The following is a 70,165-nucleotide window of genomic DNA, read 5'->3' on the forward strand; positions in this document are numbered from 1 at the left end:
CCTCCGTGGACCACGGGGAGGCAATTTCCACCCAATACAGAATGCTTAGGATGGAGAAAGCCCACTTTTCAGTATTGCTTCAGGGACCATATTTTGTGCACAGCTGAATGTAGACAAAATAGAGAAAGAAAAATTGAGTGGATCTCCTGACAGGGGGATTGAATGGAGGAAGTGATTACAGGTGAGGTGCTGCCCCCTGATGTCCACAGACAGTAGTGCAGCCATTTGCTGAGACGCTCTTTTGTGGTATTTCTTCCTGTGTTCCCTACCACCATCTCCTGCAAGTTTGAAAAGCCTGCAACAGGGATTACAGTCTGGCAGCCCACTTTAGCCAGTGGGCAGACAGGCCAACTGTTTAAAAAATAAAGACATTTTGCTTTAAAATCTAGGCCTGACACTTCTTTGGAAAAACTGGAAAATCTGTCAACTTTTGGGCTGCACCCCAGCATGGTAAATGTAGGCTAGAGCTGAGAAGCTGCTGCCCACTTTGGACAAGTGTTATCACATTCTCCACACTCCCCACCTCTCCCTAGTGTCTCACTTCCAGGCAGTATTTCTCATTATCAGCTCTCATATAGCTTCTAGGTTTGCTACCATGGTCTAAGCTCATTCAAGAGTTTACACTTGGCGTTCCAAGGAATGGAGAGAGGATGGTGCCTTTAAAAGCAGGTGGTTACATCACCTTATGACTGGGAGGGGACGGAGGTCTACAAGCTCCATGACAGCCCACTCGGCGGCGGTAAGTGCCCTGCTCAAGGTTATCCAGCCAGTAAGTGGAGGACCCTGCATTTGAACACACACGTCTGTCTGACCCCAGAGCCTCACTGCTTTCCACTCCGTCAGCTGTCCCCCATAATTAGCTGGCAGAGAAGGCCCTCCTCTGGGGAAGGTGTTTACAAGGACATCACTGCTTGTGCCATCCGAAGTGAAATTCGGGGCATTCCAAGATAACAATGTTCATGGCCTTTGTTCAAAAGATAGAAACAAGAAGCCCCAGAAATAACCACCCTCCTGATTGTGTATCTTAAAAACTCCATGGTTTGTCCCGCTTTGGTTATTTCTTGTTCAAGCCAACAAAATTTCTCAGCATCTGTTAAGTGCTGTGCTCCATGCCAAGGGCTGGGAGTTGGGGGAAGTGGAGGCCAGTTAGCACATATAAACAGGGAGCCCAGAGGGCAAGGGCCAGAGCTGTTGGGTCCCTCACCTTGCAGTGTGCCCCCTTCGTGACAGCAACCTCTGGCCTGGGCCTGGACACTTCCCTTTGAGCTCTGGGTCAGTGGCTTCCCTAAACTGGAATCAGATTGAGACCCAGAAAAGGACAATGGGGTCTCTCCCCAGTGGTTGGAGTAACCTAGCTGCTTTGACAGTTTCTTCTGCAGATAACAAAGCAGCGATGACTTGGTGTCTTTTCTGGAAATAATTGCAAGAGCAGATACTTATCAAGTGTTTGTGCCAGATGTCCTCACACAAAACCCTATGAGGAGGTGCTGTCAACACACTTCCCCCGTCTTACAGAAAAGCAAAGGGGAGATGAGCGAGGTCAAGTCACCTGCTGAATGTAACTCAGCAAGTAGCAGAGCTGGGATTTGAACCCAGGACTATGTGGCTCCATCGGTGACACCCACAACCACTGCCCAGTACTGGCTCCCCAGGGCGACTGTACATCACGGAGGAAGGAGGTCAAATCTTGAAGTGTCAGGCCTCCTGCAAATCCCAAACTTGAGGGCAAAAGCGAGGAAGCCTGTTTGTCCCCATTTTGCAGGTGGAGGAACTGAGGCTTGGAGTCACTTGCCCAAGGTCACACAGAGCAGAGGTGACAGAGTCTGAATCTGAGCCCAGGTCTCCCTGACTCCAGAATCTGTACTGCTAACATCTTAATGCTTAGCATTTCTGGGCATGTCCTGAATGTTTAATTTCAATATTTGTGAATTAAGATAAGGTTTTTCAGCTCTCTGCTTCCAGGAAAAAACCGCTGTCTCTCTAGGAAGCAAGAGAAACAGCCAGGCTCTTCTCGAGAGGATGCAAAGTAAAAAGTCAGGAGGAAAAGAGAGAAGGTGAGAGACGGGGGCAGAGGGCAGCCCTGGTAGCACAGAGAGGAGGCTGGGAACGCCAGGCTGTGAAGTCAGACTACAGGCTGGACAGGTGTAAACCATCAGCACCCTCATTTGACACCAAGGGAAACTGAGGCCCAGGGGAGCAGCCCCAGGTGAAGCTGTGGGTTAAATCCACTCCACATGCCTCCACTAATGGAGATCGTTGGAAGACTTGTGTGTCCTCCAAGCAGCACGGAGCCTAAATAATATGTTTGCCGGAGTTGTTTTCTAGGAACTTGGAGTCAGCTGTGTGTAGTTCGAGCTGAGCCGGTTAAGACTGGATGGGACCACCCACCCTTCAACTGGGATGGGTGAGGGCCCCTTTGAACTTGCCGAGGCCTGTAGCTTAGTTACAACTGCATAGAATTATCACAGCTATTTCCGATCACCTTTCCCCACGCTCTCCACACCTGGAGCCGCCCTGCTGCTTTGCTATTCATCCCATAAACACCCTGAGCCCCTTGCTTTGGAGGAGGCAGATTTGAGATTTGTTCTCTCACCTCCTTTCTTGACTGCCTCGCAAGAAATTGTCGAACCCAAGCTTGTGTGCCCAGTGCACGGTGAGGCCAGCCAAGCCAGAACGTCGGAGGCTGGAGCAGAGGAAGGTTTACTGCAGAGCCGAGCAAGGAGGATGGGCGGCTCATGCTGAAAACATCCCAACTCCTGTTGGTTTTCAGGGAAGAGTTTTTAAAGGAAACCTTTGGGGGGAGGCCTGCAGGGTGCACGACTTTCTTCTGATGGGTGCACAGCGAGGTGGTCGAGGGACCCTGTGCTCAGTGTGAAGCCCCATCCTCCGCCGGGGTGGGGGGCTTAGTTCCTGTAGAAGAACTCAGAGGTATGTATCAGGTTGTTATGTGTATCCCTTGAGGAGGAACTAGGACTCTGTTCATCGCACTGTCGTTTCTTGACTGAGCCTCCCTTGTTTCTGCATTCCCTTCTTCCTCTAATTAGGGAACGTCTAGGAGGCTGAAACCTTTTTCCTACACATAAGAAATGAGGGACACGGAAAGGCTTCTGTACCCAGGAGCGCTCTCTCTTTGCTGCACATCTCGGCATCTCAGCGTTTTGGCTTTTGTGTGTCAGGCAAGAACCTGGTTTGGGAGCAGATTTGGGGGACCATCCAGGAGGTAAGTCCAAACACACCTATTACCTGTGACTCGTCAGCCCCTCACTGGTACTGGGAGCCTGTGGACGAGTCCCAGCAGCTCCCAGTCTGATGGTGTCAGGGACCCTCCCCTGGATCTCCCCAGCGAGGTGCCACTGACCTTTGGTGCTTATTTTTGTTTTGCAACGAAGAGATGGTTTGGGGGCTTGGGAGTCTGGAAGACATCTTTGGGGTGATCTCGTTAAAGAAACACACCTGTGCATGGATTGTCTTTGCAGTGATCACCCAGTCATGGGTTGGAGGCCCACCTGGTAGGATTTTGGAGCCGACATAAAAGACTCACAGCTACCAGGTACTCCATACCTGGGTGAAAGGCCTGGGGCTCTGGGTTTTGGTCTTGTTTGTTCTGGCCTGGTCTTATCTATGTCCGTCTGTCTGATTGCCCTGTTAAAGGTGGGCTATTGGGGACTGAGCTTCTTGGTGCCTGTAGCAAGGACCCTTAGAAAGATTTTGTTGCTGTAACCACCTGGAAGCAAAGCCCCTCCAAAATGAGAAATGTTAACTCAAGTCCCCTGTGCAGCCCTCTAGCTGCATTCTCCCAAATTGGGAGACTTTGAGTAACGAACCCATGGAGAAGAAAAAAATGGTTTGTTTTGTTTGTTTAGTAACATTGCACGGCCACAATATCCTTTAGACTCTGGAGCAAAATGGTCTGAAAAAGAATCCTTAAATTACAACTCTACAACTAGATTTAGTTTGTAAATGGGAAGAAGAACGGGATGAGATGCATTATATACGGTCTCTGATGTTGTATCAGGATAAACCTATGCAGAGGAGATACAGGGTTATGGTCCAACAGGAAGGGGAGACGGAGAAAACGAGAAACCTCTTCTGCTTGATTCAAATGCAGGGAGGACCACTTGCTGTGAAGTCAGTCAGACACTGTGACTGCTCCTTCTCTATCCCCAGACGATGGTGTTCCTGCTTTTTCATTGCCAGAGTCTGAGCCACAGCCTCAGGCTCGAGTTCTGCCCCCTGGTCTCCAAGAGTCAACAGATAGGAATGGTCTCCCCCTCCCATACCTGCCAGGGAGCTACCCCAACTCGGGTGGGGCAATATCCCTTAAGCTAAGTCCCCACTGGGGGTGTGAATGCTGAGACTGGGTAGCCTATGAGATGGATATGGGTCCACTATCCCTTTTCAACTTCAGATTTATTTAATTGGGAGAACGATATGCCAGCTTACAGAGACGACCCAAAGAGAATGGAAGATCTTCTTTCACCGATCTTTGCAACCCCCAACCCAACCTGGGCAGATGTTCAAAATTCCCTGTGGTTAGGTCCAGTGGTTAGGGCGCTCCACGCTCCCACTGCAGAGGGCACAGGTTCCATCCCTGGTCGGGGAACTAGGACCCCACGTGCCGCGCAGCATGCCCCGCCCCCCAAGACAAAAGGTTCAGGCAAAGTTTATGAAGTACCCTCCTCACTTCAGAAGGACATAGAATGGTGCTGGATAAAGCCACGGGAGAGGCAGATCAGCTGCACACAGAAATCCCTGGTAACCCAGTACGAGCCACGGCAAGTGTACCAACAGCAGACCCCAGTTGGGAGGTGAATGCTGGGGATGGGCTAGAACTTGAACGTCATGGAGACTGCATTCTTGGAGGGTTGCCGAGCCAAAGAAGCCTCAGTGAAGTACAGGAGGTAAAAATGAAACCGAATGAGGATCTTCCAGAATTTCTAGACTGGATCTTTAAAGCCTACAGGCAATATACAGCTATAGACCCTGAGGCTCCACCGAATTTAAAGATGGCTAATATAACTCTTATTGGTCAGAGCACCCCTGATATACAGAGGAAATGACAAAAGGTGGAAGGGGCTTTAGGGATGCCTATGTCTCATCTTGTTTAAATTGCCTTCAGAATTTTTCACGGCAGGGACCAGGTTCAGCAGAAAAGGGAACGACGGAGAATAAAACTGGCCACTCCACTGGTGACTGCCTTGACACAGGGAAGAGCCGGGCCAAATGGATGACCCCCCACGCGGGACTCAGCAAAAGGTAAGAGGCCCCAAGCTCCCACTTGAATGGTGCATCCGATAGTGGGACCCCACCAGCGTGCATATTGTAAACAGGAGGGACCCTGGAAAAGCGTCCCATCCTCAATAAGACTTAAAGGTAAACAGTTGGTGTGCCAGGTGATCAAGAATGACAGAGGTTGATTGACATATATACACTAATATGTATAAAATGGATAACTAATAAGAACCTGCTGTATAAAAAAATAAAATTCAAAAAAAAAAAAAGAATGACAGAGGTTCTTCTAAATCCCGTCGAGTCCATCAGTATCTCGCATGTGGAGCCCCGGATGACTGTGCCTGTGTGGGGAATCACCCTTTGGATTTTCCGATTGATACGGGGACCACTTACTTTGTCTTAAACACCTGGCCTTCCAAACTTTCTTCTGAGACTGTTAGTGACTGGGGTGTTGGGAGAAACCTTGAAAAAGCCCTTTCTCCAGTCACTAGACTGTCAGATGGGGAAAACCCATCTGAAGCACGGCTTTCTACGCATGCCTGAATGCCCCATTCCCCTTCTGGGACAAGACTCACTAAATACCAGGGTTACCTTTGCATCTGGGCAAATAGACATTAACGTACCCCCTGAGCAGGCTCGCCCACTGCAGACTCTAGTGTTCCAACCCCAAAAGACAGCCTGTGACCATTCCGGAAGAGATACTGCAGAAGGGGAGCCAGGAGGTGAGAGGGGATGGGGGTCCTGGGAAGAGAGTAAAGACTGCTACGCCTAAGACATTCACCCAGTGATCCCTAACCCATACACCCTGCTCACTACTTTGTCTGGAGGCTTTTGTTGGTTTCCCATATTGGAGTCGGAGGATGACTTTTCTTTTTTCTTTTTGCATACCCTTGAGCTCTGACTCCCAAGAGTTGTTTGCTTGCAGATGGGAAGGTCTAGATACAAGAGTTAAAAAACAGTACTCCTGGACACTACTTCCTAGGGGGCGGGGGGATGGTTTAAAAATTCCCCCACGACGTTTGGAGAAATCCTGGCAAAAGATTTGAGGGAGCTTCCGCTAAAGAAGGGATCCCTGCTCCAGTATTGTGGACAATCTTTTGATTACCAGTAAGACAAACACCTAGGAGCAGAATACAGTGTTGACTTTGAACTTCTTGATTGAAAGAGGCTATCATGGGTCCAAAAAAAAATAGGCAGAGTTCTCAGCCCTCTGTTAAATACTTGGGTTCTGAACTCTCACAAGGATAGAGAGACTTGCTCCCCGATAGAATGGAAACTCTAGACCCCCGGGGATTCCTGGGGGTGGCCGGGTTCTGCCCCGTGTGGATCCCCAACTTTGGACTCATAGCAGAACCCCTTTTAGGAAGCTCTTAGGGGAGACGAGGAACCTCTAGACTGGAATCTTGGAAGAATAAACATCTGGAAAACCAGCTCCATCCTCACTGGACTAGACCTTATGAGGAACATGATGGGGAAACAGAAACCATGCTTTTGCTGCAGAAGAAAAACTGCAACCAAGATCATCCAAACCTTGGCTGGTTCCAGACCCCCAACAGTGACTTCTCCAAGGGGGCAAGTGAACCCCTTCGTGGATCTTAAGTTTCTTTTTCAGAAAGAAGCTTCAAGAAAGAAATCAAGGTGAGTGGGATTGCTGCAGTGGTGGCTTTGGTAATTCTCAGAAGGCAATTTAAATAACTTGTTAGATTACCAGAATGATTGTTCTCTTTTGTTATGCCTTCTCTTGGCTTCTAACCTCCCAGGCTTGGAAGGACAATTCAGTGATTACCTACTTTTGCCAGAGTTTGAGAAGTGCTAATCCCTTTAGCTGCTGGACCTGTCATCCAAAACCTTTTTTCTGTATTGGATCATTCTGTATTGGATCCCTTGACTGTGCCTGTCATTAATTTTTTGACTCTCCCTATCTTCACTGTGTCTTCAGATGTAACGTATCAGATTAGGCTAATAGAATTTCCTGTCCCCTGTTTTTTCTTGACTAAGCTGAAATTTGGTCCTCTCCTCATGTCCTTGGATTTTTAAAGACCTGGTGTCTACCCCTGGCAAGGTTCTACTTTGTCAGGATATTGTAGAAACTGTACTTAATTTTCCCAGGCTATGTCCCTTCCATATTTAATATCTAAGAATGTCAGATGTCTGACATTCTGTGTGCCCCCCTCAGGGTACATCTTCGTCTGTGGTTTCAGTTACCAATCTTGGGCCTATAAGTGCCTTGACAGCTGGTGTGTAGGTAGTAATTGTTTATTAAAATCAAAATGTTAACTTGAATCCAGGAATAAGAGAATATTTTCGAGTGAGTACCAAGCAGTTTGATTCCACAAGCTGCACCTCTTATCAGCAGGAAGTAGCCAGAATGGTTTTTGCCTTTATTCCTCAAGATTAAGGAATGATCAAAAATAGGGGGAACTGCAACCGTGAGTTAAATCCATTTCACCTGTTTCCACTAAGGTTTTAAGACTTGCCTGTCCTCCAAGCAGCCCATAGCTAAACAATAAGGTATTTGCCCAAGTTGTTTTCTAGGAACTTGGAGTCAGCTGTGTCTCGTTCAGCTGAGCTGGTTGAGACTGGATAGGACTACCCACCATTCACCTGGGAGTAGGCAGCGGTCCATCCACCATTCACCTGGGCATGGGCGGGGGTCTGTCGGTGACCTTTTGAACGTGCAGAGGCCTGTAGCTTACGCCTGTGCAGGATGATAATTATCACACCTTTTTCCAATCACCTGCCCCCTGCTCCCCATGCCTCCGCCGTGCAGCTTTATTCTTCATCTCATAAATACCCGGAGCCCCTTGCCTTCAAGGAGAGGCAGATCAGAGATTTGTTCTCCTGTCTCCTTGCTTGGCTGTCTTGCGAATCAATCCTCTTCGTTGCAAACCTCAGTTTCTCAGCATTTTGGCTTGCTGTGCATCGGACAAGAGGAGCTTACTTTGGTGTCAGGCCTTCTGCAAATCCCAAACTTGAGGGCAAAAGTGAGGTAGGCTGTTTGCCCCCATTTTACAGGTGGGGAAACTGCGACTCGCTCAAGGGAACACACAGCCAAGGTGACAAAGTCTGAATTTAAGCCCAGGTTTCCCTGACTACAGAATCTGTACTGCTAATATATATATATTTTTAACTCATGTACTGTAGCATTTCTGGGCACGTCCTGGATGTTTAATGTCAATATTTGTGAATTAGGGCTTCCCTGGTGGCGCAGTGGTTGAGAGTCCGCCTGCCGATGCAGGGGACGCGGGTTCGTGCCCCGGTCCGGGAAGATCCCACATGCCGCGGAGCGGCTGGGCCCGTGAGCCATGGCCGCTGAGCCTGCGCGTCCGGAGCCTGTGCTCCACAACGGGAGAGGCCACAACAGTGACAGGACCCCGTACCGCAAAAAAAAAAAAAAAAAAAAAGTGAATTAAAATGGAGCTTTCAGTTCTCTGCTTCAAGGAGAAAACTTCTGTCGACTGAAAAACAAAACATACGACCTGAAAGTTTAATTGTTCTTGTTCAGGGACATTACTGACGACTGCAGAGTCCTCTCAACTCTGAAGAACTGTTCCAAAGAGGTAAGGGAGGAGCCAGGATATGAGTTTTTGCGGGGGGGGGGGGGGGGGGGTTGGGGGTGCTGTTGAACACTCAGAAGATTGCTGCTAATCACAAAAAGCATCTCAAGTGAATGAGTTTAGTGCCTTTCTATAAGAAGATGGAAGAATGTAGGCTCATTGAAATTGTTCCTTTGATATGCATCTTAATTATCTAGGGCCAGTATCCTGTTTCTTTCCATCTTGAGTTCCACCTAGGGCGCACAAATCCTCTGGGCAGCTGCAACGTAGGATGGCTTGAGGGATGGCCATAATCCATTGTCTACCAGAATGGCAGGCAGAGTTCTTTGCTTGCTGAAATGGCAGGCAACATTCTTTGCCCACACCGGGAAGCAAGAGAACCAGCCAGGCTCTTCTCAAGAGGATGTAAATTTAAAAGTCAGGAGGAAAAGAAGGTGAGAGACGGGGGAAGAGGGCAACCCTGGTAGCACAGAGAGGAGGCTGAGAACGCGGGGTGTTAAGTCAGACTAACAGGGTGGACAGCTGTAAACCATCAGCATTCTCACTTTACACCTAAGGAAACTGAGGCCCAGGGGACGGCGAGAGGGGCCCGCGGAAGGAAGAAACTTAAGGGAAAGACAATTGGAACTTCGAGTTTTCAGGCCGTACCCAGAGCGCCCCAAAACCGCATAGGCGGGGGTTTTCCGCACCTGGGGCTCCCGCTTGTCGCTCACGCCCCGCCTCTCCTATTGCTTATTGGTCCTTTCGGGCACGAGACCAATACAGGAGTCAGCCAATGGGAGTGGCCCACGGCGCGTCTTTCCCGGGAAAGCGGAGGCAGAGCGGGAACCCGGAAATGCGAGGCGCAGACAAATTGAGGAAGCCAATACGCTGCGAAGAGGATGGCGGGCCGGCCAATGGAGAGTCGCCGAGGGCGGGGCCACGGGCTGAAGGCAAAGGTCTCCGGAGCCGGCGGCCAGCCGAGACTGCGAGTGCTGAGAAGGCGACGGCAGAGCAGGACCGGGTAGTGGCGCGAGGTGAGGAGGGGGTGAACCGGGAAGGGTGCAGCGGGGCAGCGAGCCCTGGGGGGGGGGGTTCGGAAAGGGGCGGCTTCTCAGAATGACCTTAGTCCAGTGTCCTCGCCTCTTGGAGCCGGTTTCCCCCTTCCTAGCTAGGGAGGGCTGAGAGATTCGTGCCCCCAGAACGCACGTCCTCCTCGGAGAACTCCAGCCCCGCCGAGGAGCCCGCGCCGACCACCTGGACGAAGCAGTGACCCACACCCTCTTCCGTACCTCCCCATTAGAGCTCGTACCACGCCTTTTCAGATGTTCTGTATCAGCCAGCCGGGCTCCCCCAGAAACCTTATCAGTCAGTTCTGGGTTTCGGTCCAGTACCAGGAGCAGATGGGATCGGGTGCTTGGGCCCTGGTTATGATAAAAGAGGTGAAGACCTGGGTACTCTGGACCCAGGTGCACTGGGAATTCGTTCCCGAATGCCGCTGTTTATTCCCTGCAGGCTGTCTGGGAATTGACTTGCTCTCTGTGTATCAGTTTCTCTCGTCTGTAAAGTGGAGCTTAGGGGCAGCTTTCCTCCGTGAGGTGGTGAGGGGTAAGTGAGATAAGGCATTGCTAGCACTCAGCTCAATGCCCAGCACACCGTAGTTGCTTAATAAATGCCTACTGTTAGTATGATGGTGTTTGCAGACCCGATCCCTCCACTCCCACTGCCAGCCCCAAGCACCTGCTCATTGTCACAGAAGGCAAGTGGTCACCCCCTCTGGCCCACAACCTGAGTTCCTCTTGAGATGCTCAGACTGCCCAAACTCTAGGCGGGATGCCTCCTGGACAGGCCAGGAAAAGAAGGCCAGAGCGGGGAACAGAATTGTGGCTAATATCAGGGTGAGGGCAGGAAGAGCTGACTGCCCAGGTGGCAATAAATCAGGCCTTCAAACAGTTGTACTTACCAAAGAATGAGCCTTAGAACTACCTTAGCTGTTCTGGAGATGTGTGTTATGTGTCTAGGGCACCCAGTGTTTCGAGTCAGAGGCCACAGATTTACGCTTAAGTGGGGAGGCTTTTGAGCCATAACCTAAGGCCGTTACTTGCTCACTGGGTGACTCTGGGCAAGGGCCTTCACCTCTCTGAGCCGGTCTCCGCTGGAGAATTGGGCAGCCTCAGTTCCTGTTGAAGACTGCAGGAGGGTACGTGTGAGGTCCTTAGGGTTTAGCACAGGGTCTGGCATGCAGTAGGTGTTTAATAGCAGTTGGGTGGCAGCACTGTTTTTCACAGTCACACCGCCCTGGAGGCGGCACCTAATCCTTGCCTCACCCCCACCCCCTGGTCACAGTGAATTAAGAACCGTGGGGTCTCCAAGCCTCCCCTGAAGCCAGAAATGTGTCATCAAGGTATCGGTTCCCCTGCTTCACCTCTTACAACTCCTGGTTCCTTGCAGATCTGCTCTCTCCCAGGCCACTGTGGACATGTGCAAGGGGCCCACCCCTGGGTCCAGATGACACTCATGTCGATGGCTTCAGTGATGGCGGTGACTGAACCAAAATGGGTCTCAGTCTGGGGCCGCTTCCTGTGGGTGATACTGCTGAGCATGGTGCTGGGCTCCCTGATGGCCCTGCTGCTGCCGCTGGGGGCCATGGAGGAGCAGTGTCTGGCTGTGCTCAAAGGCTTCTACCTGCTCAGGAGCAAGTTGGACAGGGCCCAGCCTGCTGTCACCAAGTGCACCAGCCCATCCACGGAGCTCAGTGTCACCTCCAGGGATGCAGCACCGCTGGTGGTCAAGACCAAGGCCTCTCCAGGTAAGACTGGCCATCTCGCCTCGACGCTCGTTAATCCCATAGGTATTTAGAGGGCCAGCTATGTCGTGTGTGCGGGGTACAGGGTCAGCCCTGAGCTCCTAGCCAGACAGACAAGGTGATAGGTGGCTGAGATACATGTGGTGATACGGAAGCAGAGGGAGCCATAGGAGCACACAGGAAGGCTCCCTGGAGGAGGGGATGCCTGAGGAGAGACCCAAGGGAAAAAGGTTTGAGGGGAGAGTGTTCCAGGCAGAGACCACAAGGTAGGAGAGCCCTGGGCACTTGAGGAACTAAAAGAAGTCTAGGAGGTGTGGCTGGCACTGGGGGTGGGAGGGCCAGCAGAAAAGGGCCAGAGGTACCGCAGGGTCCAGTTGAAAACCAGGGCCTAAAGGGGCAGGGGTGGAGGCAGGGGGAAGAAGGGACCCGCAATCACCAGAACGGCTGCGAGCTGGAGCAGAGGTAGGGGAGGGCCGCCTGACAGGAGCTGCGGCCGTAGGAAAACACAGCCACTCAACGACGGCAGGTCAGAGGAGGGGGCCGAGGAGCCCGGCTGCTGCCCCCACGGTAGAGAATGGCTTTGGGGCTGAGTGGACAGCGACCAGCACAGGGCCCCACTGGGCTGTAGGGAACAGACCTGTCTGCACATACAGATATGGGAAGGGCATGTACAACATGGCTGGATAGAGCCCCCTGAGGCCATGGAGGAGACCAGGAGGAGACCAGCTGTCAGGGGTGACGCCGCCCCTGAACGTCCTCTGCCCCTCCCTGACCCACACCTCTTTGACTCTTTTCTAGCCAGCAAGTTAGAAGCCAAAGCAGCTTTGAACCAAGCCCTGGAAATGAAACGCCAGGGCAAGCGGGAGAAAGCCCACAAGCTCTTCCTGCACGCCCTCAACATGGACCCGGGCTTCGTGGACGCGCTCAATGAGTTCGGCATCTTCTCAGAAGAGGACAGGGACATCATCCAGGCTGACTACCTGTACACCAGAGCACTGACCATCGCGCCCCACCACAAGAAGGCGCTGGTCAACCGCGACCGCACGCTGCCGCTGGTGGAGGAGATTGACCAGCGGTACTTCAGCATCATCGACAGCAAAGTGAAGAAGGTCATGTCCATCCCCAAGGGCAACTCGGCACTGCGCCGGGTCATGGAGGAGACGTACTACCACCACATCTACCACACAGTGGCCATCGAAGGCAACACTCTCACCCTCTCAGAGATCAGGCACATCCTGGAGACCCGCTACGCCGTGCCGGGGAAGAGCCTGGAGGAGCAGAATGAGGTCATCGGCATGCACGCGGCCATGAAGTACGTCAACACGACGCTGCTCTCCCGCATCGGCTCTGTCAGCATCAGCGACGTGCTGGAGATCCACCGGCGGGTGCTGGGGTACGTGGATCCCGTGGAAGCTGGCCGCTTTCGCACGACCCAGGTCCTGGTGGGCCACCACGTCCCGCCCCACCCTCAGGAGGTGGAGAAGCAGATGCAGGAGTTCATACAGTGGCTCAACTCGGAGGACGCCATGAACCTGCACCCGGTGGAGTTTGCGGCCCTGGCCCACTATAAACTCGTCTACATCCACCCCTTCATCGACGGCAACGGCAGGACCTCGCGCCTGCTCATGAACCTCATCCTCATGCAGGCGGGCTACCCGCCCATCACCATACGCAAGGAGCAGAGGTCCGAGTACTACCACGTGCTGGAGGTGGCCAACGAAGGCGACGTGAGGCCGTTCATCCGCTTCATTGCCAAGTGCACGGAGACAACCCTGGACACCCTGCTCTTTGCCACCACAGAGTACCCTGTGGCACTGCCAGAGGCCAGACCCAACCACTCTAGGTTCAAGGAGACGCTGCCTGTGAAGCCCTAACGCTCTAAATCCTCCCTTGGTGGCAAAGGATGTCCCGGGGGGGGAATAAATCCAAGAAACTCAGCGATTCTAGAAACCTAGTCATCTCCCAGAGTAAAAGGAGATGGGTAAGAAACTTAAAATTCTTTATCTCCAAATGCTTCTTTAAAGAAGAAAACTAAGTTATTAAGCCTTGTCCCTAAGATAACTTATAATTGAGCCCAGTTATTTATTTCCCTCAGAGCTGGTTAAACGTGTGCTGTCTGTGCTGGTGGCCCCGATCCTTGGGGTGGCCCCAGCAGGCTTTGGGGGCATCAGTGCTCCTTGTGTGACCAGAATACAGGTTCTGGAGCAGAATCTGCACTGAGGTGGGGGAGCTGTGGGATGAGGTCCGGAGGAGTAACCCCTTGCAGCCCTTTCTGGAACCGGCCGCGAGGGTCTGCGACTACCTGAGAGAAGTCCGCACGGCTGAGGAGAACCCGGTCGCAGTTGTGAGAAGTGACTGAAAGCTTCCTTTCGTACAGGCATTGGCTCCCCTACCAAGAGGTTAGTGTTGTGACTAATCCTTACCGGTAGAGCAAATTTCTGAGATATGAAATGAACGTTTACAGTGTATCTAGTTAGATACCTCGCTTATTTCAAGGAAGGTTCTTTGAGCCATAGCTTGCAAACTCCGGTACCAGAGGCTGTTATTTTGCCACGTCGGCCGTTTCTCTAATTAAGAACAGGGGCGTGGCTATCCTGGGTGCTTTGTATTGATGTTTCTCACATTTGCAGCAATTCAGACCAGATGTTTCTTCTTCTGGGTTTGTCACCTAACAATTAAATCCTGCTGCAAATCTGAAGACAGTCAGTCCCCAACAAGCATCTGTGAGGAGTCAGAGCGCCAGTTCACAGGAGCCGAGAAACACTTTTGACCACAGCCAGGATGCGTCCCTTTAATCCACTCACCTGCCCCACAGCCACTGTCCCCTCGGAAGCAGAGCAGATTGCCTTGGAGTGGCCTTATGTTCCTGGCAACTTGTTAGAAGATAAAATGTTACATGTAACTAAAGCCAAGTTTCCAAGTTGGCTGCTGCTGTTTAGTCTGAATTTCTGAAAGATTAGTAAAGTGAAAAGATGTATGAACTGGCCCCAAGTAATAGTTATTCAAACCTTGATAAAAAGTGTATTTGTATGCTGCCATTAGGTATTTCTTAAACCTTAACTCTTCTAATCGTCTTGCTCTTTATAAGCACACCAAGGAAGCCTGACAGAAGTGCTTGCTTTGTACCAGAGGGAGAAATTTGCACTTTAGCTATGTGAAGGGTATTATTTGAACAAATTACTAATAAAGTATTTTGTTACATAAATGCCTGAGACTTTGCTACCTTATTCAAGAGATGTTCCCACACATACATCTATCCTAAGGGGGAAGGAGGGATTCTTTCAGAACTTTAGCCCTATTCTTTTATATTGTTCTGGGAGAAAAACAGATCCAAGATGGTAATTATTTCAACAAGACACCGAGACAGAACTGGTTGGTTACGTTGACAGGGATGTATCGCTGATCTTGCACTAAGACACGAGTAGCTGAAATGGTTTTTCATGTATCTATTTACCATCAGTTTCCCCCCCCAGGACTACATAAACCCACTCCTATGTTCCTGAAAATCTATTTCTAGAACAGTCAACACCCTGCACCTAAATCGGGTCCTGCTCGAGTCTGAAAGGTCCACCTCTGTAACAAGCCCCTGTGGACATCTGAGAGGGTGAGGTCAGAGGATTGGCAAGAGCGAGAGAACAAAACCGTTTACCACCACATGACCTGGATTGCTAAGGAAAGGTCCATGGCCCCTTGGTCCCCGACTGACCCACATCCTCTCACCCACAGAACGGGCCTCTTGCAGGGAAGTGGATGGCCGGCCAGCCCAGAGAACACAGGTTCTTCTGACTGCTCACAGCCGCTGCTTGAATTCAGAAACACCTAACGTTCTGTGCAGAAGATAAAGATGAGGTACAGAGAACCTATCAATCAACAACATGAAATTGGAGCTTTGCCTGGATGGTTGATAACATTAAGGTATTACTGCTAATGTTTCTAGAAATGATAAAAACCAAGGCCTTTAAGTCCTTAGAGGTACGTGCTACAGTATTATTAGGTGAATATCCCTCCAGAACACGGGATACATGAGGGGCAGGAGGTGGAGATGAAGACGGGCTATGAGCTGAGCAATGCTGAAGCTCGATGACAGGCACACGGGGCTTAGTTTACTACTTATCTGGTTCAATTGTTAAGTTAAAAAATATAGGACAGCCTGAATGATGCATAAAACCTTTAGAAACAGATAAATGAGCTGATTTTCATGACATAGGAAAGAATTCCGATTTTTTTCCCCAGAGTGCCTTTTATAAAGTCAGTTTCCCTACTGAACTGCCAATGTCACTTTCAAAGCAATAAATACTGGATAAAAGATGTGGGTAAAAAAAAAAGCTTGAGAGCTGTTAAGTGCCAAACTGCTGTAAACTGAAGTTTAAAACCGAAGATATCACAGCAGAAATGGTTTAAATCAAAGTGCCAAGCGGATTTGACTTACAAAAGTTCTATTTACACACCCATTAGGTAAACCAAGGTACACTCATTTCAAAATACATATTTGAATGCACATCTGAGTACCTTTCGACAAGAAGTTTTTAAGAGAACTTCAGTTTAATAAACAAAGCTAAATGGGGAGAATTTAAGTTTGCACTTGACAATGCTATTTAAACAAAACCAAAGGGCTGAAACTCAGTATTTAGACAAAGAACACAGTTCACTTAGTCACTAGGCAAAGAAAAACGTCCATAGCAGATGGCGCACAGAATTCCTATACAAATGTCGCAAGTATTTTGCTTTTAGGAAACAAAACAGTGGGTTGACGTGTCATTTACAAATACGTAATATAAAAACGCACAGCCCCCGTGAACAAAAGCCCATCAGATGTTTTTATGTGATGCCCCTTGCCCCCACCCCTTTACTAAAATAGGCCATTCTGGTGAATTACTAACACCTGCCATTTTGTCTTTTAAAAATTAAAAGAGCGATGGGCACCTGTGCTGTGCAGGGTGTAAGAGAAGTGTCTTATAAAAAGGGGACCAGAGGTGGCCAAAAATATTTGGACGGGGGGGGGGGGGGGGTCTCAAAACGGTGTGTTCGCATTTCACTTCTGTTTCTCTCTCTTTAAGACACATCTTAGGAAACTGCACCCTGCGCCCAGCCTGTGGAGTGACCATTTTCATCCTCTCGCCCTCAATATGAGGGAGCACTTAAAGCCTCATTTTTCCTTGGACACCCTTTTCCCGTCCTACCTAAACCAGAGCAAGCGTGTGGTCACAGGCGCTGCACTGGGTCCTGCACAGCCAGGGCACAGCTGGGCACCGGGCGTCTTCCCGGCCAGCATCAAGTAAGGCATTTCCCTTCTCGCACAGTCCCACTCACTTTCTCAGAAGCAACTTGGCAAAGTCGGCATTGGACATCTTGGGTACCTCGGTGGCCGCCGGCGGTGGGGCAGGGCCGTTTTCAGCCTGGGCTGCGGTGGCGCTTGGGCGTTGCAGGGCGCGGGGCAGCAGAGAGAGCTGGGTCCTCCCCTTCCCCCGCCTGGAAGAGCAAACAATGCACGGACCTTCTGAGGCGACAATTGATGAAAATAAGCCAGGATGGTCTTAGATCACCGCAAGGTAAAAGGTGAAAAACAAAAAACAAGAAGGGTAATAAGACAAGCCCTGTTCTCCCTGACTTCGGCTATTAGGTAAAAATCACTTTAACCAACTTTGCCTTTTCCACAATTTTGGCCAGGGCCACGTCTGTGTAATACCGTCACACACAGGGTGGATAAAAACGGCTGTAAACTTGCAGACCTCACCAAATAACCTCGCACCCTGCTGCCTCATCCCTGTCGGGTGAGAGCAGAGCTTCTATCTGGATTACAGGTGGAGATATAGATTAGCACGGCAAGCACATGGCTGTCAGGTATGGAACCTACACATATGGATTCACCTGCCAAAGGGGACTTTAACGTAATCACTGTCTTAATAAATAAATCACCAGTAAACCAGCGAACACGAGAGAGGGTCCCACTTCCCTGGCCCTCAGCGTGGACTTGCTGCCGACACCCTGCCCTGGGAACGAGCGTGAGCGCCCCAGGGACGCCAGGCCCTGACCTCCCGTCTGAACTCACTGTGTTGAGGGGAAACTCGTTCACCGTGGTGCAGGCCAGGACGAAGTCTGACCAACGAGCGCACAACACTTACGCTCCGTAGATCTGCCGCGGCACCACGGCGACCCCCGGGGCTTTCCTTGCCTCTGGCTTCTCCGGAGCCTTCCTCTGAGGCGGGTTGCTGATAGCCACTTTGATGACGTTCTCTTTGATAGTCATGCCATCCATCTTCAGGACAGCCTGAGATGCCTGGGATTCGTTTTCGTACTCCACATAGGCCAGGCCCTGAAAGTTTGCAAAAGCCCGGCCAGGTGAGTGCTGCAGGGCACAACCTCCTCCCTGAGGTCCACCGCCGGTTCAGGGCGGGCCCCCGACCCTTGGGTTCCCTCCCCACCACCGCCATCCTTTGTCTATAGGTCTCACAGCCCTAGTCTCCCTCCCTATTTCTGCAACTGACTAACTTCAGATAACTTTTTAAGTTCAGTGCATCTTGTGCTTGCTCCAGCCAAAAAAAGAGAGAGGGACCAGCATAAATCTAGCAAATGGATGAGGGGTCCTGGACACAGGTGAGCCCCGATGTCCCTGTGCCTGGGGACGCCCTTATTCATAGTCTTCAACTCTCGATTAACCTGGATAAATGGGACGGGGGTTGAGAGGTCAACCAAACTCTTCTTAAACAACTACTCAAAACGTCGTCAAGGATTTCACAAGAGATTGAGGGGACCGGAGAAGGGGAGGACGTGGTAAGGGGGAAGCCAGTGCAGGGCCCGGGGAGATGGCCAGAGGCCTAGTGAAAAGAGGGGTCTGGGCAGGAGGGAGGAGACTGCAAGGGGGGGCACCTCACCCCAAGGCCCCACAGCCTGGGAGCTGCACTGGAGCCCCTGCTAATTCGTGGTAGTTTTTCTTCAAACACCCTATTCTTTTAAGTACAATGAGCCACATTTGGAGTCAGTTCATCTGACTCCAAATGGAAAAAAAGCCTAGCGCACCTATCCTGTTAACTTCTCGTCTGCTTCCTAGTAGACAGATCAGAACCCACTCTAGAACCAAGTAACCTCTGAACAAAGGCTCGCCCAGACTCCGGGAGGCGACTGCCGTCTGCTCAGACGCTGACCTTGGGTTTGCCGGCCCGGTTGGTGACCAGCCGGATGTCCTTCACAGTGCCGTGGGCCTTGCAGATCTCTTCTAGTTCCTCTTTTGTGCAAGAGAATGGCAGGCCCGAGACGAATAGCTTGTGCTTCTCCAGGGCAGTGCTGTACCTGAACACCTACAGGGAGGAGTGGGGAGAGGAAATGATGACCCGAGGCCCAACCCAGCTCCCCACGACACGGGGTCAGGCCTCGTCCACAGGCCTGGCCCAGCCAGAGCCGGCTCCGGGTGCTGGGAACTGTCAACTCGCCCTGGGCGAGTCACTCAACTTCTCGAAGCTTCCACTTCCTCCTCTGTAAAATGGCAAGTGAAGCCACTTTTCCCAGAGCCTGGGTGACGACCCAGTGAGGTAACATACAAAACACCTGGCACAGTCCCGTCACTCCTAACCATCCAGCGGCAAGCGGCCATCACACAGTTCCTAACTGTACCGTCCTCTGTCAAGTAATGCCGGTTCGAAGTGACCCAGCCCCGAGTTGAGACCTCAGTGAACCAGAACAGAACTGACCCGGTTAACGCGGAAGTTTCGTTCTTAACAAATGTTCCACGTGTATTCTAAATATGAGTTGCTGCAGGAAAAGAGCGCTTACCCCGTCCTACCGCAACCCTACGTAAAGGCGTGCTTTATTCCACAAACCTACCTTGAAGTCTGGGTTTTTGCTCTTGTCCACACAGGGGGAGACAAACATTGGCCGCCCCTCAACGGTCTGCCGATCCAGCTCCAGGGCCCGCAGGGCCACCGCCTCCTCTTTAAACTCGACGTAGCAGTAGCCCCGGAAGTCGCCGCGGTTGCTGAAGATGGGGCGGACCTCGACCACATCCCCGCAGGCCTCGAAGAGCGGCCGGAGCGTGGCGGCAGGCTCCCGCAGGCCATAGGGGAGGTTGCTGACGAAGACGGTGACGCCGTCCTTGCTGCTGTCGTGCAGCACCCTGGGCACATCTCTCCTTCGGGCGGCCGCCCGCTGCTCCTTCTGCTCAGAGGGAGGCTCTGCGGCCGCAGGGGCGCTGCTCCCAGAGAGGCCCGGGTCGGCTTCTGGGCCCAGCTCAGCTTCCCCAGCGGGAGGAACGCTGTTCTCCACCCTCCTGCGCTTGGAAGGCTGCTCTACAATAGGTCGGGAGAAAAGCAGTGACTATTAGTTAACTAACCCCTTCCTGTCAGTGCAAGCGGAGCGGCTGGCAGGGAAAGGGCTCTTCCCCCTATACGACCCGCCCCCCACCGCCCTCAGCCAGGTCTCTCTTGCCCCGCCCGACTCATCCCACTCCCTTCCGGGCCCCAGTTACATTCGTGTGAGGGGATGAACTTAGGTGCAAGTGATAACCTAAGTCCTCATCGGCCACGCTTAATCATATGAGAGGTCAGTGGGTCTCCAAGTTGGGCTGGCAAATCCCAAGGACCCCCATCCTAGACAGCCCAGGGCAGCGAAGGGAGGATAGAGCCTGGGGACCGCGGGTAAACAAGCACCTCCGGTGACACTGAAGTATGTGCTCCCCGGGGCACCCCTGGAAGCAGTACAAAGTGGTGCTACAGTTCCTACCCACGTTCACGATTGTCTTCTGTCCTTCAACAGAACTTAACAACATCATACTCCAACCCACTCTTCCCACTGCCTCCAGGGGGACAACACTGAAACCCAACTGGTGAGGGTCCCCTGCTTCCAGACCTTCCCATCAGTTTCCCACTGCCTTCCCGATGGAGCCTGACCGTGGCACGCTGCATTCCAGGGCACCCTGACTGGGCCTGCTGGCCTGCCTGCTGCCCCAGCCTCACCCACCCCAGCACCCAGCCCTCTGCCATGCATCAGGGCCCAAAGGCAGACACTTGCTGCTCGGAGAAAATGCCAGGCTGTTTTGTGCCCTGTGCTTTGCTGACCCTGGCTGGCTGGCCCCTTCCCTTCTTTCTCACACTCCTCCCCCAGATGCCAAGGTGCAGCGTCACTTCCCCACAAAGTCTTTCCTGCAGGGCCCCTAGTGTTTTCCCTGGCCTCCACCATGATTCACACCTACATCTCCCCAAGTCCCTGTTACACGACACTGCGGCCACAGGTCCCGTTTGCCTTCCCCTGCTAAACCAGAAGCCCTAAAGCGCAGTGAGCTACCATTTCTGAAGGCCCCAAAAAGACTCGGGGAGAAATTCTTGGTCAACTGAACAATGACTCCATTACTATTTCCCTCTGGTTGACAACTCTGAACTAGAAAAATGTTTAGTGTCCTTTAGTGTCTAGAGACAATTCTTTACCTTGACTGGTTTTGCTGAAACAAATCTGACCCACACCTGCCCACGCCTGAAATGGCAGGGGTGACAAACACTGGCTGGAAAATTCTACCTGTCAAAACCTGATGGGGACAAGTAAGCCTGGTGTCACTGCAGGGCCCAGCTGCGGCGGCGGTGCAGGGCGCCAGGGCCTGAGGATAAGGCAGTGTCCATGCTCGGGGAGTGACAGGACAGGGTGGGGGTGTGGGAGCCCACGGAGGGAGAGGAGGCACGACTCAGGAAGAGGGCGGTGGTGTCAGCAACAGGGTAGGGAGCGAAGCCCAGGGAGTATGGGCAGGGGTGTGTCTACACGGGGTGGCGCCTGGCACAGGGCCTTGGAGTCAAGCTGGGGAAGACAGCACCCACGTAGAGGGCAGGCAGGGACAGGGAGGGTGGTGGGCACCTTGCAAGCAACTTATTCTCAAATTCAAGAAGGCTCTCCGTGCTGCTCTGCGCCCTGTCTGGAGCTCCGGGATGTCCCAGGTGGCGTCCGACCAGGCCTCACCTTCCGCGTCGTCGCCCCACTCTTTCTCATCATCCTCATCAGCTCTGCTCTTGTCCGAGCCTCTGGTCTTCTTCTTCTTTTTCAACGCTTTCTTCTCTGCCCGGGCCCTCTTCCGTTGTTCAACCTTTTCTTCCTCTTGCTGGGCGAGGGCTGCTTCCTTCTCCGCAGCCTGGAGAATCGGGATAGGACGCGTCACTGTACGTGGCGATTACACGAAGTCTACTGGCTCGTGATGGAAGAGGTGAGAGCGCAGGGAGGACGGCCACCACCCGGGAGAAGGGAGGCGACCAGGAAGAGGACGAGGAGAAGGGCTGCTCCCAACCTCCCCAGCTGCGCCCCAGCCTCTTCAGGCTTCTTGGGAGCTGCATCTCAAGTCTACCGTATGTCTCACAACATCCCCATGAATGACTCACCAAAAGAAAGGAAAAAAAATCTATGAAACCGAGGCCCTGATTTATTTGGGGGTGTTCATGCTCCAATCGCTAGGCTAAGTATGTCAGGCTCCTCTTTTAGCTTCTTCGTCTATTCCAATAACCTTCAGGGCCAAAATTCCTGCTTTGGTTTGTATCTATCGTTGGGGCTAAAGCTTTAAGCCGATCTAAAAAGACAGGCTTAAATGTTGATTCAAACATTTCATAGTTAATACTCTGAGTAAAAGACATTTCTCAGGACGACCCCAAAGGTTCTGACAAGGAACATTCATACCAAACACAGTCAAAATAGTTTTCAGAGGTTCAAAGACTTGAAATAAAGAGCATCGTTACCTTAATTCTCTGCTCATTAACGCGAGCCAGTCGAGTTTCGGTTTTCTGAACAGCTATATCCCAATCTTCTAAAGTACCTTGAGAGGAAGAGAAGCAAACTTTCACTTCTTCAGATTTTGAAGGATATAATAATAATATAAAATTTTCTTACTGTCCCGCACCTCCAGAAGAAAGCTCTTCCATCAAACAGTAACAACTGGAGAATCGGCTCCCCATTTTAAGATTTCATTTGTATAGGTTTCAAGTTTCAGAATTCAAATAGTCCTTCCAGGTGTGTTTAGAACATCCGTTCTCTTTTAGAAAAGAGACTTGAAAACCAGAATAGGTTCTATTATGGGCTCTCTGTGGCAAAGATTATGAAAACATTCTAATGCAAAAGGTACAAGACACCTGTACTAAGACCGAAAGGTTTTAAGAGCTCCTCAAATGAGAAATGCTGGGGTGTTTTCTGTTGTTGCTGTTTGGGTGTCTATCTCCAGTTCTGAGGGGTTCATACCCCGAAATCCAGACTAACGCCCATGGAAACTGAACACTGAGGCTCTGAAATTCACGAGAGAGGCACACGTGACGAGGGAGCGCATTTCGCCACGTGCCTGTCGGCGCTGTGCTGGAGCACAGTCTCTCCTGATTCCCAGGGAACCCTTGGCAACGCCTGCAGGTGGTTCTGGTGGTCAGGACTGGGGGCAAGAAAAGCGCTACTGGTACCTAGTGGGTAGAGGGAGGCCAGGGATGCCGCACACAACAGCCCCCACCAAAGAGAGCCTTGAGAGGCCTGCGCTAGAGCATCGTCACGGGCCCCCTGGCACGTGGAGTCTGAGGAGGGCTACAGGACTCCCCCCCTCACTGGCGAACACCGTGTGACGGTCGCATCAGAGAGGCCCCTTGAGGGGCTGAAGCCGTAAACACAGTCTGTCCTTAAGCCTAAAGACCTGAAACCAAATGGCAAAAGGGACAGACCCCAAGCCAGAGGCAGCGCGCCGAGGTCCCCACCTTCTGTCCTCTCCATGGTGAGCAACACCTCACAGACGTGTTCTGGGTAGTCGCTGGTGCACTGGACGGCCCGGTGCAGAGCCTTCCTGCAGTGCTGAGTGTCACCGTGGGCCCTAAGGCGGAAAACACACAGTTCGGGCCACCAGCACACAAAGCGGAAGGCGCAGAGGGAGGGCTGTCTTCACACAGCTAACATCACGGCATCAAAGCCCACACTTCTGAGATGCCATGCTCTTTGTGCTAATGATACTTTTAATGCTTTCTCCTTTTCCCAGAGAGCCCTCTAGTCAAAAATGAAAGCTTTCTTCTAAGCCACTCTTTCCCTTAGCAAGTCAGTGCTAGTGGAAAACGCACTGGGGACAGTGGTCCTCAGCCAGGCGTTCTGCTTTTATTGCATTCACATGTGCAACGCATGGGGGCAATCCAAGAGCTGTGGGTGACTTGATAAAGTCCCTAGAGAAATTCTAGGACACGGTCCCACTCGAGGGGAGAGACACTGACAGAGGGGACTGTCAGATTTCATGCCTAGAGTCAGATCTTCCTACACTGACATGGAAATATATACTGCTCATCAGGATAGTATATCTAAAACAACATTCTGTTCATCCCAGCAGTTATGAGATACTATGTTCTCATTTCTGTTTTAAAATTTTTTATAAATATACATAAACATTATAGACACTCAGAAAAAATTTAGAGCAGCAGTTCAGACCCCTGAGGGTCCCTAAGACCCTTTCAGGAGGTCTGCAAAGTCAAAACTACTTTCATAATAATACCGAAACATTTATTGGACTTTTTCCACTGTGTTGACATTTGCACTGAGAGTGCAAAAGCTACAGTGGCTCTTAGCACAAATCAAGACAGTGCACACCTTGTTAATATTCTGTGTGACAAATGGGATGTACACATCAAAGCACCTCTTTATACCCAAGTACAATGGTTGTAGCAAAGAAATAATGGGCTACTGTTTGAGCTGCAAGCTGGACTAGTTACTTTTTTTCATGGAACATCATTTTCACTTGAGAGAACAGCTGAGTGACAAAAACTATGGTGATTCAGACCTGGGTATTTGCTAGACATTTTCAAAAATTAACGAAGTGAGGCTATAAGTTCAAGGAAAACCACTTAAGAGTTTTTGTTGACGGTGATAAGACTGGAGCTTTCAAGTGAAAATTAGAGCTTTGGAAAATTTGTATCTGTAGAGCTTTGGAAAATTTGTATCTGTCACCGTGAGTCTGACAGCTTCCTACTTGTAAGGCTTTTCTACAAAGATCAGTGCAGATATAACAAATGGGATAATGAAACGCATCAATATTTGGAAGAGCTGCAGGACTTAATGAGTCAGCATTTTCCACACACACACCGCATGTCACAGAATCACGCGTGCATAAAAGGTCTGCTCAGTGCAAAACAGACCAATGGATATTAATGCAACAGAGTGAAAAATTCATTGATATGGCTTCAGATTCCAGAATGCAAATGACTATGACTTGTTAATAAATTTTGCTGTAGTGTGAAAGAAGAATATCTGCAATTATCTGAAAAATACCCCCTTCTCTTTCCTAACCTCTTATTTGTGTGAGGCCAAATTTCCCTCATCTTCAGTGAAAACGTTCACAACAGAGGGGACGCAGAAGCAGACGTGAGAATCGAGCTGTCTGCTACTGAGCCAGACTAAAGGTATTTACAAAAGTATAAAACCAGCCCACGTTCTCACTGCATTATTTTGGAGTTTGGAAAGCAGTCCTTTCTCATAAAAATGTTAAATGTAATGAATTTATTGTGAATTTTAAATGAATATTTTAAAATTTCTCGGTTTTATTTTCTAACATGGTAAAAACATTAATAAATATACCTCACATAAACAAAAACAAAAGCTTTTGAGGGGGTCCTCAAATTTTAAGAGTGTAAAGGGGGTCCTGAGACCAAAACACTTGAGAACCGCTGATCTAGAGGAATATTCAAGAAGTTTTAACAGTGATCTTCTCTGGGGAAGGATTTTAAGACTTTCACTTTCTATCTCACATTTTTTTAAATGTTCAATTTTAACTTGAGCACATAATATTTTTTTCATTTTTTCTTTTTTTTTTTTTTGCGGTACACGAGCCTCTCACTGCTGTGGCCTCTCCCGCTGCGGAGCACAGGCTCCGGGACGCGCAGGCTCAGCGGCCATGGCTCACGGGCCCAGCCGCTCCGCGGCATGTGGGATCTTCCCGTACCGGGGCACAAACCCGTGTCCCCTGCATCGGCAGGCGGACTCTCAACCACTGCGCCACCAGGGAAGCCCACATACTATTTTTTAAATCAGGGATAAAAAAACAAAATGTTCAGAACAGAAAAAAGATGTGTTTATAGACATGCAATGTCCAAGATATACTGAATTTAAAAGCTGGTCATATTCTTTATACCTTCTCCATGTTATAAACATTTAAAATAATTTTAGAGGTTTAGAAAATGTATACTATAACTGCATCATCATTTCTTAAAAATTTAAGCATAGGAAAGTCTCAAAGAACATACCCAAACCATTAACTAATGGTGGTTGTATGTGGGCCTGTCACTGCAAAAAAACCTGGGTTTTTTCCTCTCTGCTTTTTAGTATTTCCTACTTTTATAGACAAAGCAAATACAAAAAATAAACAGCTCCCCCGAAAGTCAAATAAAACATTCATGTCCAAAAATCAAAACAAACCAAAATAAATTGAAAGTAATGAATTATACTCCAATAAAGATGTTAAAAAAAAAAAAAAAAAAGTAATGCATGGCTCTAAGAGCCCAGGCACAGAATATTATCTTTGGTTCTCTGTAGCCCTGCCCCATAAACCCCCGCCACCAAGGAGAGACAGGACGATAAAGAGAAGCAGTGTACTGCAAGCAGGCCCAGGCTGCATAGGCAGGGGACATGCGGGTCACACCTGACAAGCACCGCCCCCAATCCCGGCCGGTTACCTTTCCAGGTTGTAATACTCAAGCCACATGTTGGCATACTTGGCGTTCCCTTTGGTCATGATGCTGTCCCAGAGCTCCCGGGCTTTCTGCATGTTATTGCACAGTCGAGCCTGCACGCATTAGCAGACTGAGTTAGGAGAGGACTCAGACCTTATGATGGTGACACTTGTTACAAAACACTTCAGACGCACATGGCTAAAAACCTCCCACCCCAAAACTCACCCCAAAACTATCAGCGTTACTTAAGTCCCTGGACATTCATGGGCCACCCCCCACGATAACAGCCCAGCCCAAGCATGTCAGCCTTTTTGCAGCAACAAGCCTCAGGCTGCCTGCCCATGTTCACCTCGAGAACCACACTTGGGAGCCCACAGGCACTCACGACAGTACTGGCCAGGCGTTTTCTATTTTTAACAAGCTTAACTGTAAGTGTTTTATTTGAAGGGCAAGGCAGAGAAAGAAAGATGGATCGAGGAGCAGATGCCGGCTCTTAACTTCTGAGCCGCAGTTGCTGCATCGTTAACGTGGTCTCAACACAACCATCCCACCCACCAACTACCTGATACCTGACTCTCCCCCAGAGGACAAAACGTTAGAATTTTACAATCCTACGAGCCGATTATGGGCAGGGTTCACGTCTTACTCACCTTGGGGTCCTTGGTTCAGCAATAACATTCAACTCATTATATCCTCTGATTATTTGTGAAACTGTCTGTCTTCCACACTAGCTTGAAGCCTTACTAGCACAGGGACAGGGCTTATCTCATCCCCCGGCACACAGTGAAAGGCCTGGCAAGCGGCTCACGCTGGGAACGTGCTCACCAATGGGGCACAGCGCGGGAAGGGAACACACAAGTGAGTGCCTGGCATTCAGACAGCTGCTGCGCAACTTTGAGATGGGAGCTAGGGGTCTCCCTAAGATAGAAACAAATGTGTGTCGAGCAAGGAAATAAACATGAATCCTTACAGGGCCTAGACCGTCACCTGGGATCCTGACTCAGCTTCGGTCACACTATCGGACAAAGGTCCCTCAAAGGGGGATGAAACTGACAATGTGTCAAAAACATTTACCTCAATCCGAGCCCAGTTCTGCATGATCAGGCAGCTTGGATCTCCACTCTCACTGAAACCTTGAAGAACAGAAGTAGACGAAATCAGAAAGTAATTGAGAGGCAAAGCGCCTCTGACTAAAAAGGTACACGGAGCAGAAGAGGCAGCACGAGCGGCCGCGGCGGGAGGCCCACTTACGCTCCTCCACCTCCTGCTTCAGGTACTCCAAGGCGCGGGCGAACGCAGACCGCAGCTCCTCCAGCTCTTTACTGGAGTCTGTGAGAAAGTGCAGAGAGGTTCGGCTCGAGGAAGCCACATGCCACGTCTGGTTTGTTCTTTTCAATCCTACACTGAAGCTCCCTGGCATCATGCTGGGGACACGGAAATAAAACTGCCAGGCCCTGCCCTCATCACACAGTGGGGGGAGGCAGATACAGGAAGACAGCACATCACAGACAGTACGAGGACAAAGGTGACAAGGGCGCCATGTGCGGGACCACAGCAGAGGGGGTCTCCCCGAGCCGGCAGAATGGCTAAAAGCCCCCTGCATGAGGAAGCAAGCACCAATTAGGGGTGGGGGCGTGTGGTTCTGGTTGCTCTTTTTTTTTTTTTTTTTTTTTCTTTTTTGAAGGAGGAGGAGAGAGGAAGGCAGGGGATGCCATGGACGTTCAATGATTTAAAAGGAACACAGCAGTCCCATGTAAAGAACTATTTAGGATACACAGAAGGGAGAGAAGGGAGAAATGAGACTAAAGAAGTTGGCAGGAGCCAGTGTAAACCGTAAGGACCATTACTCTCTCCCTTTACAATAAACAGCATGATTCGTTACAAACTGAAATAGCTAAAATTTCTGAGAAAAAAAAAGTGACCAATATCACTTGCCCCACCATGGGATATCTGGGCAACTGGACATCCTACCAAAACACATGTTAAGGAAAAACTCAGTTCTGATAGGAAACACATAAACTTCAATACCTTGTTTGAAATCGACCCTTCTCCTCAGGTAATCAAGGTACGCCTGCCAAATCTCCACATAATCAGTGGCCTGAATGAAGCCAGCACTCAGAGCTTTCTCGAAGGTCACTGGAGTCGAAGAAAAAGCCAGGATTTGTTGCCAATTCAAAAAGAAGTTATCAAAAGATGATTTAAAAAACTGCTACTGACTATAAAATTCCATATGGCTTAAATAGTAATAATGGGATGCAACAAAAATGAAATGAGCTAGAGAGAAATGTTCAAAAGAAAGGCTACTACAGTGGTGTACAAACTGTGTTCTAGAAAGGGCACATCCCACAAGGTGCCCTGCATTAAAGTGCTCCAGGTCAAGTAAGTTGGTGAAAAGACCATGACTCCCTGGAAAATCACAATGAATATTAAGACATTAAAAAGTTCTAATAAGTCAAAAAATACAACTACTTCATATCTCCCATTTAGAGCCCTTCTTGTCACTAATACCCAATATCCCAAAGTAACCGCCTGGGGAACGCCGATTTAATAACTTCTGTCACAGCTCAATGTTTCTGACTCGGGACAAAAAGCTTAGAAGTCTTCCCACAAAAACATCCGCACCTGAAATCACTCGATGCTCAACTCCATGTCTTTCCATGGCCAAGAGGTACCGACTCCACAGGGCAACTGTCCACGGGCAGTTTCTAACAGCGCGACTGTGTACAGATAAAACCAAATCCTTTACTTTCAGCTGCCGATCCTATGATAAAGAATGCCAGGGTCAGGAGAGAAAATTTTATTGTTAAGACTTCACCATCCATGAGACATTCCCAGCACAACCGACAAAAGACATTTCCTTAATATGACTGGTTTCTTCAACAAAAAAATCACAAGGGGTTTTGCGGGAAAAGAGGAGAGAGGTGGAGAGGGGAACCTAGAGATCAAAGAGCTTTAAGAGACATCAGCCAATCCTAATGTATGGATCTTGTTTAGATCCCGATTCAAATCTGTTATACATACACACTGAAATATTTACCATCAAAATGTGATTTCTGGATTTGCTTCAAAATAACATGGAAGGGAGGAAAATAGGTAAGGAACCTAGTAAGATTGTAGATGAAACTAGACTAGTGCCATTAATTAAGTGTTGAAGCTGGGTGATGGTTAACTGCAGTTTCATTTTACTAATCTGTCTACATTTATGTATTTACGTTTTTCCATGATAATAAGTTAAAAGAAAAATTAATATGTTATAAAGTCCGCAATAGTAAGGCTATGCAAAAATTTTTTTACAGTTATCAGTTTAAAATAACTTAAAACACCAGGAGACTTCCTTAGTGAGTCAAGCAGAGAGAAGCGGCATGCAGCTAACTACTGGCACTCTTTCTGATTTTCTTTAAATGGAACCTAAATTGGTAAAAAATAAAGTGAGATTAGAACAGGTAGGTTATCTTACTAGGTACTGACTGTAACGAATCCATAAGTCTGGGACAAGGCAGTTCTCGACCAGAGCGCGCTCAAAGATCAACTGAATGCGGGCGGGGTCTCCAATTTTCATCTCAAAATCGATGTATGCTTGATATTCAGCCAGCCTGGGTGCTTCGGCTTGCAACTGGGGCAAAGGAGAATGGCAATGAAATTGGAATGAGCTATGTGACACTGTCAGAAAGCACACACAGCTCCGCAGTAAATTTTGGTGAGAACGGCCACACCAAGATAAGAATCACCAATCCCCACTCGCAGAACCTCTGCATATCAGGTCTATAAATTGATGAGCAGAAAGTGAATCCAAAGTGCCTCTTCATGGCAATAGTTACAAAGGCTCCGTAAACCCTTTTTAAACTCCATCCCCAGACCACAGGGAATTTAAATCTCCCATCAATCAGGAACTGAATGAAAGAGAAACATCTTTGCCAACGACCACTGCTAACCATCCTTTCAAAACAGATATCACTTTCTGGGCCTACTGAGTGGGGTGAATGCAACCATACCAGAGTTACTTGGTGCCCTGTGCTATTTCAGGTTCATCACTCCAAATACCAGCTCCTGCCAGAGTACAGGTATATGCAGGAGATGGAGGAGGCTATGCTCAATGTTTACTGATCCAAAGGCATACAATTAAAATTCTTTTTAAACAAAATCCTCTTATTCAACTTGTTTTCTCCTCAGCCACACTCTGCTGAAGGTCAAAACAAAATTCAACTGCCTGAGGATTTCATGAATGAAGCTTTGTGAAATGCAACTAAATACCAATCATTTACACGTGAAAAAGGGAGAGGGAGCACATGCAGACCAGAGAGAGAGCACGCATGCTCTGAACTTAGAAAGATGATATTGGAGAGACTCAGTTTCTACTAATAATGACAAAATCAGTTACCCAGACACACTGTGCCACTGAAAATACTAGATTAAATATTAAAAAAAAAGCTTCTTGCAAATCAACAACAAACTGGCCAAGAAACAAGAAATACTGCAAACAAAATCTAAGTGAAAGTGGTTAAGCTAAGGGAAGGTTAAGCTTTTGCCAGTTTAAGAGATAATATTAAGAATTTGATCTTGGGACCTCCCTGGTGGCACAGTAGTTAAGAATCCACCTGCCAATACAGGGGACACGGGTTCGAGCCCTGGTCCGGGAAGATACCACATGCCGTGGAGCAACTAATCCCATGCACCGCAACTACTGAGCCTGAGCTCTAGAGCCCGCAAGCCACAACTACTGAAGCCTGCACACCTAGAGCCCGTGCTCCGCAGCAAGAGAAGCCACCACGATGAGAAGCCCACGCACTGCAAGGAAGAGTAGCCCCCGCTCGCCACAACTAGAGAAAGGCCGTGCGCAGCAACAAAGACCCAACACAGCCAAAAATAAAATAAATAAATAAATAAATTTAAAGAATTTGATCTTTACAACAATCGTAGGAAGCAGCTATCATTTCTGTAACCATCTTACATTCGAGGCAACTGAGTCACAAGGAGGCTAAGTACTAGCCCAGAGATAAAATTCAGACTTGAGGCAGCCCATCTCTCAGAGCCTGTGTTCTCACTCACCAGGCCGCGAAAGATACCACAAACAGAGCCAAGAAGCCCAACAAACCTCAAGCAGGATAAATACAAAATAATCCACATCTGGACCCACTGCAGTGAAACTGCCAGACAGCAAACCAAACCAATGAGACCTTAAAAGTGGCCACAGAACAAACAAGGCTTTCCTTCCAAGAAGCAGGAGTCAGACAGCTGACTCAGCAGCACAACAGAAGCCGGAAGAGAAAAAGATATATTTAACTGCCGAGAGAAGAGAACTGCCAGCCTAGAATTCTATATCCTGAGAAATTAACTCTCAAGGAGAGCAAAGTAAGGACCTTTTGAAACAAACAAAAACTGAGAAAATCTGTTACAAGCAAATATCCAGTGCAGGAGATGCTAAAGGGCAGACTTTAAGCAAAAGAAAAGTGATTGCAGGTGAAAGATCTACGACGTGAGAAGAGCAGAGCGAGCAAAGAAAATGGGAAATGCATGCATAAATGTAAACAAACTGGAACTGCAAAATGCAGCATTAATAACGATGCCTTGTGGGTCAACTAAAAGACAAGAAATACAAGGAAACAAAGCATAAGTCTGAGGGGTGGTAAATGAAGTTAAAAGTATTCTAAGACCAAGAAAGGGGAATAAATGCCATTTACAAATAATATTGTGTGTGTATTGTCAACACATAAAATCTCCCCAAATCTATAAATTATTAATAAGGATTGAGCAAGTTTGATTAAAAAATTAATATTAAAAAAATTGCATTTTATATACCAGGAACAAACAACTAGAAAATAAAATCTTTAAAAAGATACCATTTATAATAGCATCAAAAAAAACACTTAGAAATACATCTAAAAATGTGTTCAAGACACTGGATAAATTTATAAAACTTTATAGACAAGACTTAAATAGCAGAGGTCTATACCATGTTCACAGATTGGAAGATTCAATATTTAAAAGATATAACTTCTTCCCCAAATTGATCTACAGATTCAATGCAATTCCAATCAAAAATTCAAGGGAATTCCCTGGCGGTAGAGTGGTTAGAACTCCATGCTCTCACTGCCAAGGGCCCGGGTTCGATCCCTGGTCAGGGAACTAAGATCCTGCATGTGGTGCAGTGTAGGAAAAAAAAAATAATAATCAAGTTTTTTTTTGTTTGTTTGTTTAATAGAACTTGACAAGCTGATTCTCTATTAACGGAAGTACTAAGAGCTAAAGAACGCCAGGACCCTCTTGAAGGAGAACAACATGGATGGGACTCATGCTACCAAAGATCGAAACTTAATTATAAAACTATCGTCATTATGGCAGTGTAATATAAACCAGTGGGGCAGAACAGAGGGCCCAGAAATAGACCCACACAGAAATGGAAAGCTAATCCATGACAGATGTGGGGCAGCATATGAGTGAGGGTGGATGGAATTATCAAAGTCAGCACTGGAACAATTGTTTCTCCATATGGAAAAACGGAATTGGACCCTGCCTCAGACCATACCCGAAGATCCATTCCAGAAGAAAACCTAAAGATGAACGACAAAATATAAACTTTCAGAAGAAAAACAGAACGAAGTATATTAGTGACCTCGGAGTATGGAGAGATTTATTAAGCACAAACCCTAAGGAAAAGAATGACAAATCCAATTAGATTAAAATTAAGAATTGGTCTTCAGGGCTTCCCTGGTGGCACAGTGGTTGAGAGTCCGTCCGCCTGCCGATGCAGGGGACACGGGTTCGTGCCCCGGCCCGGGAGGATCCCACATGCCGCGTAGCGGCTGGGCCCGTGAGCCATGGCCGCTGAGTCTGCGCGTCCAGAGCCTGTGCTCCGCAGCGGGAGAGGCCACAACAGTGAGAGGCCCGCGTACCGCAAAAAAAAAAAAAAAAAAAAGGAAAAGACAAGCCACAAACTTGGGAGGAAAAAACTGTAATACATACAACCAAAAGTATGGATTAAGACCCAGGACTCCTAAAAATCAATTAGAAAAAAGACAAACCAAAAAAAAATGAGCCAAAGACTTTAACAGGTACTTCAAAAAAAAATTTTTTTAAGGAAATCTGAATGGCCAATAGGTGTGAAAAGATGCTCAACGTCATTAGTTATGAGGGAAGTGCAAATTAAAACTATAATTTCAGATCCATCAGATTGCCTAAAATTTAAGTATGTCAATACCCCAGGTTGGCGGAACAATGAGAACTCTCAGATACTGCAGGCGGGAGTAGCAACTGATAGCCTGGAAAACAGTTCAGCATCACCCTAGGACCCAGCAATTCCATTCTGACGTAATGGAATGAAACTCTTTTTCATGTGTACCAAGAGATACGTCCAAGAACGGTCAGAGCAGAACTACTCCTCCTAGCAAAACACTGGAAACAACCCAACCACCTAAGAACACAGATAAATAAATTGTTTATACACAGGCAACTTTACAGCAGTGTAAACAAATGGACTAAAACTATACTTATCAACATGAGTAAAACCCAAAAAACATGTTGAAAGAAAATATACAGCATGATTCCATTATATAGAAGTTCAAAAACAAGCAAAATTAAACCATATATTAATTAAGGATACATTCATAGGTTGTAAAACTATAAAGAAAAGCAAGGGGATGATTATCACAAAAGTCAGGAAAGTGATTACCTCTCGGGAGAGGGAAGAGGAGGCAATCGGAGAGGGGCACATAGGAGACTTCTAAGGTACTGGCAATGCTCTATTTCTTAACCTGGGTGGTGGGTACATGGATGTTCACTTTATTATTAGGATGTAAACTGAATGTACACATTTATACACTCTATAGTATATTTCACAATAAAACAAATGTTAAAGATACTGTTTTACTTGCAACTATCAATTAGGGAAAAGTTTGTAGAGAGACGTTTACTGTAAAAGAGACCAACACTTACCAGTGTTTCTTCATAGGGTTTATATTTCTCCAACTGCTGTAGTGCTTTGTTATAGTTCTGAATTACTGACTCTGGTATAGGGTCTTCTGACCATTCTTCATACTCTGCAAACGTTGCCTCCATATCTATTGAGAGATGGATTCAGCCCATGGGTCTTGCCATTGGGTTTTATCAACTCAAACACAGAGTAAACCCTGAGACTCAGGTGCCACTGGCCCCTCCCACATCTGTGGCCACAGGGCTCTTACTTATGGAATCCTGAGCTCTTCTGCTGAGCCCTGACTTGGTCTTAGACTCTGTCTCAAAGCACCATCCTGGGCAGCCCTACCACCTAGTTAAATGAAACTAACAGCAACGCTCTAACCACACTTACCTACTGCTCCCTATGTTCTAACACTTCACATCCATTACCTCATTCGATCCTCACCACTCTACCAGGGAGGTTCTACCATGATTCCCACTTTGCAGTTCAGGAAACAGAAGCAGAGGGTTACATCAACTGGCCACAGTTAACAGGAGAACAAGGCTTTGAACCCACGCAGTCTGACTCAAGTTCATGCTCTGCTCACCAAGCTGTACTGCCTCACACTGGTATGTGAGATTAAACATAGAAGCCAGCTCAGCTCTAGCCTTTTCTGCTTGTCACCCAAAGATTTGACTGGAGAGCCACTTCATAATTTGTCAAATCCAATCCAAAGTAAAAAGAAATAACACCTGGGCTCAAGTAAAGTTGGTCAGAGGGGGCTTCCCTGGTGGCGCAGTGGTTGAGAGTCTGCCTGCCGATGCAGGGGACACGGATTCGTGCCCCGGTCCGGGAAGATCCCACATGCCGCGGAGCGGCTGGGCCCGTGAGCCATGGCCGCTGAACCTGCGCGTCCGGAGCCTGTGCTCCGCAATGGGAGAGGCCACAGCAGTGAGAGGCCCGTGTACCGCAAAAAAAAAAAAAAAAAAGTTGGCCAGAGGCTCTGAGGGTGTGCAACGCATAACCACACCTGGGGAACAAACAAGATGGCAGCACCCAATTCTTCCCATGCTCGGAAGTCCTCCCAGCGCTGCTCATGTTCAAGCTCAAAGGCTTGGCTTGCCAAAATATGTTCACACAAAAGAAGACTCCTTCCCAAGTCCCAAGAAATTCAGATAGGAACACTTCCAATCGACTGCGCTCCTGGACCACCAGTTCACCTCCACAGGAGGAGGATATTAGCCCACCTACAAGCCCCACACTGTTATGGAGGTTACTTCTGAAGAGAAAATGCTCATAATGGAGCTCTTACTCAATAAAGTTCCCCCAGAAAACACAGGGAGTCAGTTTCCCTATTCCTTTCAGAGACCCTCTCTCTGCCTCCCTGACAATGTCTTAATACAGGAAACTAGGGGTCAGGAAGTCTGCTTCTAGTCCTGCCCCTGACCCTCGTAACCCACTTGAGCATGAACAATTCAAGATATGTTTTTCCCCAGGGCCCTGTCCACAGTGATACTGTCCAATGAGAATACGAACACCAGCCACGTTCGCCTCACGAGATGCTGGGAAAGGCCTAATCACGTGACATGCTCCAAAGCATTCTAAGAACGACGAAGGACTGGCTGTGGATGGGTCACTTTCTCTTACCATAGAGTGGGATCGCCAACTGTCGCCGGAAGAGACTGTGGACTTTCTCCAGCTGTGAATCAAAGGTTTGTTCCCGGTCAAAAGGGGAAAGGAAGCCAGCTATGGGCTAAAGAAGCAAATTCGTAGTAAATGACAAACTCTGGTTCTTCCTACTTCAAAAAATATTTCAGCACATCTTTAGTTCACACTAAAAAAATTCATAGGACCTCTCATACATGAGGTATTGTGCCAAATGCTGCACGAGGCTCAAAAGTGAATGTTTTCCCTAGCAAGTGTTTATGAGGGGAGAGCAAGAAGGAATCCAAGAACACAAGAGGGAAGAGATATGGGAACATATGTATATGTATAACTGATTCACTTTGTTATAAAGCAGAAACTAGCACACCATTGTAAAGAAATTATACCCCAATAAAGATGTTAAAAAAAAAAAAGAAAGAAAAAGAAATGTACCCAAACGACTACAACAAGATACAGCATAAGCATCACAAAAGCGAAGCGTCACAAGTATCAAAGGATGGCAGCTCGCTTCAAGCTGGTTTTCAGGGCTGAGTTTGTCATTATGAAGGGAGGGAATCAAGGGAAGGCTCCTGGAGGAGCTGGCACCAGGGATGCTCCTACAGGCTCTCCCGAGCTGGCGAGAGAGGAGAACAGACTCCCAGATGAAGGGAGGTCAAGAGTACAAGTACAGTGGCCGGAAAGTGCATGAACACCGAGGGGAGCGTGGGAGCAGACTCCATGTGGGGTCACGACTGACATTCGAGACAGCCGCACGTGTCAGCCAGAGGCTCAGTCCCAACGCCTTAGTCCAGGGAAGGGGAGAGCACCACTGCACATTTCTCAACAGGGACACAATCAAGACGGGACTGGGCTACTTTAACCACAGTGATCTAACTTAAGGACAGGGCTCCACAGTGTACCAACAACAACTTTGTGGTCACACACAGAGTGGAAAAGAGACACTAGGGAGGGGACTGTAAAATTCTATAAATCATAGTCTAGTCTAAAAAACGCAATTATGATGGGATCAAATCTCTCAGTTACTATGGGACATGATGTATATATACATATATATGTACACATACATATGTATACACACACACATATAAAATCTTTTTTTTGGAATGACTTCGTTATCCTTGTACTCTCACCTGAAACCAGTAACTAAAACAGGAGTATGTTTAAATATCAGGAAAAAATTGTAGGGTCATCTGTTTTTCAGTCAAAGAAGACATTCTTGCTACTCCACAAAGACTCGTGATTTTATTTACTGCCCACCCACTAAGTGACAGGCAAAGACCGTTTTGTTAACTACGTTTCTCCAAGACCACTTACGAGGACAGCCCTGGGTGGCCAAGGCAAGCACTGGTCACTCACCCGGGCAGCTTCCACGATGGCACTTTCAAACTCCCGATAAGCCTCCCAGATGGCGAGTCCCTTGGTCATGTGTAACCCGACGGACGAGAGGGCCCTTTCAAACACAGAGCGGACTTTCTCAAGGCCACCTTTCTGACCAATCCCACCGACTGAGTACTGGCCGTACTCTAGCCAAATGTTAGGACCTAAAAATGAGAAGTGTTCTATTAGTTCAGGATACGAAATGCTCAAACATCAAAACTTTTGTTCTGATGAACAACAGAAGAAATGACCCCACCAAAAAAGTACTCATTCATGGAGAAAGGGAAGAGCATCACCAACAAGTATCCCAGGTTCCCTGTACCAACACTGCAGCCCAAAAAGAAAGTCTATCTTAATGGCCCTACTAGGTATAACCATTGAGATCTGACTCCATAAACAGTACATGCCAAGTGGTAATATGTAATACGACTGATTATAGAGCTCATTTGTTAAAACTGAAGAAATCCAGTAAAGATTTAAATGAAAATAGTTACAAATCTGAGTGACTTTTCAGAAAGACTGCAAAGCCTAGAATTTTTCAACTTTTAAATCTTGATTCATTTTTAAGCCTTCTGATCAAAGTGAAAAACAAAATTAAAAGCACCAATCCTGTTACTAGAGATTTTAAATCTCTAAAACACAACAAAAAAGACCTGGTTACCTTGTTTCTTTCACTTTTTAAACTTTCTATATACTCACTCCTGCAGCATTAAGACCAATGAATTAAACTCTTTATGAATGCATCGATTCTTACTGTACGTATTGTGCCTATCAAGTCACTTTTCAGAGATCTGAAAATAATTTTTGATGCTCATACACTAACCTTGTAAAATAAAAATACTAAAAAGATAAAGCCAACATGAGAACTGCTGTGTGTTTTCCTTAGGCTTGCTTTCTCAATGAAATAAGTCATTTCTAAAAACTTAGCTAAGGTTTGTGAGCTACTCTGTTTTTGCTCACCAGTACAGAGCTGCCATATGGGCTGCAAAACGAAAATGGAAATGAACTAGCTCTTGGAGCTGAAGCCCTTAGTGAGGGTTAGTCTAGTTTACAGAGGGTCTATGCTTCTCACTAGGGGAAATGCCCACAGAGGGAGTGAGGAAAATCAGATAGGAAAAAGGATATTTAATTAAAAATGGGAAACATTTTAAAATAATTTTTAAGAACACTCTGTCCATAGCATTGTGTGATATAGTCCTCGATGTATGTAGAGAAAATATTTAGAGACTTATACCATCAAACGGGATTTTTTTTTTTTTTCTTTTTTTTGCGGTACGTGGGCCTCTCGCTGCTGTGGCCTCTCCCGTTGCGGAGCACAGGCTCCCGACACGCAGGCTCAGCGGCCATGGCTCACGGGCCCAGCCGCTCCACGGCAATGTGGGATCCTCCTGGACCGGGGCACGAACCCGCATCCCCTGCATCGGCAGGTGGACTCTCAACCACTGCGCCACCCGGGAAGCCCCCATCAAACGGAATTTTAAGGGAGGGAAGGCATCCACACTTCACTTTCACTGGTAAAATGTCAAGACCAGCAGACAAGGGATCTCCGTGGTAATGGAAGATTCTACACCTTGATGCAGTGGTGGGATAAAATATCACACTGTGTGTATACAATGTGTGTATACACACACATCGTACCAAGGTCCATTTCCCAGTGTTGAGTTTGTACTATAGTCATAAGATATTGGGGGAAACCGGATCAAGCAAGCACATAGGACTTCTCTGTACTATCTTTGCAATTTCCTATAAAAATGTCAAAATTAAATGTTTAAGTTTTTTAGTACTGGAAAAAAAAAAAAGCCTTCTGTCCAAAGCTTCTAAAAATCCAATCAATGTGTAAAAGGTAACCTTTAGTCATCTGGAAATACCAGGTAAGTTCTCCCTGCCAGATAAATGGTGGGGGTGAGTATATTCACCTCCTTCCTTCAAATATTTCTTCTACTTGTATTTTAAAACCTAAAGCCTCAATTGAAAACCACAAACAATGATAATAATAAATGAACTCCAATCTTTCCAACCGCTGGACGAATGCTCTTTACTGGGTAGCAACACCTCACAGTACAATCCACGGAGGCAGAGTGATGCCAGATGAGCCCACCTGACACCCTCAGAAGAGCCCGCAGGGAACTTACAGATGTAATCCTTCACCGCTTTCTCGAAGAGGTCGTACACGTGCTCTCTGTCCAGGCCGTCCAGGGCCATGCTGATCTCGTCATGCAGCCACTCCAGCCAGAGCTCTACAAGACACCAGGGTCCCCTGCGTTACCACCCCCAGCACCAAAGGGCGGGCTGAAAGCAGGGACTGCACCGTGAGGCATCAGCACGAGTACGGTTCATCCACCTTATACAACCTGGCCCAGTTCACAGAAATTCAATTCTTAAAACCTGCACCAAGCACATAGAAGGCTTATGCTTCCAAAGAAGATCAATCACTAAAGTCATAATATCCCTAGAGTGGCTGGGCATTTTATATTTTGAGAAGCACTGATATATTTTCTCATTCAATCTTTGTCAAAAACCTATGAGGTAGGTGACAGGGACATTAATAACAATGGCATCTATCTAAGCATTTACAACATGCCAAGCATGTGTTAATAAATGTTGTGCACAGAATGCCTCTTCCAATCAATGTACTACAAGGCAGAAACTACTGTTATCCCCATTTTACTGCTGGGAAAACTGAGTCTTAATAAATTTGTTTATTCATTTATTTATTTTTGGCTGCACTGGGTCTTCGTGCTGAGCACAGGCCCTCTCTGGTGGCGGCGAGCGGGGGCCACGCTTTGCCGCAGCGCGCAGGCCCCTCACTGTGGTGGCCTCTCCCATTGCGGAGCACAGGCTCTAGGCACGCAGGCTTCAGTAGCTGTCGCTCGCGGGCTCTAGAGCGCCCGCTCAGCAGCTGTGGCGCACGGGCTTAGTTGCTCCGTGGCATGTGGGATCCTTCCGGACCAGGGCTTGAACCTGCATCCCCTGCACTGGCAGGCGGACTCCTAACCACTGCGCCACCAGGGAATTCCAAAACTGAGTCTTAGAATGTTTATATAATTTGTTTAAGGTCACACAGCTAGAAAGACATATAGCCAGGCAATCTGATTTCAGCTTCTATGCTCTGCAGTTATGCTTTGTGGGAGGGAGAAGGGGACAGAACTGGATCTAGGGCCTGTGTTTTCCAACTTCTCCCTAAAAGATCGATTATGTATATTCACGGAGATTTAACTACAAAGATGCTCAGTGTAATTATGTTTCAAATAAGCAGAAATAACCTAAATGCCCAACTACTGTGGAACAAATAAGGTATGAAACATTTAAATTAAAAATTATTTATGAAAGTTTAGTTATAATACATTTACAGTTATCTGTTTCTGAGAATGGATTAAATACACAAATACTAGAACAGGAAACAGAAAGGAAACGGGGGAAAAGTTTAATTACATAGAAATATTTTATGATAAAGTTAGGATAAAGAAATTAGGATTCAAAACATGAGTCAGTATCACATGACCACAAGTATGTTTAGCAAAAACTAGAAGAGGATAAACTAAAAATCGCTGACTTTGGATGATGGGTTTTCTTCTTTCCACTATACTTATATGTTCCAAATTTTCTATAAGGAGCTTGTCCCACTTTCAGCACTGAAAAAAAAGGACACTCTTCAATTCTCTGTGTTTATAAAAGCAGCCCAACTGTGGAAGCCTTACCTTCGGTCAAAGGAAAGATCTCGCTCATCTTCTGGCGGGCCATCCTCACTTTGGTAAGCTCCCCTTCCAACCGAAGCAGCCGGATCAGGTCCACGTGGCAGTTGTAATCATAGACGTTGATAGACAGCTAGAAGAAAAAGGAACAGAAGTTGAAATTTAGAATGCCATCATCAAAATAACTCAGCTTTGGGCTTCCCTGGTGGCGCAGTGGTTGAGAGTCCGCCTGCCGATGCAGGGGACGCGGGTTCGTGCCCCAGTCCGGGAGGATCCCACATGCCGTGGAGCGGCTGGGCCCGTGAGCCATGGCCGCTGAGCCTGCGCGTCCGGAGCCTGTGCTCCACAATGGGAGAGGCCACAGCAGTGAGAGGCCCGCGTACCGCCAAAAAAAAAAAAAAACACTCAGCTTTTTTCACCATTGGTGACGACACATGTCTGCCACAAGCACAAAATATGTGCAATGTGGGAGAGCCACGAAAAGAGCAAGGCAACGTTTACCTTCAGGAAGAGGGAGAAAAATCCACAAGAAAGAGCTTTTTATAATAAACTTAACACTCTCAATTCCTGTCAGAACACGCGTGTGTTCTCTCTGAAATACAGAAAACATTCTAATGAAGCAAATAAATAAACACAAAGTATGACCTGAGGCAAGTTATTAACTTTTCTAAGCCTCCATTCCCTCATCTGTAAAATGGGATACACCACTAGGTTCTAGCTCGTAAGGTTCTTGTGAGGTTTTTTTTTTTAATAGATCTCTATTGGAGTATAATTGCTTCACAATACTGTGTTAGTTTCTGTTGTACACCAAAGTGAATCAGCCATATGCATACACATGTCCCCATATCCCCTCCCTCTTGAGCCTCCCTCCTACCCTTGTTATCCCACTGAAAGGTAATTTAGTATCATGCTGTAGCACATGCCAGGTACATCAGTAAGAGCCCTTTTCTTTTACTAAACAAACAAACAAATGAAAATCCCTATCGGGAGAAACAAAAATGGCAACAGACTGATGAAGCTGAGTGATAGGTACAAAAACGTTTATATTTCAAGTTAAAAGTTAATAAATTAAGATAATTGCTTCCAAAGCTATCATACATCTGAGGCAAAGGAAAACTAAAAGAACTTGTCACTAGCAGACTTATTCTTAAAGAATAGCTAAAGGAATTTCTTCAAACAGAAAGCAAATGATAAGAGAAATCCTGGAGCATCAGGAAGGAAGAAAGAGCAGAAATATGGCTAAATACAATAGATGATCCTTCTCTTCATGAGTCTTCTAAATCGTATGATAATGGAAATAAAAATTTTAAGGCTATCTGATACCCAAAACAATGACATTTCAAAGGAGGAATGGTAAAGGGACCTAAATAGGAAGATTTCCACACTTCACTCAGGGGTAAAACATAGATACCATGTAAGTCAAATATACTGAAATACCCAAAGCAACCACTGAGAAACTATATAAAGCAATACTCTAAAAATCACTATAAATAAATCAAGCTGGAATACTAAAGAATGTTCAAATAACCCATACGAAGGCAAGAAAAGAGAAACAGGAGAACAAGCAACACAGGAAACAAACAAAATAAAAAATGTCAGGCTTTAGACCTAGCGTATCAATAATTACCTTCAAAGTATATGATCTAAACATACTAATTAAAAGACAGAGAATGGCAGAGTGGATAAAAACACAACTCACCTCTATGCTGATTACAAGAAACTCACTTCAAATTCAAGGATGTAGGTAGGTTCAAAGTAAAAGGATGGGGAAAGATACAGCACGCAAACATTAAACAAAAAGAAGCAAAAAGTGACTATACTAATATCACATCAAGTAGACTTTACAGCAAAGAAAATTATCAGAGATAAAATGGGACATTACATAATGATAAAAGGATCAGCCCACCTGGAAGACAAAACAATCCTAAAAGTGCATGCACCAAACAACAGAACCTCAAAATAGATGAAGCAAAAACTGATAGAGCTAAAAGAAGAAACAGACACACCACAATTATATTGGGGATTTCAACACCCCCCACTTCAGCAACTAAAAGAATTACCAAACAGATAATCAGCAAGAATATAAAAGAACTCAACAACACCATTAACCAACATGATCTAATTGCTATATATAGAACACTCTACCCAACAATAACAGAATAACACATTTTTCTCAAGTGCCCAAGGAACATTCACTGAGACCACATCCTGGGTCATAAAACAAACCTCAACAAATTTTTAAAAACTTAAATCATACAGAGTATGTTTTCCGATAACAACAATCAATTACTGTAGGAATATCTCTAAATGCTTGAAAATTAAGCAATACACTTCTAAATAATCTATGGGTCAAAAAGGAAATCTCAAAGAAAATTTAAAATACACAGAACTCAATGAAAATGCAAACACAGCAAATTAAAATAAGTGGACTGCAGCTAGCACAGAGTGGACAGGAAAACTTACAGAACTAAATTCAATGTACAAAAAGAATTATACACCATGACTAAGTGGGAGTTATTCCAGGTATGCAAGGCTAGCTCAATCTTTGAAAAGCAATCACTGTAGTCCACTATATATCAAGCTAAGAACAAAAATCATGGTATCAACTGATACAGAAAATGCATTTGACAAAATCCAACAACCATTCACGATAAAAACACTCAGAAAGTTAGGAGTTTATCAAAATTAAAACTTTTTGCTCTGTAAAAGACTCTGTTAAAAGAGGATGCAAAGACAAGCTACAGACTGGAAAAAAAATTTTACAAACCACGTATCTGACAAAGGACTAATAATATCTAAAAGATATAACTCCAAACTCAACAGTAAGAAACAAACAATCCAAGTAAAATAAAAAGTAGGCAAAAGACATGAACCAACATGTACTGGGTTGGCCAAAAAGGTCTTTTGGGTTTTTCCGTAAGATGTTACAGAAAAACTCGAATGAACTTTTTGGCCAACCCAATATATCCAGAGGACACAGATGGCAAGTGAGTGCACATGAATAACGGTCAGGGAAATACAAACTAACACCACAATGAGCTATCCTTACACACCTATCAGAACGGCCAAAAGGAAAAACAGTGACACCAACAAATGCCAGAGAAGATGCAAAAAAACTGGATCACTCATACATTGCTGATGAGAATATAAAATGGGCACAGCAACTCAGGAAACTGTTTTCGGCAGTTTCCCATAGAATTCAACACACAAGTACCACATCAACCAGCAACTGCACCCTTGGGTGTTTTTCCAGAGAAATAAAACCTATGTTCACACAAACATCTGTACAGGAATGTGCATAACAGCTGTATTCCTAACAGCTAAATCTGGAAAGAACCCAGAAGTCCTTCAATGGGTGAATGGGTAAACGAACCATGGAACACGCATGCCACAGAATACTACTCAGCCATAAAAAGGAACAAATAAACACACAACTCAGATGAATCTTGAAGGAATTATGCTGAGTGAAAAAAGGTCATCCCCAAAGGTTACATACTATATGATTCCATTTACATAACATTATTGAAATGATAAAACTGTAGAAATGGAGATCAGATTAGCGGGTGCTAGAGGTCGGGAACTGTGGCTCTATCAGGGCAGCAGGAGAGATCCTGAGGTGACAGAGCCAATTTGTGTGCTGACTTTGTCAACGTCAATACAGGGGTTGTGAGACTGTACTATAGTTTTACAAAAGGTCACCAGTGGGGGAAACTGGGTAAAGGGTACACAGGATCTCTCTGTATTATTTCCTGCAACTGGAGGGAAACCTACAATTACCTCAAAATGAAAAGTTTAATTTTTTAAAAAAGTTTTCAGGGACTTCCCTGGTGGTGCAGTGGTTAAGAATCCGCCTGCCAATGCAGGGGACACAGGTTCGAGCCTTGGTCCGGGAAGATCCCTCATGCCGCGGAGCAACCAAGCCCATGCGCCACAACTACTGAGCCTGAGCTCTAGGGCCCATGAGCCACAACTACTGAAGCCCATGTGCCAGGAGCCCATGCTCCGCAACAAGAGAAGCCACCACAATGAGAAGCCCGCGTGCCGCAAGGAAGAGTAGCCCCCTCTTGCCACAACTAGCGAGAGCCTCCGCGCAGCAACGAAAACCCAACACAGCCAAAAATAAATCTTTAAAAAAAAAAAAAAGCTTTCAAACAAGTTGGGGTATGGGGTTACATTAAGTCTATACACCATGACTAGACTAGTATCTACTCTTCCAACGTCTGCCACATTTCAGCAATAAATATTTCCCTCTCCAGAGATGACAGATGACCTATAATTCATTCGACTAACACTGCCATTTGACAATATACTCTTAGTAATCTAGACCCTAGTTATTGCATTAAACTGCACACAGGAGGATCTGTCTCAGCAGGTAGCAAGTCTCAGCAGTAATGAGTTAGACCACGGAATTGACACAGGACAGACAAACTGACCAACAGAACACTAGAAAGCGCCCAGAAACAGACCCACGCAACCAGAAAGTATATCACAGAGGGACACTGGGTGTATCCACTAAAATGAATTCATGACCCATGACCATGGCCCCAGTTTGAAAAATACTGACTTAGAGAAACTCTTACACGGTTTGAGACTAGCACAGTTTAACAGTAACAATGTTCCCTGTAGCTTGTTTGTAATAGGAAAAAAAAAACTGTAAGCAATTCAAATGCCAGAACAACCAATAAGCTGTGGGCTCACACCCTGGGGTACTGAACACACAGCAGTAAAAATGGATAACCTGCACCTGCAAGAACGAGGCTGAATCTTAGAAACACACTGCTGAGTGGAACGCGGTCCCGGATGATTACACACTGCACGATACACTCTTTTAAAAGCTCAAAAACAAACAAAAGTGGACAATATATGCTTAGGAATGCATACTTAGAGGATAAAACTATACATGTTTTAAAGAGAAGGAAGCACTCAAGATTCAAAAAAGCAGTTACCTGGGTTTGAGGAGGGGATGGGGTCAAGGCAGGGCACTGGCACCAGGGAGAAGCCGCGGGGACGGGCAGCAGTACTGATGAAGTCCCCACTCTTAGAGCAAGGGGCAGAGCAAGGGTGCTCATCTCATTACCATCCTTTACAACTTACAGATGTGAACTGCTTTGTACGGATCAAATTACACACAAGTAGGTAATAAAGAATCAATATCAGGTAAGCCCATGACCTATAATTAAAAAAAAAATCTTTTAGCAATGTTCTCCTGCTCATGATTTATAAAACTTGACAGGCTGAACCCACCCCATGATTATGTGATAGGCTGTAAAAGGACAGGACGAGGTCAGGACACAAGTGTTCTAACGTCCACGGGTTCTGTTTCCCTGTCTGTACCGGAAGGCACTGGAGTACACCTCTGCATCTCAAATGGACTGCCATGATGCACTGATGTCTCAAAATTGGCTGTCAAGTGTGTCACGCAAGTAACCACAGTGAAAGAACTGAAGATCATGGAAGATGTACTCTCCTCACGAAGGAGCAGGCGCAGTTCTCCCTGTCACCCCATCACTCGCAACTCACCTGGGTCTGAATGTGTTTTCTGAGCGTGAAGGGGGGTGGGCAAGTCCTGCCTAGCCAGCCTGAGTAATGTCTATGCAAGCGGCCCTCCCGTGAACACCAGAGGGAGGTCAGAAGAGAAACGTACAAAACTCACTGAAGTAAAGGAACTGTCTCTAGGATGGTTTTTGATCTAAATTTCTGATTTTTAGGCCCAAGTAATGAAGATACTATATATGGAGATGTGCTCTGAGAGCACGTACATTAAATGCACACTGACATGCATTTAAGAGACCTTCCAGAGTGTTCAACCAGCACTGACAAATGAGCACATGTGCCGGTCTAGTCTGGTCTCAGAACACTGTTAACGACAAAGGATTCTTTAAAGAAAGAGAAGGCTTAGCCAACGTGCAAGTGCTCTGCGAATTAAATTTCCTAACTCCCTAACAGCACAACCTGGCCCTGGACTGGGGGCAGAGAGGTGACAGAGAGGCCTGGTGGAGAGGACACTTAGCTGCAATCACAGGAAAGGGCGGGGGAAGGAGAAGGGAGCAGGTCCCATCACTGCATCTACTGTGTGTCAAACTGTGCCTGGAGCTTTACACACCTCTTGTCACTTAAGCTCCACAACAGCCCTGTGAGGGAGGTACTACTACAACCCTCCCTTTACCAATTGGCACAGCAGGCTCAGAGCGCTGACATGACCTGTAAGACACCATGAGGTGCCACTTTTAGTTTCAGGCCAAAAACACAAATGGTGGGAAATCTCCGCTTTTGTTACATGGACAGATACTACTAACTGCGAGCTTTCATAAACACACTCAGGGCGAGAAATGGAATTTGCAAATACAAGGCCGAGGGTTTCACAGGCCTCTCTGGAAGTTACCGACCATCATGCTCCACCAGGAGAGTCGTTACAGCAGGAACTAGAGGCTGTGGGATTAGGAGGAGGTGGGAGGGAGTTTTGGAAAAATTGGAAAAGTCCATTTCTAGACCCTCCAGAAAAGAGGATAAAGCCAGAGGCTCTTCAATTCACCATCACCTGCCAGATCCCATCCTGTGTGGTCACCTTTGGTGGCCTGAGGCAGGGCTGGCAACTGCACAATACCAGTAGGCCGGTGGCCTCTGCCCTGACCCACCCTCCTCTCTAGTAAGCTGGGTACCCTCACCTCATCAAGGACTTAATCGCTCTGCTTCCAAGCCTCCCCTTCCCCTAAAAAGGTAATCCTCTTTCCCCTACCGAGTAAGCTAATAGCTCATTGAAAGGCCCAAGGCCAGAAGAACAGATTTCCACCAGGACAGGGACACAGTCCGCCTGGCACCTCGTATTACACTGCTGAATGAATAAAAGACTGAATGGACTTCGGCGTGCTTATTTATAAAAAGCAGAAATGGTAACCACCTGCCTACCCCCAGCTGGTTCAGATGCAATGACAAGTGGGACAGGTATACCAAAAGATAATATAACTGTTTCACAACTTAACAAAAACATCACCTCCAGAGAGGACGTTATAAGGAATCTCACACCCAGCAAAGTGAGAAACCCAGGCTAACAACCTCACATCACTAAGTAATTTCATAGCCAGTGTGGCATTCAGTCCACAGACAACCCTGAAAAATTCAAAACCCCTTACGAGTGACTAAGCAAATCATTTCATCATTCCTTCTGTGCCTCAGTTTCCTCATCTGTAAAATGAGAATGTGCTCCATCTGTTTGCCCCTCCAAATCCACTCCACCCTCTCTCTTCCCCGTCCTGTGACCCACTGTGTGGACCACACTGATGAGGTCTCTGGCTGTCTTGCTTCCAGCAGACAGCACCAGCAGACTATTTGGACAGAGGCAGAGCAGTAGGTCAGGGTACTTCTTCCCCACCCCAATCCCTGATGGGAAACTGGGGCCGCACCCCTGGAACAAACGCCTCACCTCCTCTCAGGTGTTGTCTCCACACAACTACTTGGAAAACCAGTCCCTCCCATCACCTTTTCAGGCCTAAAGGTGGACACCTAAAGGTCCTGCTACTACTAGCCCTGGGGTACCGAACCTTTACTCCTGATTTCCCTGCCCTAGACACAGTAGTCCCTTTACTGACCTTTTCTCAAACTTTCTTAATTTGAATGTGCCACCTACTTCTTGCTGGAATCCTAGATTACACAAGAGATACCACCACCTGTATCTCACAAGGTTACAGATTAGAAATCACGTAGCTACTAGTGCCAGGCCCCGGGCTTTAATTACCATTATAACAAACGTATGTGCGGAAATCGTTTCTCCCAATTTACAAACGAGGAAGCCGAGGCTGAGAGAGATTAAGAAATTCGCCCAAGCGCACGCAAGGGTGGAAGAGCCAGAACTGGGGCCTTAGGCTCCAGACGCTGTAATTGCTCCCTTTCCGTTTCTATTATCACCGTCACCGTCAATATTTTCCCGACCACGCCATAGTTCATCAGCGTCGTCATTCCTACAGGCAAATAACTCTCTTTTAGAAATAAAATGTTATTTCTCGTGCTGGACAGCTGAACGGTGTGGCTAAAAGCGGGAGTTCTGGAGTCGTTTCAAAGTTCAAAGCCTGTCTCGCCATTTGCAAGAATTGTAATCTTGAGCAAGAGAATTCCCTCCACCAAGAGCCTCAGTTTCCTCCCACAAAACGGGAAATACACTACTTCCTTCAGCGGGTTCTTGCGAGGGTTCAATGGGATAACGGTTGCAAATCACCTGGCAAGCAGTAAGCGTTCGAAGGACGGGAGACGCGCTGATGAATTGCGCTTTGGCGGCCTTGGCGGCTTTATTACCGCCGAGGACAAGGGAGGCGGGCCGGGGCCTGGGAACCTGAGGGAAGGAGCCCGCCGCCCACCCCCGCGCTCACCTGCTCCTCCAGCCGCTCGATCTCCAGCTGGTTCTTCTCCTCTTCGTCGTACTCCCACTCGTACTCCCCGGGGGAGCTCTCGGCCGAGGAAGCCATGGCGTACTCCTCATCTCCATCGCTCTCACTCACGCCTTCCTCCTGCTGGTCCCACTCCGGCCCTACGGTCTTGTACGTTGCGGCGGCCACGGCCCGCGATAACACCTTCCTCCTCGTCCTTGCCTCCTTAGCTTCAGCCTCCTCCCCCTCGGCCTTGGGCCCGGCCTTGGGCTCAGCCTCCGCTTCCGAAGCCGATGCTGCGGCCGCCGTCGCCATCTTGCGCTTCCAGTGCCTCCCGGGTCCTCACTCTGCCGCCGAAGACCCACTGAAGTAGAAGCTGCCCGCGGCGCGCGCCTGATCAAAACCGCGCTCTCCTGCCACCTAGAGAGAAACTGTGAGCCACGGATGACGGCGAAACCTCGAAATACACAAAACTCATGCTATTTTATATACTTTTAATAGTTCTTGTTGGAGGAAAAAGAACTCACTAACAGGGCATGTGTTTCGCCACAACTTCGGACAGAAGTTGGGTCCTTAGACAGGAAGTGGAAGCCATAGAGGAAGTCATGGAGTGAGCGTGATGATTGACATTAAGGGTTTGCCGCCATCTTGAGAAGGTCAAAATGATTCTTGGAATTAATGCCTTACCGCCTATTCTGACCTGGCGCGTGGTTCAGTCTCCCCAGTAACTGAGCCTCAAATGCATAGAAATGTCTAAGTCCTCGGGGAAGGATCGACTGCACCATTCATGAGAAAAACTCTCTTCCCAAAGAGATTCCTCCCCTTTATGTAATGGCTGGTGCCTAGCAGTTAAATACACATGTGCGTTTTCTGGTTTTATAGGATCATATTCTGCAAACCAATATTAATAAACTGCATTAGTAAACATTTACTTAGAATCTCTTCATTGCCATGCCTTGTCATATAAATTGTGAGTTTGCTTTTTTATATAGAGAGAAATAGAGTCAAACATACACACTTTTTAAAATCAGGGCAAAGTATTCGTTTAGCTAAGCTTTCCACTTTGACGTAGGAAAGCCTTGGTGTGTCTATTTATTGCCTTTCTCCCTCATTAGCAAGCTTAATTATGTCAGAAGTTATATGTTTTTCTTTCCGTTGGATTCCCAAAGCACCCTGACAAAAAGTAGATACTCAACACATATTTGCTTAATGGATGAAAGAACTGTCCTTGAATTAGTACAAAAGGGAAGATCGAGGTTTAGAAAGACGCTGTCATTCACCTAGGATCACACAGCCAGTTAGGAGCAGAAACGGGATTCCAACTCAGGATTGTTCAAGTTTGAATCCCAATTGAGGCTAACTCTCCGGGCAACCTAGGACAAGCTACTACACCGCTCTGATCCTCAAATTCCTAAGCTGCAAAACAGGGCTAAGAAAGGTGGACTGGTTGATCCTCTGCGCATTCCGGCGGTGGACTTTGTGAACGCAAACTTGGGTCCCGAACTCCAGCCCGAAGCCCCTCAGATCCAGAACCCATCACGGAGGACAAACCCTCCTGCGACTCCAGACCTTTGGGCTCCGCGTCCAACCCGGGCTCCGCGCCCCGCCCGCCCCGGAGGGGCGTGGTCAAGGCGGGACCAAAGCGCGTACACGTGCACGGAGCGGGAGGGCTCAGGCGCGAAGTCGCCGGGACATTAGAGTGAGCGCGCTCCAAGCTAGGAACAGACTCGCGCACGCGCCTCGGTCTCGCACTCGGCCTGCGCAGGCGCAAGTCCGCAAGATGGCGGCGGCTGGAGCAGGACGTATGAGGCGGGCGACTTCGGCACTGCTACTCCGGGCCCTGCGTCTGCCGGTCCGGGAGCTGTCAGCTCCGGCTCGGCTCTATCACAAGAAGGTAGGAGCGGGCGGGACCGGGCGGGGGCGGGAGTGCGAGGACAACCGAGAGTGCGGGCATCCTAGCGGAGGCCCGGCCTAGGAAAGACTCTGCGGGGCCTGGGAACTGCGGGGCCCGAGAGGCCCCACTGCGACCCAGGGTACGGGCCGCCCCGGGCCCCAACGGAGAGGCCGCCCCTCGCGCGAATCCGCCTGGACTAACTTTCCCTTCCTGCGCAGGGGCACTAACCGCGCCTGAAATAAAAATGACAGCTCCTGCCCATCTAATGGCCACTGCCCGTGGGCCCGGCCTCTGGCCGCGATCTCGTGCATCCAGCCTTTAAACCCCCAACAGCCCAGGAAGCAGGGTTCTGCAATGACTTGCCAGCCCGACACACAGCGGCGCGGGGTCCGGCTTCAGCCAAGGCTACCGCCCTGGCCAGGTGACCTTGGGCAAGTCAGTGCCCTGCGCTGAACCTGTTTCCCCACTTGTCAAATGGGGTCTTATCAGCCCCCCGTACTCGAGACCATGCCTGCGGAGTCCTCGGCAGGGTGTCTGGCACAGGGAGGCCACTTAGGGTGATGTTACTGTTGCAGGGGCTCAGAGCCTCCGAGTGGAGATGGACATGTAACGAACAGTCATAACGTTTTAATTTTTGTTTTCTGTTTGGAGTGGTGGTGAGCTGTGAGTAGAGATAGGTGCATAGTTTGCAGCCTTTAACTTCCGGGGGTGGAAAGTCCCTAAACATGAGACTCTCTCACTCGGGAACCGGTTGACTAAAGAATGCGGTGAATCAACCCGGGGCAGAAAGTCCAGATTGGACATTATCTTGTAGGTCCTTGGGCTTGGAGTCAAAATCCGTGGTTGGATAGCTGGGGTGGAGGTGGGGGAGGGGACTGGAAAGATCGGGATACTTACTGCTAACTAGTAAACAAACCTCAAGGTTTTTAAAGCCTTCCGTGTGCCAGTTTGAATAGATGTTTATTCTGTTCTGGCTTCCGCGCGTTTCCCCACGGACTTCACTCCTCCCCGCCCCAGGGTGTGTGTTGTTTACACAAGCCTTTCTACCACCAGGGTGCGCTGCTGCACCAGAGAGATTTCAGGGCCCTGAAATACAGTAATGAGATATTTATTATTTATTTTCGCACACAAAGGGACATATTCCATAGCCTTGTTCCTCCTGTAACAGTCTCCTTGAGGCTTCTGGGAAACCCTTCCATTTCTGGACCATACTTACTTTTAGGATTTTCGAATAGTAATCATTATCCTTTGAGAACAGATTTTCTTTGGAAATTACAAAAATGCTGTTTGAGCCCAACTCTGGTGACTTGGGTGGTTAAAGGTCAAGTAATTATTTGTGCTTCAAAACCCTGCGGAATTAAGACAGGATTTTGCTGATTTTTTGCCACTCTCTGGAATCTCTGAATTCATTCCCAGGTGAAATTTGGTATTTAGTGATGGCCTGCCAGGTTCAGCTTGCTGACTTCAAGGACTTTGCCATCAAAGTCGGGGAGACCAACAGCAAAAAAGAGTGACTGTGATTTCTGTTCACCCTCTCGTTTCAGGTTGTTGATCATTATGAAAATCCCCGAAACGTGGGGTCCCTTGATAAGACGTCTAAAAATGTTGGAACCGGACTGGTGGGAGCTCCAGCGTGTGGTGATGTCATGAAATTACAGGTACCCCTGGTTCCCATCTTTACTGGTGGTAACGGTGACCCCTTTGCTTGTACAGTGCTCCGTAGTTGACAGCATTTACGTGTACAGCATTGCATCTGGTCCCCATCTCAATTCCTGTGAGATGGGACAAGTCAGTGTTATAAATGACTCGCGCAGGGGCTGAATGCTAGTCATACTAGTAAACTACGCTGACCCTTTCTGACACAGTGAACCGATCTCACCTTTGTGCTCACTGTACCAGCCTAAATTCCAGTTTAGCTAAGTGAAATCTTTTGTGAATTTTACCAATCAAAGGAGAACCACAACTGTTAAGTTAGCAATCCCCAAAGAGACAGGAAACGCAATAAATCAAACCTCCCCCACGTTGGAGATGACATGCAGGTAGTGCCAGGCGCTCTGGGTGAACCATAGCTTTCTCCACATCTCCTTCGTCACCGTGGTGGGCAGCTCGCCAGACAGCTTCATGACTATCTTGGAAAACAGAAACAAGGCAGGAGGGAACTACTACATGCAGTCTGGCGCCAAAGGAAAAAGCATTATCCAGAGACCTTTACTGCAGACTCTCCTGGTGTTTAAAGACGCACATTGACCCAGCAGCTGGGAGGAGAACCTCATAGCCAAAAATCAGGCTAGGATTGGGGGCAGCAGGAGGCATATTTTTTGGTTGATCTTTACTAGCTAGGCCTGTATAATTCTGTATAGTTCCTGCTTTTATCTTCTCATCACTGAGCTCTTTGGAATAGAGGAAACTCAGTAATTAGTGCCCAGACTTTTAAGTGCGGAAAGCAGGACCAAAGCTGTCAGGGAGGGAGCGCCCCGTGGGCCTCCATGAGCACCAGGTTCTATGGGGCACACCAGAACCTCTGCTAACTCCTGCCTCTTTTCTAGATTCAAGTGGATGAAAAGGGGAAGATCGTGGACGCCAGGTTTAAAACATTTGGCTGTGGTTCTGCGATTGCCTCCAGCTCTCTAGCCACCGAATGGGTAAAGGGGAAGACGGTAGGTTCCTGCAAACTAGAATTAAGTCACATTCTCCACAAACCTGGCTCTCAGTTAAGGGAAGGGTCTAGTGAGTGTAAACAAACAAACCAAAAACCTAAGATTTTTTTTTTCTAAATATGCTAAGAATTTTCTTTTTAATTTTGCTTACCGAGGTTTTTATTAAATTCTTCTCCATGTTGGGAATTACGGATAATTTTAAGTGTTTTTTAGTTTGGGGTTTTTTGTTGTTGATCATTTTTATTTGGGGGTTTTGGTGGTGTTTTGTTTTTAACTAAATCGAAAAAAGATCCTCACTTCCCCCTCTAACACAAAAGAAGTGAAAACAAATCTTTGGCTTTCTCCAGGGTCACCGCTGTTATCATTTCTTAGAAGTCTAAGTCTGCTCTGGGGGCAGTTCCGTTGTGGTTTGTTTTGTTTGTTTCCTCCCATTGTGCTTCAGGAGGGAGTGCAGGTGGCTTACAAGGATTCATGAAATAACAAACTAGCCTTTCTAAAATCCTGTTGCCATTAAAACCTCTCAGAAAAACCAAACTGTAGGGGCTCACCTTTGCAGCCCCAAGGGCCCAGGTTCTGGGAGCTGAGTCACAGAGGTGTGTGCCAGGCCACATGCCGCCGGCTCCCCGTGGCTCAGGGCCTCCTGGCCGGCAAGGTCCTCAGGGCCGGCAAGGTCCTCAGGGCCGGGGAAGCAGAGACCTAACCTGTTCTGGCCGGAGGTGGCTGTGAAGTGATTTGTCCAGAACTATCCTCAGGGAAAGAGGAAATGAGGAGACAGGGCACCTGTGCTCCCAGGGCCTGGTCCCGTGAATGTGATCAGAAAGTGGGGACAGGGCCTTTCTCTGACCCTGAGAGACTCCCATCTGAGTTTCCAGCAACAGAAGTTGAAGCATAATTCAGTGGAGTTAGTGGACTTGGGAGATTGGGGGGCAGGGGGGGAAATCGCTTTCCTTAAGGCAGCGGGGCTCCGTTCCATGTAGACCTGCCTCCTGTTATGCCCCTGGGCTCTCGACAAACCCCAGGCATCCTTTTTAGTCTGCCTAGAGGAGAAAGGTTCTCCTTGGGGCAGGGGATGAGCCCCAAGAGCTCTCCTTCCAGAAGCTGTCTGTGCCATTGGCCCGGGTGCTGCCAGCCTGGGTGCCACCCCTCCCGCCTCCCTGACGCCATCTAGCACTTAGGGTTGATGGGATTTATTCTGAACATTTAGTATAAGGACACCAGAGAAGCTGAGAGTCACAAAAACAGCATAGAACATCACTGCCTTTTAAAAAAGGCTCAAGTTGCTGGCCTCAAGCAGATCCCTCAGAGACTCCTCCCAGGGTCCACTCCTGGCTCGTGGCAGCATCTCTGCGGGCCTGGCTCACCCCAGCTGAGCAATGCAGGTGCGTATACTTCGTACTTGAGGAGCCGAGCTGCAGCCTGGACGTGGAAGTGGGAGTCCTCTGTCTGGGGTTATTAAATGGAAATCGTCCCCCACCACCACCCTGTCGTGGGGGCCTCTTTGGCCCTTTTTATTTTCTGTCCCACCAGATAGAGCATCACTAAAACTTCCCGTCTGTCCCATCTGCCCCTCAGGTGGAGGAAGCCTTGACCATCAAAAACACGGACATTGCCAAGGAGCTGTGCCTCCCGCCTGTGAAACTGCACTGCTCCAGTAAGTGTCCCCTCCAGGATGCCCATGGGCTCAGACAGGGCAGTTTTGTAATGGCATCCACTTGATTTGTGACAGGGGAATGGCGAGTCCTTTCGGGTTGTGGAGTCCACCTTTACAGCCTCCGAGGGTTACAGCTCATGGAGTCCGTTCTCACAGTCTCCAGAGGGTTAGAACCCAGGGTCTCACTGCGGCCTCCAGGGGAGTCCTGCGGGGGTGGTGTGGGCCAAGCATCGTGCCGAGCACGTTGTGGCCTCACTTCTAACCCTCAGGAACATCCTCCAGTCCCCAGAGGTGTCATTACCTCTCCCCACACAGAGGAGGAAACGAGGGCTCAGGTTAAAGCCCCCCAGTCGCACAGCTCCTCAGTGGGAGGGCCAGAGTCTAAACCCCAGTCTTTGATTCCAGAATCTGTGCTGTTCACCCGGCTGTGGTGAAGTTGGGACCAGTAAAGGAGAAAATGCCGCTTTCACCATAATCCTGTTTGTTGTGCATTTCCTCACTTCCTTTCCAGATGCCATCACTGTCAGGGTCTGCATCTGTGCATATGCAATGACTAAGCCCAGTTGTGCAGTATCCCCCTCTGTACTCTCCCTAAGAGAAAGCCCAGATGCCTAAAGGCTTATACTTGGCTTTCCATTTCAGTCTAAAGCTTTTCAAATCTCAACCTTCTAGGGAAAGGAGGTTATGGGAAACAGTAGCCTAAACTTATTGATGGAGATTTACTGACCAAATTAGTTAAAAATCAGCAGAGGGCCAGGCCTCCTGCCAGGGTAGGACTCACAAGAGAAGAAGTGAGTGCCGCGGCAGGGATGGAGGTCTGCTGAGACCCGAGTTCTTTCCACTTGCACTGGAATTTCAAATACCCGTGAATAAAGGCCATAGCTTGTAAACATTTTCACGTGGTTTCAGAGGAACCCCCCGCCTTTTCATTAGGCCTTCTTGGGTACTGAAACCTTTAGCCAACGCTCTCTGCTATCATTCCAGCTCTCTCAATGTTTATTTTCCCCAAAGCCTCCCTTTTAATATCGACTCCAAAATAAAAGTTTCCACACTTGGGATCACTAGAGAGTGCTGGCAAATGCCATCCCAGGCACAAACTGGCACGACCTAAGTAATGCCATCCAGCGCCACCAGCATCCACCGCATTTATCCTGACTTCCCTGAGAGCAGCTGAGAACTACCATTTGTTGCGTCCCTCCTGTGCATCAGGCACTATGTATAAAGCCCTCACCCTATCCCAGCAAGAAAACATGATCGTCCAAGAGGCCAAGGAACTATCCTAGAACCTCGGGTATTTGCCGCACAGTCTGTCCCCAGAGCCGCCCCGCAGGAGGGATCCGGCTCAGGAAACAGCCATCGGCCTGCAGGCCTGCTCCTCGCCCAGCACCCTGGTGAGGTGACTCTGTTAAGCCTGTCCCAGCACCACTACCTCAGCTCTTAAAGATTCTCTTCCTAAGACTGTTCCTGCAGATTCTAGAAACTTAGGCTCTCTTTCGTTCTCTTACTTCCAGTGCTGGCCGAAGATGCCATCAAGGCCGCCCTGGCTGATTTCAAACTGAAACAAGAACCCAAGAAAGGAGAGGTGGGAAAGAAATGAGCTCCCGGCGAAGCTTCTCGCAGGTCACGTGGGCTGCTTACCCCCCCCACCCACGCCGTGCAGTCACGTAGGTGTTCAGAAGCCCTCGCACTACAATAAAAGCGCTATGAGATCCGCACAGCATTTGCTGTTCACGTTGTAACTCTAATGCAAGCAAAATACACAGTCTAGTTGTTCTGAATCCTGTGGTTTCCTGCAGCTCACTTTCATCGCCTTAATCTAGTGTATGTCTATTTCGAATTATGCATATGGCCCCCAAACTGAAATCAGTAGGTTTGGGTAGTCGTGAAGTGCACAAATATCTAATTTTACCTGAATCTATTTTGGGGAAGATTACCGGTAGAATGCCTTGGTAAGATTATTTGGTAGGACCAAATATTGTACATAAAACAGATTTGCATATATATAATAAATAAAGGAATATAAAGCAGTGTTTGCCTCTGGTAAGCCTTGTCTCTTGGGTCCCTCACTCACCTCACAGGGCTGCCCTCAGCCCCTTGGGGTTTGTTCACAGATGCTGGACGGTGATGACTCGTGCACCTTTCCCAGCAAACTGGGCAGTAAAGACCACGCATGGAGATTTTAACAAAGCCAGATGTCGATAATGTTTTCTGAAACAAGGCGGAAGATGAAAGGAGATGGCCATCACTTTTCATTCTTTACAATATAACAGGCTGACAACTCAAAGTCAGTCCAGAAGATTCTGTCTATAATTTCACTAGTTTGTGAAATCCTGAAATCTGAGCAACAATGGCTTGGACGCTACCCTAAAGCTGTGGACCAAATCCACAGAGGCCTGAGGGATGAGATTTAGATGCCGACTCCTAGGCCCGGGGTTCTGCTGTAGGTCTCGTCAAGTAGTTCCAATACCCGACTCTTGAGAACCTCCTGGGTGGTTCTGTGTGGAGGCGGGTGGGCCAAGCCCCTGGGAAGAACCTTCTTTTGTCCACACCTGCACAGCTGTGACAAATAGTTCACTGTGAACTGTCTACGTGTACAGTGACCTCAAGTTTAAAAACATACGTCCCTGGCTCAGGGACAAGTAACAGCTGTTCTAACCACTGTTCCTCCTACCCATCTGGCCCCAGGGTGGACAGGCAGGGGGTGCCGTGCTGAGGCGCCCACAGTCACGCACCAGCTAAAAGCCCCACTAAAGGCCCAATTTTCTAGTGAAACATGATCTCAAAATGCCAGCTAAGACTCAAATCTCCAACTTCAAAAGTAAGATGCTTTTGTTTTTCCCAATGTTCAGGCATAGGCTGGCTGCCTCTTCTCTTAAATATACCTTCTTTGTTTAAAAAAAAAAGCAAAAAAAAAAAACTCCTCTGGGTTCTGGGGAAGGACACTGAACTTCAAAGGCCCTTCCCCTACCCCACCCCCCCCAGCCTGCGGGGAAGCCCACAGAGCAGGGCCTTCATCAGAATCTCAAATTAGAGCTGCTGGGTGGAGCCATGTCACATTGTCCCATGTGGCGTGTTCTACTGTTTAATTCACAGTCCCTCTAAGGCTGCGCTTCTCTCTTTATTATATGTGGCCGCCCTGCAATTCCCCACCGCTGTTCTTTGTGACTTTTTTAAATGAGACATTTTTGTCCCGGTTACATCCTCTGAGAGCTGAGGCTAAATTCTACACGTCAGAAGCTGCTTGTAGGCAGCACGGCAATATTACCAGAATAGCCCAAACCTCAAAATGTGTGGACGTGCAGCTACAAGAAATGAATATTTTGTTTGAAGCTCCATTAAGAACACAGCTAGTTTCAACCACGCGAGGGCACCGTGTCCCCTTCCTTGGGTGAGCTCAGGTCCAGAGATCTTGGCATCCTGTGGATCTCAGCACCTCCACATAAACGCTTCCACGGGGGACCCCGCCGTGTAACTTACAGCAGGCTCACACACCCGTGCTCTGAGCCAGACTCTTATATTTGTAATCCCGTCCATTCTCGGGATGGCCCCCTGGGGTGGGCATTATTTCAAACAAGGAAACTGGCTCAGGAGGTCAGCAACTCCCAAGCCACGAGGTTGGGCTTGGGCTGGGTGACCCCAAAGGCCATGCTTCTGCCTCATTTCCTTCTGGCAGAACTCAACACTGTCCGAGGCTCACCTGTGCCTTGAGCATTGGCGGGAAGGTGAATGCCCACGCAGGGTGAGCCCTGATCCATTCATTTGGCCAACTCACCTCCACGCGCCACGGCCCTGGCTGCGCCTCAGTCATCCAGGAGCCCAGTTTAACTCCAACGCCTGATTAAATCTGATGCTGTGTGGGTGGGGCTTGGGCACTGGCATTTTTTCAAAGCTCCCCAGGAGTTTCCAGGGTGCAGCCTTGAGTGAGAACCACTGTGAAGTGCTCTGCACTCTGCAAAGCAGTTTGCTGAAATGATTTCCGTGGGGACTCAAGGTCCTGGGAGAAGGTGTCACTTCCCATCTCCAACCTCCCTCTCTGCCCCTCCCACCCCACACATCTGCCTTAGTCTGGGCCTCCATCGTCTCTCTCCTAGCCTCCGCATTGGCCTCCCTGCCTCCAGCCTCACTGCTGGGATCCATTCCCCACTCTGACCCTGTCCCTCCTCTTTTTGAAACCTGTCCATGGCTGCCCGCTGTCCTTCCGACAAATTCCAAACCTCCTACCACATCGATCACTTAGCTCCAGCCAAACTGAACCTTCCCTTCAGGCCCTATGCTGCATCCCCCGCCCGAATGCCCTCGCCAGGCATCTTCCCTTAACCTCCACTCAGCCTAGGAGCCTCATCTCAGATCCCACCTCCCCTGGGAAGTCTCCCCTGATTCTCCCAGGCTGAGCTAGGTGCCCTCTCTGTTCCTACAGTCTCTTGTCCTTCCCTGAGCCCATAAATATCATGGATGGGTTTTGTACTTTGCTCTTTTCTTATCTTTCTATATCATTACTCAGAGACTCTTTTTTTTTAATAATTTTTTTTCAATTTTAAACAGATAATATACTATTTTCAAAAATTCAAACAGCCTGAAAGGGAACAGGATGATATATAAGTTTCCTTGCCACCCCTACTAATTCCCCAATCTCCCTCCTCAGAGGCAATCTCTGGTACTTGTTTCTTAGGTGTCCTTCTGGAAATTTTCTAGGCATATTCAACTACACAAGTGTTTAAATAGACCCTGTTTTTTACACTAATGGTAGCATACTACGTATACTTCTATGTCTTTCTGTTTTCCTCTTAGCTGTATTTCTCCATATCAGTTCCTGTAGACCTGCCTCATTCTTATTAATAGCTACCCAGCATTCCATGTATGATGGTTCATAATTTAGTCTTCCACTGACGACAGCAATTCAATTATGGGACCCAGCTTCTGGTACAGCTCTTGACTTACCAGGGGCCCCATGAATGCTTACTGAGTGGATGGATGATGGATGGATGCACGGATGGATGGAGGGTATGCGAGTGGATGGATGGGTGAGTGGGTGGGAGGATGGCTGGATGGAGAAACAGAGGCTCAGAGAGGTGAAACGGCTTGCCTCAGATGACACAGCAAGGAAGTGGTAGGTTAGAGCTCCAGCTGAGGTCCTCTGCCCACCTCCCACCCCCACCATGGCTATGACCACATCTCTAATGTAACCTTTCCTAGATGTTATTCCTGGATTCTGGCCACTTGGGACCACATCAAAATGCACTTTCACAGCTTCCCATTAAGAACTGTCCTGTCAAAACTAGCTGTCTCTATCATGGCATCTTCTTAAAAGGCCAAGCAAATGAGGGGTGACTTTTGATGACTAAGGCCCCTTGAACTTGAGACAAGAGAGTAGACTCTGTGTCCATCCTCGTGATGGGACAGAAGACTTTCGGGTCCCACTGAGTCTTGGCAGAGTTAGGGGGACCCTGCAGATGAGCCCCAGCCCCAACCGGAAGATGGAGGTGGAGCACATCTCTCATTGGTGGCTTTGGGGCCTGTCCACTTGTTTCCTCCATCCCTCAAGATGGTATCAGCCAACCTCCCCAGAGAAGACCGTCTCTGCCCAGCAGCAGGGTAGAGCAGAGTGAGCTGGGCGCACTGGTGTCAGAGCCGGTGGGTTCAAACGCCGCCTACCCCGTGTGACCTTGAACAAGAGACTTCAACCACCCCAAATCTCCGTGTATTCACCTGCAAAATGGCATGATAATAGCACCTACCTGGTCTGGTTGACATGACCATTAGATGAGATGAAGCATGTAAAGCATGTGGCATATGAAAAAGAGTGCAGGGCTTCCCTGGTGGCACAGTGGTTGAGAGTCCGCCTGCTGATGCAGGGGACACGGGTTCGTGCCCCGGTCCGGGAAGATCCCACATGCCGTGGAGCGGCTGGGCCCGTGAGCCATGGCCACTGAGCCTGCGCGTCCGGAGCCTGTGCTCCACAACGGGAGAGGCCACAACAGTGAAAGCCCCGTGTACCGCAAAAAAAAAAAAAAAAAAAAAAAATTGAAAAATAAATAAATAAATAAATAAGAGTGCAGGGCTTCCCTGGTGGTGCAGTGGTTAATCCACCTGCCAATGCAGGGGACACGGGTTCGAGCCCCGGTCCAGGAAGATCCCACATGCCGCGGAGCAACTAAGCCCATGTGCCACAACTACTGAGCCTGCGCTCTAGAGCCCGCGAGCCACAACTACTGAGCCCATGTGCCGCAACTACTGAAGCCCAGGCGCCTAGAGCCTGTGCTCCGCAACAAGAGAAGCCACTACAACGAGAAGCCCGCGCACCGCAACAAAGACCCAACGCAGCCACAAACAAAATAAATAAACAAATTTTAAAAAAAGAAGAGTTCATAGACGTTACTGTGATTGTCATGATTACGCATGACTCTTCAGCCCCAGCTACATACCAGACACAGTTGCTGGGTGTTTTATATAGATTAGCTCATTTATTCTGCACAAAAATCCTAAAATTCTATGATTATCCCATTTTACAGATGAAGAAACTAAAAGGTAGAGGGATGTGTCCAAGATCACAGAGCCAGGAAGTGGCTGCAGCAGGATTCCAGCCCAAGCTCTCAGGTTGCGACTGGTCTATTCTCTCTACTGCTGTTATCATTATTATTATTAGCATTGGTCTTATTATTCCTCATAGCAACTGTTACTATTACTACTATTGTCACTACTACTGCTACTATTACTGTTTTTAAAATACTATAGGGAATTCCCTGGTGATTCGGTGGTTAGGACTCGGTACTTTCACTGCCGGGGCCCAGGTTCAATCCCTGGTCAGGAACTGAGATTCCGCAAGTCACGCAGCATGACAAAATAAAATTAAATTAAAAATTAAATGAAATTAACACAATACAATAAAATAAATGTAAAGTAAAATACTATAACTTCCAAGCTTCCAATCTATGATGTCTTTGCCTTGACACGCACCCTCCCAGCAAGGCCTCCAAAAGTACAGAAAGTCGTCGTCTGGCTGCCCCTGTGCAGGGGACACACAGAAGTGACTTCTGTCACACGTGGCTTGATGGGCAAGCTCACTCCACAGTGCTTGGTCAGACACAGGGCACAGCCTCAAATACCACCAGCACCCTCCCCGCCCAGCTATCTTTGGAAATGTCGTGTTAGACACTCCAGCCCCTGGCCTCACCTCAGAGAAGCCCAGATCCCGGAATAACTCCAGAAGGCCCAGGCCCCCCAGGTGAGGACAATCCTTAATGCCCCAGAGCTGCTGGTGCAAAAGAGGTTCCAGGGGCCTCCATCTTGCCCCCCGGGGCCTCAGGCTGACGGATCAGAGGGAGCCCCAGTGGGGAAATCAGGCTGGACCCCCCCAAACACCTCCCATCACACACGGCCCCTTTGAACCGAACCACAGGATATGAAGGTACAACCTTGGATGGGGACCTAGGGACATGGGTTCTAATCCCAGCTCTGCCATGAGCTCTCTATGGGACTGTAGGCAGGTACCTAACCTCTTTGAGCCTTGATTTCCCTTCCTGAAAAATCAGCAGGATACTAGCTCCTAAGTCAGAGGTCTGTTGTAAGGATTAAAAGAATGATCCCACGTAAAGTAAAAAAAAAGCACAGTGCCAGGCATGTAATAAGCACTCAATAAATGTTAGCTATCGTCGTCACCACCATCACCCCCATCATCAACACCATAACCATCCTCAATACTATCACAGTCGTCATTGTCATTGTCATCACCACCACCATCGCCATCGTAATTAGCAACATCGTCATCACCAACATGAGCGGCAGCAACACTGTCACCATCGTGGTCACTGCCACCATCATTGTCACCAACATCACTGCTATGGACTACATGGCACCCCCCTCCCCCAAATTCATATATTGAAGCTCAAACCTCACTGTGACTATATTTGGAGATAGGGTCTTTAGGAGGTAATTAAGGTTAAATGAGGTCATAAGGGTGAGACCTTAAAAGCAGAGGTCTCTCCACACACGTTCAGAGGCCATGTGAGGACAAAGCGGCCATCTACTGGCCAGGAAGAGAGCTCTCACCAGAAACTGAGCCCTGTCAGAACCTCGACCTTGGACTTTCCAGCCTCTAGAACCGTGAGAAAAGAAATTCCTACTGTTCAAGCCGCGCCATCTGTGGTATCTTGTTATGGCAGCCCGAGCGGGCTGGTTCATCCACCATCACCATCGTCATCAGTACCAACATTATCACCAACGTCATCAACACCATCGTTATCACGGTCATGATCATCAGTATCAACTTTATAAACACCATCATCACCTTCACTGTTACAGGCCAGATGCCCCAGAAAGTTGACTCTTAGATGGAGTTAACGTGCAGGGTGTTTATCCAGGAGTGTTCCTGGGATCAACACCTGTGGAAGCCTGGTTTGGAAAGCAGGAGTGGGCAGAGGGAGAAGGTGGGCAGCAGGGCAGCCCCACCAAAAGTCTCCGCTGACCCTGTGGGGAGCTCTAAATCTGATGGCCCCTCGGAGTTGTCCAGGCCCCTACCACTTACTATTTCTGAATTTTATCACAATATTGGGTTTGAGACTTCATCTTCTCACTCTTTCTTCCAAAGGAGATTTGCATCTTACAGGAAGACAGCGAAAAGCCAGGCTTAGTGTAAATCATTAATGGTGGAATCCCAGGCATCTGCTGGGCTTACCATCTGGCGGCAAAGGAGCTTTGGGGGAGTTTCTCACACTGTCTCATTTGCCCTTCAGCCCCGGATTCTCACTCACTTTCCCACCACAGCAGGCCCCTGGGGACCATCTCCCTTCAAGTGGGTGCTCATCCCTTCCAACCCCGAAGGCTCGGGCCAGCGTGGCCCTGATTCCTGGCAAGTTTTCTGGGGTGGCCGCCGGGATCTGAGAGTCCTCTCAACCTTTCCCACTCTTTTTCCTAAGAAGCTGAACCAAAGGACAAGCTGCTCGTGCAGGCCAGTCCTTTTCTGGCTGAGCAGAGGGCCTCAAGGGACAGAGCCTGGGTCCGCGAGGCCTGCACAGAGCGGCTATGGGCAAGTGTGGGCCTCTCCCATTTGTCCCCCTCCGACGGTCAGCCTGGGAGGGGCCGTTGCAGGGTGAAATGAGACCATACAGGCGAAGCGCCCAGGACAGCCAGGCACACAGTAGGTGCTTATTAAATGCTCATTAATCCACAGGACAGGCCCTTAGCAGGCACCACAGGGCAGGAGAAGGAATCACGAGGGGGATCTCGCCCCCTGATTAATGTCAGGCAACAGCTTCCCATCAAGCCTCTCTCCGGCCTCCAAGGCCCTGCCTGTCCCCGCTTTTGCCTCCCTCAGCCCACTGGCCTCCCTGCTGTCCCTCAAACTCACCAAACTCATTCCCACCGCAGGGCCTTTGCACTGGCTGGCCCCTCTGCCTGCAGCCCTCTTCCCAGAGCTTCTCAGGGCTGCCGCCTGCATCCAGGTCTCACTTCAAATGCCACCTCCCCAGACAGGCCTCCCCCATCCACCCTGGCATGACACTGTTCATAGCCATCCCAGAGCGTATCGCTCTGGATTTCTCTTCCTCAGGGAAAGCATGCCTGAGGAGTCATGAAATCTCGGATGCCTAGAACGGTAACCGCGTACAATACAGGAGTTGGTGCCAAAGCCTTATTCTGGCCACAGTCCCTGGAAAAAGCTAGGAGGCAAGACGCCCGTTCCTTACTCTCTGGGCAAACCTTTCTCCCTCTCTGTATCTGCGGTTCCTCTGTCTGCAAAACCAGGGGGCTGAACCCAATGCCTCCATATTCCCTTCCAGCTCAAACAAAAAGATTCCACATCCTTGGATAACTTCTCATTTTAGCCCATAACCAGCTCACGCCAGAACATGATTCATCTCTGCCGCTTTTGCCTAGCAACCCAGCCCTTCTCCCCACACCCCGGACCAACCCCGCCCCCACCAAGACAAATTCCTGCCTCACCACACGCCTGCCCCGCGCCCACCCCTCCTCCGGCACCCCAGAGAGGAATGCGGGGCTTCAAGATCCTCCCCTGTCTGTCTGCCACCAGCATTTTAATGCACCCTCAGAATGTCTCGAGCTATGTCTGGAACCAGATGGGGAGGGGGGCTGGTCCCCCCTGGGATTAGCACAGGAAACGGCAGCAGAAGTCAGGCAGGCAGAAAGCGCTGACCCAGCACGGGGAGATCATTTCTATTCTGATGCCTCACCCTCCTCTACCGTCAGGCTCCTCGGGCCTGGAAAAGTGTCTGTGTTTAGGGAGAGAGAAAGAAGGGACAGGGAAAGTGGACGAGAGAGAGCGAGGTTCCGGGCTTGAGGCAAAATCAGTTCACCCAGATTGTCCCAGGGATGTCTCCATCCAGTGCCCCACGGTGAGAGAAAAGAACTGTCTCATCTTTGTAGAGACTGGAAAGCATGTGATAAACTTCAATACCCATCTGCAACTCAAAAATCCTGGCAATCTAAGAATAGAAAGGAATTTCCTTAACTTGAAAAGAGGACATTTACCAGAAAACTACAGCAAACATCATGCTCATGGGAAAGCTTTGGAAGCACTCCCATGAAGATAGGGACAAGGCAAGGATGTTCACCACCACCATCACCTCCGCCACCTCCACCATCATCTCCACCATCACCTCCGCCACCTCCACCATCACCTCCACCAGCATCTCCGCCACCTCCACCACCGCCATCTCCACCCACGCCCACCAACATCATGACCACCTTATCACCATCACCTCCACCACCCCATCCCCACCGCCATCATCTCCACATATACCACCAGCATCACACAAAAAACAAGTGAAGGGCATATAGACAGGAAGTGAGGAAACTGTCACTCATGGCTGGATCATCTACCTAGAGATCGTTCTTGAATGAACACTGACAGAGTCAGGTGATCTGCGCTGGAGACCAGACTCGGCCGTTACCTTTCTGGGTGGCTTTGGGTCTGTTTCCCCGTTTGTAGCTGGAGTGGTAGGACTATACCAATTGTTTGCAAACTCTGCTGCACTGAGCCCTAGGGGCCCCTGCAGAGGCGGAGAAGGGGGCAAACTGGTGCCCTCTGGGTGCCCCAACCCCCCTTCCAGGATGCAGCTCTGCTTTCATTTAACTCAGGATTCCTAGGAAGAGTTTGTTCAAACACAGGATTCTGCAGCTCAAAAAGCTGAAAATCAGTGGGTACCCCACCAACACACGTGGAAACTAAGGACAGAAACAGGTAATTCATAGGAGAGGAACTCCGTGAGGGTAAAAGCTCCTCTCTTACCTGTAATCAGAGAAGCGGAACGAAAACAGCAACGGAATACCACTTCTCATCTCTTTGACTGGAAACTCACAGTGTCGTCAAGGGTATGGGGAAACGGAACCACCCTTATGGAAATTGGTGACGCATTTTGGAAAAGTCATTTGGCAGCAACTCTGAAAACGCGATGCTTGTACCCTTTGCCTCGGCAAGCCCCCCAGTAGGACCTGGTGTCTGCAAAGACACCCACGTGCAGGATGGCCTGGGAACCATGTGATGACTCAAGGGCTGTCCAGCTCTGCCGCCTGTGATCCCCGTTCTCAAGCTCGCCCAGGTCCTACTCTGCCCGACACCTGACCCAGAGGCACCCTGAACTGGCTCTGTTCTAGGGATACCTGGAGCCCGGGTAGCAGAAGTCTGGGCTCACACTTCGAACAGGTGACTCCCAGGTGTGAGTCCCCTACGCCAAGGCCGCCCTTTCCCCTAACGTAAGATAGAACACAGACCACAAGGAGGATGAGCTGCCAGGCCAGACCCAGGACCTGAGCCCTCTCCCAACTCACCCGCTGTGTGACAAGCCCCTTCGCCCCGGGGTACCGCATCCGTCAACAATTTACTGCGCAGGGACGCTCCCTCGTTGGTTCAAGGAAGCCGATCAAACCGACTTCGTAGTGATTTTTCACATGAAATCATTTATGTGAAAAGCAAACTGGGAAATGTTGACGATAGTTTTTATGTCCAGGCCCTTTCCCCAGAAGCGAATCTTCTCTGAATATATCCTCCCACTCAACAGGACTACCATCTCCTTAAGCCTCCCGCAGCAATGGGCACACAAGGGGTTTCCCTTTTTGTCACTTATTCTAAACAACGCTGGCACCGACATCCCATCTCAGGGCGCACACACAGGTATTTCTGTAGGCAGATTCCAGAAGAGAATCTCTGGGGCAAAGGACAAGGACACAGACAACCTTGGCAGATGTGACAGTACGACCCTCCAAAAGGCCCCCCTCTCTCTCCCCGCAGTCTACTCAAAACCAGACAGTGCGGAGATCAGATCCGTACAAAGATGAGATGTTCTTCTCTTGTGAGAGGCCAGGGGAAAAATTCAGAAGTGTCTCTAACTGGCTCCCCAGTGGCTGGCCCCGTCCTTCCAGCCAGAGCTCGTGCTACGGGCCAGGCTGCAGGGAAATCGGCCCTCGGGCCCAACCGGCTCAACTTACCTTAGATGGAAAAGGGCTTCCTGAGACTGAGGGTTTGTTCAGATGCTGGAGAGACCGTCAAAGGAGCTGGGAGAACTCGTCCAGGGGTCTCTTAACGTGGGGGGACGTTGATCTCCCTGGGGATGGATTCGAGAGGGTAAAGAAGCCAGGTTCTTCCAAGATCTTCTCGTCCAAGAATTGAGGGATTCTTTTTGCTTCAGGAAAAATGGCGTCCTGCAGCCCCTCCCCCAGCTGCTGACAATAACGGCTCACACGGGAACAGAGTTCGAGGCCCGCCGCTGGGTGGAATCTGAAATCCAGATCAAGCCTCCTTCTTTCCTTTGTGGGAGAGGCAGCTGAGGTCCAGAGAGGGTGAGCAACTTTCCTCAGGCGGCACAGCCAGGGACTGGGCAGAGCCAGACCTCCACCCCGGGGCTCCAGACCCAGGGCCAGTGCCTGCCTGGGTCCCCACCTCCAAGTTCACGCCTCCACAGAGCTCAGGGCTGTGAGCTTGACCCTGGACCCGGTGGACTCTCGGCGGCGTCCCCATGCAGCGTCCGGGGCAGGAGCAAAGCGTTGGCTGGCGTTCGACAGACTAGCTTGGTCATTCCCGGGCCACGTGGCCTCGCAGGCCCCTTCAGCACACTCGGTAGCGAGGGGAGACAGGCCGCCTGCTGGGTGGTGGCGCAAGGGGCTGGGGTGCCACCCTCCCCCCAGCGGAGTGCCCGCCCCACGCAAGGCGCGCGCAGGCGCAGTTTGTGAACAGGAGGGGCCAGACTCCGCTGCCCGTGGTGGTCAAAGCCCTCTTTCCTGCCTTTCCTCCTCGCAGACCACGGTGGATGCAGCCCCCGGCAGCTGTGGTGACGCCCCTGCCACCCGCTGAGCTGTGGGGTCACATGGAAGTCTGGACACATTGGCTTTGGGCCCCCTCCTCCAACCCCATTATTCTGCATTCATGCGCTCATTCATTCATGAATAGGCTTGTAGGCCGTGTGGAGCTGTGGTTAGAGCACTTCCTATGGGATACGACAAGCGCGGGACGTTCAAAGCCTGGCTCAGGGTTTTTCTGGCTGCGTGACCTTGGGCGAGTCACTTGGCCTGTCTGAGCTTCCGTGCCTCCCTCTGTAGAAGGTGGATAATATCTGTACCGCCCTCAGCTTTGTGAAGACGCAGTGTGTAGGAAGTGCTCAGTGCCGCACTTGCCACACAGTGCATGCTGAAGCAGTGATGGAACCAGGCCCTCATGGTGGGATTTAAACCCTGAGGAAGGGCACAGGTGGGAGATTTGGGGGCTCAGGGGGTCTCTCACGTGCTCAAGCAGCATTTTCTTATCTGATTCTCACAGCAGGGCAGGACCTGTGGTTTCACAGGTGAAACACTGAGGCTCCGAGAGAGGGCAGAAGTTGCCCAAGGTCACGCAGTCTGGAGGTGGGATATGAACGCTGGGATTCGAACCCCAGTCTTTCGGAGATGTAGACACCTTCTGCCCTTCCCCCACGGTGCCTGAAGGAGTTTCTGGCCAGTCTAAGCATTTGGTTTGTTTTATAGAGGGAAACACAGCAGAGAGGGGAGGAGAGATGTTCCAGGTCATCAGGCAATTAATCCCACTGGGTCCCCCTCCCCTTTCCAACCTAGAAATAGCCCCAGTGCCTGCCCCAGATGGGCCCCAGTCCCTGGGCTCCCCAGCCCGTGTTGCCGGCCACGCCTCCAGCCGTGCCTGCCAGACAACGTACAAGCCCTGGCTGGGGTCACCGCACCCCAGAGGGATGGGGGAACAGCTGCAGCATGACCCCTAGCCCCCACTGGTCGCCAAACCCCTGCAGAGGGGCCCACAGGGTGAGGGTGACTTTTCTCCACCCAAAGGGCCACAGCAGCCTGTCTCTGTCTCTGGCCACGTCCGTCACCCCCTCCGTGGAGCTCACGGGACTTCCCTGGCTGCCGGAAGTGCTCAGATTTCACCAACCCTTCTAGGACCCTCTGCCCTGCCCCCCAAGAATAGATGTTTAGACTCTAAAGTTCCAAGCATCTAGAATCACTGATCTCTTGATTCTGAAGCTTCTAAACCTAGACCTGGAAAGAAGAGGTAACTTGCAGAACAGCCAGACCTTTAGACACAGAAGTTTCCCTCTTTTCTCTTCGTGGGACACCGCACTTCACAGTTTACAGCTAACAAAAGCCCACATTCACTGAGCACTCGTGGGGGCCTGTTCTAAGCCCTTTAAGGGAATGAACTCAACTCCCACCAACCCTCCAAGGTCCCATTTCACAGATGAGGAAACTCAGGCCCAGAGAGGTTAAGTGACTTGCCCAAGGTCACACAGCTGGGAGGTGGCAGAGTTGAGATTCCATCCCGGGTC

The 70,165-nt window shown here is 48.7% G+C and overlaps 3 protein-coding genes across 10 annotated transcripts; 2 read left to right on the forward strand and 1 right to left on the reverse strand.

Annotated features, from left to right (window-relative positions):
- Positions 1-9,722: 9,722 nt before the first annotated feature.
- Positions 9,723-16,377, forward strand: FICD (FIC domain containing). Of its 5 annotated transcripts, none has more exons than XM_029224608.1 (3): positions 9,723-9,805; positions 11,220-11,577; positions 12,373-16,377. In XM_029224608.1, exons 2-3 carry the CDS (start codon positions 11,277-11,279, stop codon positions 13,446-13,448), a joined length of 1,377 nt encoding a protein of 458 aa, XP_029080441.1. In that variant the 5' UTR covers positions 9,723-9,805; positions 11,220-11,276; the 3' UTR covers positions 13,449-16,377. The 5 variants fall into 5 exon arrangements, 2 of the variants coding, with proteins under 2 accessions (XP_029080441.1, XP_029080437.1); XR_003793832.1 differs by lacking the exon at positions 9,723-9,805 and having other exon boundaries at positions 10,679-11,577; positions 12,373-13,973; positions 14,205-16,377; XR_003793834.1 differs by lacking the exon at positions 9,723-9,805 and having other exon boundaries at positions 10,679-11,577; positions 12,373-13,973; positions 15,301-16,377.
- Positions 16,098-49,524, reverse strand: SART3 (spliceosome associated factor 3, U4/U6 recycling protein). Of its 4 annotated transcripts, none has more exons than XM_029224599.1 (19): positions 49,193-49,524; positions 40,839-40,965; positions 39,273-39,377; positions 37,120-37,304; positions 35,746-35,797; positions 34,137-34,261; positions 29,665-29,820; positions 28,830-28,968; positions 28,236-28,343; positions 27,459-27,536; positions 27,282-27,340; positions 26,211-26,320; positions 23,262-23,374; positions 22,272-22,348; positions 21,508-21,676; positions 19,393-19,853; positions 18,717-18,869; positions 17,697-17,887; positions 16,098-17,043 (listed from the first exon to the last, which is right to left on the reverse strand). In XM_029224599.1, exons 1-19 carry the CDS (start codon positions 49,502-49,504, stop codon positions 16,881-16,883), a joined length of 2,883 nt encoding a protein of 960 aa, XP_029080432.1. In that variant the 5' UTR covers positions 49,505-49,524; the 3' UTR covers positions 16,098-16,880. The 4 variants fall into 4 exon arrangements, with proteins under 4 accessions (XP_029080432.1, XP_029080430.1, XP_029080426.1 ...); XM_029224597.1 differs by having other exon boundaries at positions 16,605-17,043; positions 23,229-23,374; positions 49,193-49,510; XM_029224593.1 differs by having other exon boundaries at positions 16,605-17,043; positions 35,746-35,851; positions 49,193-49,510.
- Positions 49,525-50,898: 1,374 nt separating this feature from the next.
- ISCU (iron-sulfur cluster assembly enzyme) lies at positions 50,899-57,418 on the forward strand. Its single transcript, XM_029234153.1, has 5 exons — positions 50,899-51,083; positions 52,628-52,741; positions 53,630-53,740; positions 55,313-55,391; positions 56,903-57,418. The coding sequence occupies exons 1-5, from the start codon at positions 50,970-50,972 to the stop codon at positions 56,986-56,988; spliced, it is 504 nt and encodes a 167-aa protein (XP_029089986.1). The 5' UTR covers positions 50,899-50,969; the 3' UTR covers positions 56,989-57,418.
- Positions 57,419-70,165: the final 12,747 nt, after the last annotated feature.

This window comes from Monodon monoceros, unplaced genomic scaffold, assembly GCF_005190385.1.
Source record: "Monodon monoceros isolate NGI ecotype Baffin Bay Population unplaced genomic scaffold, NGI_Narwhal_1 Super_Scaffold_1, whole genome shotgun sequence".
In the NCBI taxonomy this organism is placed as follows: Eukaryota; Metazoa; Chordata; class Mammalia; order Artiodactyla; family Monodontidae; genus Monodon; species Monodon monoceros.

Excerpts from the sequence above, each read along its gene's own strand:
- FICD (XM_029224604.1), top strand. The coding sequence starts at position 11,160 with ATGTGTCATCAAGGTATCGGTTCCCCTGCTTCACCTCTTACAACTCCT. Across the intron at positions 11,578-12,372 it reads CAAGACCAAGGCCTCTCCAG|CCAGCAAGTTAGAAGCCAAA; the intron begins GTAAGACTGGCC and ends ACTCTTTTCTAG.
- SART3 (XM_029224591.1), bottom strand. The coding sequence starts at position 49,504 with ATGGCGACGGCGGCCGCAGCATCGGCTTCGGAAGCGGAGGCTGAGCCC. Across the intron at positions 27,341-27,458 it reads GAAGCAGGAGGTGGAGGAGC|GTTTCAGTGAGAGTGGAGAT; the intron begins GTAAGTGGGCCT and ends CTGTTCTTCAAG. Across the intron at positions 17,888-18,716 it reads ACCGGGCCGGCAAACCCAAG|GGCCTGGCCTATGTGGAGTA; the intron begins GTCAGCGTCTGA and ends GCAAACTTTCAG.
- ISCU (XM_029234153.1), top strand. The coding sequence starts at position 50,970 with ATGGCGGCGGCTGGAGCAGGACGTATGAGGCGGGCGACTTCGGCACTG. Across the intron at positions 52,742-53,629 it reads GTGATGTCATGAAATTACAG|ATTCAAGTGGATGAAAAGGG; the intron begins GTACCCCTGGTT and ends CCTCTTTTCTAG. Across the intron at positions 53,741-55,312 it reads AATGGGTAAAGGGGAAGACG|GTGGAGGAAGCCTTGACCAT; the intron begins GTAGGTTCCTGC and ends TCTGCCCCTCAG.